The 72,089-nt window shown below is 45.3% G+C and overlaps 2 pseudogenes; one reads left to right on the forward strand and one right to left on the reverse strand.

The window, feature by feature from the left end:
- Positions 1-18,354: 18,354 nt before the first annotated feature.
- LOC125526472 (uncharacterized) lies at positions 18,355-24,433 on the reverse strand (annotated as a pseudogene).
- Positions 24,434-25,609: 1,176 nt separating this feature from the next.
- On the forward strand, positions 25,610-52,968 carry LOC147972875 (uncharacterized; annotated as a pseudogene).
- Positions 52,969-72,089: the final 19,121 nt, after the last annotated feature.

A 72,089-nucleotide genomic window follows, 5' to 3' on the forward strand; every position in this document is an offset into this window, starting at 1 on the left:
GTAGCATTTCTGATATTATATGTGGATGACATATTACTGATTGGAAATGATATAGAATTTCTGGATAGCATAAAGGGATACTTGAATAAGAGTTTTTCAATGAAAGACATCGGTGAAGCTGCTTACATATTAGGCATAAAGATCTATAGAGATAGATCAAGACGTTTAATTGGACTTTCGCAAAGCACATACCTTGACAAGATTTTGAAGAAGTTCAAAATGGATCAAGCAAAGAAAGGGTTCTTGCCTATGTTACAAGGTGTGAAGTTGAGTCAGACTCAATGCCCGACCACTGCAGAAGATAGAGAGAAAATGAAAGATGTTCCCTATGCTTCAGCCATAGGCTCTATCATGTATGCAATGCTGTGTACCAGACCTGATGTGTGCCTTGCTATAAGTCTAGCAGGGAGGTACCAAAGTAATCCAGGAGTGGATCACTGGACAGCGGTCAAGAACATCCTGAAGTACCTGAAAAGGACTAAGGATATGTTTCTTGTATATGGAGGTGACAAAGAGCTCATTGTAAACAGTTACGTTGATGCAAGCATTGACACTGATCCGGACGATTCTAAATCGCAAACCGGATACGTGTTTACATTAAACGGTGGAGCTGTCAGTTGGTGCAGTTCTAAACAGAGCATCGTGGCGGGATCTACTTGTGAAGCGGAATACATAGCTGCCTCGGAAGCAGCAAATGAAGGGGTCTGGATGAAGGAGTTCATATCCGATCTTGGTGTCATGCCTAGTGCATCGGGTCCAATGAAAATATTTTGTGACAATACTGGTGCAATTGCCTTGGCGAAGGAATCCAGATTTCACAAGAGAACCAAGCACATCAAAAGACACTTCAATTCCATCCGGGATCTAGTCCAGGTGGGAGACATAGAGATTTGCGAGATACATACGGATATGAATGTTGCAGACCCGTTGACTAAGCCTCTTCCACGAGCAAAACATGATCAGCACCAAGGCTCCATGGGTGTTAGAATCATTACTGTGTAATCTAGATTATTGACTCTAGTGCAAGTGGGAGACTGAAGGAAATATGCCCTAGAGGCAATAATAAAGTTATTATTTATTTCTTTATATCATGATAAAAGTTTATTATTCATGCTAGAATTGTATTAGCCGGAAACATAATACATGTGTGAATACATAGACAAACAGAGTGTCACTAGTATGCCTCTACTTGACTAGCTCGTTAATTAAAGATGGTTATGTTTCCTAACCATGGATAAAGAGTTGTTATTTGATTAACGGGATCACATCATTAGTTGAATGATCTGATTGACATGACCCATTCCATTAGCTTAGCACCCGATCGTTTAGTATGTTGCTATTGCTTTCTTCATGACTTATACATGTTACTATGACTATGAGATTATGCAACTCCCGTTTGCCAGAGGAACACTTTGTGTGCTACCAAACGTCACAACGTAACTGGATGATTATAAAGGAGCTCTACAGGTGTCTCCAAAGGTACATGTTGGGTTGGCGTATTTCGAGATTAGGATTTGTCACTCCGATTGTCGGAGAGGTATCTCTGGGCCCTCTCGGTAATGCACATCACTGAAGCCTTGAAAGCATTGCAACTAATGAGTTAGTTGCGGGATGATGTATTACAGAACGAGTAAAGAGACTTGCCGGTAACGAGATTGAACTAGGTATGGGATACCGACGATCGAATCTCGTGCAAGTAACATACCGATGACAAAGGGAACAACGTATGTTGTTATGCGGTCTGAGCGATAAAAGATCTTCGTAGAATATGTAGGAGCCAATATGAGCATCCAGGTTCCGCTATTGGTTATTGACCGGAGACGTGTCTCGGTCATGTCTACATTATTCTCGAACCCGTAGGGTCCGCACGCTTAAGGTTTGGATGATAGTTATATTATGAGTTTATGCGTTTTGATGTACCAAAGCTTGTTCAGAGTCCCGGATGTGATCACGTACATGAAGAGGAGTCTCGAAATGGTCGAGACATAAAGATTGATATATTGGAAGCTTATGTTTGGATATCGGAAGTGTTCCGGGTGAAATCGGGATTTTACCGGATTATCGGGAGGTTACCAGAACCCCCCGAGAGGTATATGGGCCTTAGTGGGCCTTAGTGGAAGAGAGGAGAGGTGGCCAGAGATGGGCCGCGCGCCCCTCCCCCCCTTTGGTCCGAATAGGACAAGGAGAGGGTGCCGGGCCCCCTTCCTCCTCTCTCTCCTCCCCCCCCCCCACCTCCGCGAATCTTATTCCAACTAGGAAAGGGGGGAGTCCTACTCCCGAAGGGAGTAGGACTCCTCCTGGCGCGCCTCTCCTGGCCGGCCGCACTCCCCCCCCCCCTTGAGCCTTTATATACGGAGGCAGGGGCACCCCCTAGAGACACAAGTTGATCCACGTGATCATATTCTTAGCCGTGTGCAGTGCCCCCTTCCACCATAGTCCTCGATAATATTGTAGCGGTGCTTAGGCGAAGCCCTGCAACAGTAGTACATCAAGATCGTCACCACACCATTGTGCTGACGGAACTCTTCCCCGACACTTTGCTGGATCGAAGTCCGGGGATCGTCATCGAGCTGAACGTGTGCTAGAACTCGGAGGTGCCGTAGTTTCGGTGCTTGATCGGTCGGGCCATGAAGACGTACGACTACATCAACCAAGTTAACGCTTCCGTTGTCGATCTACAAGGGTACATAGATCACACTCTCCCCTCTCGTTGCTATGCATCACCATGATCTTGCGTGTGTGTAGGAAAAATTTTGAAATCACTACGTTCCCCAACACTTAGCGTCTCTGATCTCGTGGTAGATCAACTCTTGTAATACTCATATCATCAAGAACAATCAATCAGGACGTAGGGTATTACCTCCATCAAGAGGGCCCGAACCTGGGTGAACATCGTGTCCCCCTGCCTCCTGTTACCATCCGCCTTAGACGCATAGTTTGGGACCCCCTACCCGAGATCCGCCGGTTTTGACACCGACACACATGATTTTATTGTTGTTTGGTAAGAATCATTTTGAGACTATTACCTTGCCTGCTCCCTCTTTGTTCAACATATTTTCAGGCACATAATTTGTTTTGTCACAGGCCATTCAGGCATACCAGAGCCTGACATCAGCTCCAGAGCCGGAACAACTATCTGATCCTCACCGTCATTCTGTTTATCAGTGGGATCCGGAGGAGATCGCCAACCAGTGGCACCCTAAGGATCCTCCTCAGTACACTGGAGAGAGTATCTTTGATCCGTGGCCCTAGACCAACTTAGGCGAAAAGCCTAAGCTTGGGGGAGTACGTATCTCTCACCAACATTACATTCATGTTCACACACTCATGCCAGTTGTTGGTGCTCATAATTTTTCATTGTATCATCCATGCTAGTTTATTTTCTTTTTAAGCTTTCTTCTTGTGTGTTTGAAAAACCTTAAGAAAAACCAAAAAAATAGTTGTAGCTTTTAGCTAGTTTACTTTCCATGCCTGTAGTAGTAGTAATTAAAAGAAAATCCAAAAAGATTTCTCGTTCTTCTTTTTCTTGTTGGGAGATTTCCCGTGTAAATAGTTTTATTTCTTTTCTTTGGGGGGTCGAGAGGAGAAGACCATGATGAAATTGTTGAGTGGCTCTTATATGCATTATTGTTGATCTAACAAAGAGCCCATATTACCTTGTCTTCTCCCTATGAACTGAATACTTGCAGATTTCAGCTTAGTCCAATGCACATGCACTATTATTATTATCCACACTATTCGGTTGTGCAAGTGAAAGGCAGTAATGACGATATATGATGAACCGATTGAGATGAGAGAAGATGTGGTATGAACTCGACCTCTCTTGTTTTTGTAAATATGATTAGTCCATCGTTCATGAGTCAGCCTATTATGAATGAAACATATTTGCAATGACAATTAGAGATTATAGTTGCTTATGCCATGCTTAATTTTCTAGGAGTTTATAATGGTTTACCTTGCGTGCCAACATGCTATTAAAAGGGAAAACTTTGCTTTTGCCACTCTAGTCTTTGCCAACTTTGCTTATGCCACTCTAGAATTTGACATCTCACTTTTGCCACTCTTAGCTTTTGAGAATACATCACAAATGCCATTCCGTGGCAAAAATGATAATTTTTCATTTCACTTTTGCCACTGTTGCTTTTGACATGTATCACAATTGCCACTCTAAAAATTTTTCTTTTGCCACGGAATGGCAAAAGTGATATATTGTTAAAAGCTAAGAGTGGCAAAAGTGAAATGTCAAATTCTAGAGTGGCATAAGCAAAGTTGGCAAAAACTAGAGTGGCAAAAACAAAGTTTTCCCCTATTAAAATGGTTGTGATGTGGTATGATAGGGTGGTATCCTCCTTTGAACGATTCGAGTTGCTTGACTTGGCACATGTTCACGCATGTTGTTGAAACAAAATCAACATAGCCTCCACGATATTTATGTTCATGGTGAATTATATCCTACTCATGCTTGCATTCAGTGTTGACTAATTCTAATGCATGTTCATGACTGTTGTCACTCTCTAGCTGGTCGCTTCCCAGTCTCTTTCTAGCCTTCACTTGTACTAAGCAGGAATACGGATTGTGCATCCAACTCCATAAACCCCAAAAGTTATTCCATATGAGTCCACCATACCTACCTATATACGGTATCTACCTGCCGTTCCAAGTAAATTTGTATCTGCCAAACTCTAAACCTTCAAATAAACATTCTGTTTTGTATGCTCAAATAGCTCATGTGTCAACTAGGGCTATATGTATCTAACATGCTAGGCGGATTATTCTCAAGAGGAGTGGACTCCGCTCCTCACTCATGAGAAAATGGCAGGTCACCGGCAAGCCCAGTCCCATGCTCAAAACAAATCAAAATAGTTGCAAACAAAACTCCCCCAGGATTGTTGTTAGTTGGAGGCACCCGTTGTTTTGGGCAAGCCATGGATTGATGCTTGTTAGTGGTGGGGGAGTATAAACTTTACCATTCTGCTTGGGAATCGCCTATAATGTGTGTAGCATGGAAGATATCGAGATCTCTCGGTTGTTATGTTGACAATGAAAGTATACCGCTCAAAATATTATTTGCCTCTATTTCAAAATCGAGCTCCGGCACCTCTACGAATCCCTGCTTCCCTCTGCGAAGGGCCTATCTACTTACTTTTATGTCGAGTCATCATCCTCTTATTAAAAAGCACCAGTTGGAGAGCATCGCTGTCATTTGCATGCATGTATTATTGTTAGTTTACATTGAGTATGACTTGACTGGATCTCTTTTAACATGAATTACAATGTCTAGTCAGTCCTTGATCTTTAAAGGTGCTCTGCATTTATGTTTTGCGGTCTCAGAAAGGGCTAGCGAGATACCATCTTGTTATATCATATTATGATTGTTTTGAGAAAGTGTTGTCATACGAGATTTATTATTATTGCTCGCTAGTTGATTATGCCATTGATATGGGTAAACATGAGACCTAAATGTTATTGTGAGTATGGTTAGTTCATAATCTTTGCTGAAAACTTGAATGCTGGCTTTACATATTTGCAACAACAAGAGCGAACAGAGTTTGTAAAAGTCTTTCTTTATCACTTTCAGTTTGTCAACTGAATTGCTTGAGGACAAGCAAAGGTTTAAGCTTGGGGGAGTTGATACGTCTCCGTTGTATCTACTTTTCCAAACACTTTTGCCCTTGTTTTGGACTCTAACTTGCATGATTTGAATAGAACTAACCCGGGCTGACGCTATTTTCAGCAGAATTGCCATGGTGTTATTTTTGTGTAGAAATAAAAGTTCTCGGAATGACCTGAAAATCAATGGAGATTATTTTTGGAATATATAAAAAATACTGGCGAAAGAATCAACGTCAGGGGGCCCACACCCTGTCCACGAGGGTGGGGGCCGCGCCTACCCCCCTGGGCATGCCCCCCTGCCTCGTGGGCCCCCTGACGCTCCAACGACCTCAACTCCAACTCCATATATTCGTGTTCGGGGAGAAAAAAATCAGAGAGAAGGATTCATCGCGTTTTACGATACGGAGCCGCTGCTAAGCCTTAAACTCTCTCGGGAGGGCTGATCTAGAGTCCGTTCAGGTCTCAAGAGAGGGGAATCCATCGCCATCGTCATCATCAACCTTCCTCCATCACCAATTTCATGATGCTCACCACCGTGTGTGAGTAATTCCATCGTAGGCTTGCTGGACGGTGATGGGTTGGATGAGATTTATCATGTAATCGAGTTAGTTTTGTTAGGCTTTGATCCCTAGTATCCACTATGTTCTGAGATTGATGTTGCTATGACTTTGCTATGCTTAATGCTTGTCACTAGGTCCCGAGTACCATGATTTTAGATCTGAACCTATTATGTTTTCGTGAATATATGTGAGTTCTTGATCCTATCTTGCAAGTCTATAATCACCTATTATGTGTTATGATCCGTTAACCCCGAAGTGACAATAATCGGGATATTTACTGGTGCTGACTGTAGTTTGAGGAGTTCATGTATTTACTATGTGTTAATGCTTTGGTCTGGTACTCTATTAAAAGGAGGCCTTAATATCCCTTAGTTTCCAGTAGGACCCCGCTGCCACGGGAGGGTAGGACAAAAGATGTCATGCAAGTTCTTTTCCATAAGCACGTTTGACTATATTCGGAATACATGCCTACATTACATTGATGAACTGGAGCTAGTTCTGTGTCGCCCTATGTTATAACTGTTGCCTGATTGATCACATCCGACATAATTCTCCATCACTGATCCATTGCCTACGAGCTTTTCATATATTGTTCTTCGCTTATTTACTTTTCCGTTGCTACTGTTACAATCACTATAAAACCAATACTGCTACTGTTACTTTTGCTACCGTTACCACTACTACCGTACTCCCTCCATTCCGAAATCTAGTGCGCATAGATTTTATCCCACATACCAATGCATGCGCTAGCAGTGCATTTTGGACGAGAAAGCCACCAGCCTCCCATGCGAGTACTAGTAGTACTAGTACGTTGGCCTCGACGATGTAAGGAGTACTAGTACTAGTACGATGGCCGCCTCCATCTACAACTCACGAGCGCCCATGACCCACGTGCGCTGCTGACGAAACTCGAGGCACGACTGCTGGGTGCGTTGGCGGCTGGTGGATGAGCTCCACACGCGCGCCGAGCTCCCACAGCTGGTGGCTTTGCTCCCCAGCGTCCGTGGGCTCGTGCGGAGCTCATTCTCCGGGATGCAGGACAGGGGCACAGCGGCAACAGAGACACTAGCAGCAGATGTGACAACGCTGGAGGCCGGCCGTGGACGCGGAGGCACCGGATGCGAACGCGACGCCGCCGTATGCGGAGGCGGAGACACCAGCAGCAGATGTGATGACGCCGGAGTTTGGCCGTGGAAGCGAAGGCGTCGGATATGGACGCGATGACGCCGGATATGGAAGCGACGACACCGGATTCCCCGGCCGTGGACAAAGCGATGCTGGAGGGGGACGCGGAGATGCCGGAGACGCCGGCCTCCATCTCCTGAAATCTCCGCTGCCATGGAGTTGGAACCGGAGGAAGGGGATAAAGGCTAGTGTTGCGTGTGGGAGTGCTGCTGCGGGGCTAGTTTCGTCCAAAAGCACCCAAAGGAGCTAATATGAACTACATATTGGAATATGGGCTAAAAAGTTATGCGCAATATATAAAGGAACGGAGGGAGTATTACTTTGCTACTAAATACCTTGCTGCAGATATTAAGTTTCCAGGTGTGGTTGAATTGACAACTCAGTTGCTAATACTTGAGAATATTCTTTAGCTCCCCTTGTGTCGAATCAATAAATTTGGGTTGAATACTCTACCCTCGTAAACTGTTGCGATCCCCTATACTTGTGGGTTATCAGTTTTCAGCAAGGTAATGTGTGCAAGTGCTAAAATTATAAGTAACAAAGTAGTTTTATAGCAAGATAATTTGTAATGAGCAAGTAATGATAGTAGTAACAAAGTGCAGCAAGGTAGCCCAATCCTTTTGAGGCAAAGGACAGGCCAAACGGTCTCTTATGATAAGCAAAGCGTTCTTGAGGATACACGGGAATTTCATCTAGTCACTTTCATCATGTTGGTTTAATTCGTGTTCGGTACTTTGATAATTTGATATGTGGGTGGACTGGTGCTTAGGTGCTGCTCTTACTTGAAAAAACCTCCTACTTATGATTAACCCTCCCGCAAGCATCCGCAACTACGAGAGAAGTATTAAGAATAAATTCTAACCATAGCATTAAACTTTTGGATCCAATCGGTCCCTTACGGAATAGCGCATAAACTAGGGTTTAAGCTTCTGTCACTCTCGCAACCCATCATCTACTAACTACTCCAAGTGTCATGTAGTCGATGTTCACATGACAACACTAAGGGAATCACAACATACATACTATCAAAATATCGAACACATATCAAGTTCACATGATTACTTGCAACATGATTTCTCCCGTGACCTCAAGAACAAAAGTAACTACTCACAAATGATAAACATGCTCAAGGTCAAAGGGGTATTAAATAGCATATTGGATCTGAACGTATAGTATTCCACCAAATAAACCATATATTAATCAACTACAAGATGTAATCAACACTACTAGTCACCCACAAGCACCAATCTATAGTTCCAGTACAAAGATTGAACACAATAGATGAATTAGGGTTTGAGAGGAGATGGTGTTGTTGAAGATGTTGATGGAGATTGCCCTCCCCAAGATGGGAGAGTTGTTGGTGATGATGATGATGATGATTTCCCCCTCCAAGAGGGAAGTTCCCCTAGCGGAATCGCTCCGCCGGAGGGCAAAAGTGCTCCTGCCCAAGTTCAGCCTCGAGACAGCGTTGCACCGTACCGAAAGTCCTATCCTTATTTTTTCTAGGTCAAAATGACTTATATACCAGAAGATGGGCACCGGAGGTGGGCTGGGCTGAGCACAACCCACCAGGGCGCGCATGCGCGCCCTGGTGTCTTGTGCTCACTAGGTGGCCCCTCTCCGATAGTTATTTTCTCCAATATTTCTTATTTATTCCAACAAAATCCTTGTGAAGTTTAATCTCATTTGAAGTTATGCATAATAGGTAGCCTGACGTAGCTTTTTTAGGTCTAGATTTCCAGCTGCTGGAATTCTCCCTCTTTGTGTGTACCTTGCAAATTATGAGAGAAAAAACATTAGAATTACTCCAAAAAGCATTATTATGCATAAAAACATTATAAATAATAGTAGGTAAACATGATGCAAAATAGACATATCAGGTATGAAGATACCGATGATCGAATCTCGGGCAAGTAGCATATTGATAGACAAAGGGAATTATATATGTTGTCATAAGGTTCGACCGATAAAGATCTTCATAGAATATGTAGGAATAAATATGGGCATCCAGGTTCCGCTATTGGTTATTGACCAGAGAAGTGTCTCGGTCATGTCTACATAGTTCTCGAACCTGTAGGGTCCGCACGCTTAACGTTCATTGACGATATAGTGTTATATGAGTTATATGATTTGGTGACCAAATGTTGTTCGGAGTCCCGGATGAGATCACGGACATGACGAGGAGCTCTGGAATGGTCCGAAGGTAAATATTAATATATATGACGATGCTATTTGGACACCAGAGAGGTTTCGGGTTGTACCGGGTAACCATCGGATCACCGGAATGGGTTCCGGTAGGCCCCGAGAGGTGTATGGGCCTAATGGGCCATGGGGAGGCACACACCAGCCCACAATGGGGCTGACGCGCCGTCTCCCTGGCCTTCGGCCCTAGGGGAAGGAAAGGGGGTGGGTTGGCCCCTCCTGCCTTTCCCTCCTCATGAGAGAAAGGAAAGGGGGGAGGGCCGCCACCTCCCCCTGCCTTCCTCTCGTGCGCCAATAAGCAGGGTAGGAGCCCAAGGGGGATTCGGCCTCCCTTGGGGCGCCCCCTGGCTGCCTCGTCTGGATAGCATTACCATCACCGCCACCATGTCGTCGTGCTGTCGGAACTCATCTCCTTCTTCGCCCATCTAGCTAGATCAAGAAAGCGAGGACGTCACTCAGCTGAACGTGTGTTGAACGTGTAGGTGCCGTACGTTCAGTACTTGATCGGTTGGATGGCGAAGAAGTTCGACTACATAAACCGTGTTAATAAATTCTCCCGCTTATGGTCTACAAGGGTACTTAGACACACTCTCCCCTCTCGTTGCTATGCATCTCCATGGATAGATCTTGCGTATGCGTAGAATTTTTTTTTGTTTTCCTTGCAACGTTCCCCAACGATTTGTGTCTCATACGAAAGCAGCACTATAAAGAGGATTTAAAGTGATTGCCTAAATGTGGGGATCTTACAATTTTTGCGAGGATCTGGGTGAGATCGCCTTGATTTACGAGGAGGAGCGAGATTATCTTTCCAAGCGTGTTGTCAAGGAGGTTGCTGATGAGGTCGAGGTCTCGTCTATCTTCACCCTCTCCACCTCTATCGTGTTCAGCCGCTACGGGATTGGCCATTGCTGTTGTCGCTGGAGCTGGATAGCCCTCAAGTATAAGATAAGATAGGAACGAACATGGATACAAGGTGACGTGCTAAAACTGACAAATTATAAGAAGATTTCGCTTTGACTCTTTATTGACCGGTAGATCTAGCTAGGTTGGAAGGCAGATAAGTCGCAGCGATGTCTTCCTTTTACGATCTCACAGAACCTGCTTTCGGGTAAGCCAAGCCAACACAAGTCACCCCCAAGTCATTTAAAGATCTCAGTTACTGGTTTGTCTTTTCATTCCCCCCCCCCCCCCCCGATACCTTTATTTGCAGTGATTCTTTACCTATACATATAGATCGATCGCCAAAAATTCTTATTGGGCATTATGCAAGTCACATCCAATATTGGGCCATATACGAGTCACGCATAGCCACCGATCCTCTCTTCCCGTCGACAGTGCTCGATCTAGAGGTACTAGTTTCTTTGTTCGTTCGTCGATGCTTCAGTCCATGGGTGGACACGAATTGGTGATGATGAATCCTTGCAGGAGCGGCAACCAGGCAGCCAACTGGCAGGAGCCGCATGCGGGAATGATGATCTGATTTTTTTTCTAGTCATTAATATCGTGGTGTTCTGCTGTCGCCCTAGCCCATTCGGTCGCTAGGGGCGGAAGAGTATGTCAAGCCAACTTTTCAATATCTCTCCAAGTATCACTCAAAAGAATCGCAAGCGATGCATACCTTGGTTTTCCCTAATTCCTGGTTCACGAAGATGTAATCTGTATTGGTAGGGTTAATTTCCAATATTATTTATAATTGGATGAACGTGATTCTGATTTTTTGGGCGTGATTTTCAAGTTGACTGGTCATCATTGATTTCATTGTTTAGTGTTTAATGCATTTTATTATTTAACTTCACATAATCAACTTGTCTTTCAAGTGGAATTTTCATTTTGGTAATAATTTTTACAGTCAAATATTTAAATTACCGAATTTCTTATTCTTATGGATAGCATTGCTCGATATGGTGTGCGTGTGTGTGTGTGTGCGCGTGCGTGTTTGTGATATACATTTTTAGATGAATGTGTGTGTGATATACATGTGAACACAAGACATTTTATCATGGGTCCGCCTCACCTCAATTTTTTTCGTCCTCCGCCACTGAGTGTAAGATAAGATAGCAAAGAACGTGCATACAAGGTGACGTGCTAACACTGACAAATTATAAGAATATTTCACTTTGACTCTTTATTGACCAGTAGATGTAGCTAGCATGGAAGGCAGATAAGTTGCAGCGATGACTTCCTTTCACAATCTCACTGAATCTGCTTTCGGGGAAGCCAAGCCAACGCAAGTCACCCTCAAGTCATTCTCAGATCTCAGTTACTGGTTAGTCTTTTCATTGCCCCCCGATTTCCCCCTACCTTGATTTGCAGCGATATTTACCTATACATATAGATCGATCGCCAAAAATTCTTATTGGGCGTTATGCAAGTCACATACAATATTGGGCCATATGCAAGTCACGCATAATCACCGGTCCTCTCTTCCCGTCCACAATGCTCGTTCCATAGGTAATAGTTCCGTCATTGGTTCATCCATGCTTCAGTCCATCGGTGGATACAAATTGACGACGACGAATCCTTGCAGGAGCGGCAACTAGGCAGCCAATGGCAAGAGCCGCATGCGGGGATGATGATCTATTTTTTTCTAGTACATTAATATCATAGCGTTATGCTATCGCCCTAGCCCACTCCATCGCTAGGGGTGGAAGAGTATGTCAAGCCCACTTTTCAATCTCTCTCCAAGTATCACTCAAAAGAATCGCAAGTGATGCATACCTCGGTTTTCTCTAATTCCTGGTTCATGCAGATGAAATCTGAATTGGCAGGGTTAATTTCCAATATTATGTATAATTGGATGAAAATGTGATTCTGATTTTCTGGACGTGATTTTCAAGTTTAGTGGTCATCATTGATTGCAATGTTTAGTGTTTAATGCATTTTGATATTTAACTTCACATAATCAACTTGTCTTTCAAGTGGAATTTTCATTTTGGTCATTATTTTTACAGTCAGATATTTAAATTGCCCAATTTGTTATTTTTATGGATAACATTGCTCGATATGGTGTGTGTGTGTGTGTGTGTGGGTGGGTGCGTGCGTGCGTGCGTGGGTGTGTGTGTGTGTGTGTGTGTGTGTGTGTGTGTGTGTGTGTGATATACATTTTTAGATGAATGTGTGTGTGATATACATGTGAACACAAGACATTTTATCATGGGTCCGCCTCAACTCAATTTTTTTCGTCCTCCGCCACTGAGTATAAGATAAGATAGCAACAGACATGCATACAAGGTGATGTGCTAAAACTGACAAATTACAAGAAGATTTCTCTTTGAATCTTTATTGACCGATAGATCTAGCTAGCTTGGAAGGCAGATAAGTTGCAGCGATGACTTCCTTTCACAATCTCACTGAATCTGCTTTCGGGGGAGCCAAGCCAACACAAGTCACCCTCAAGTCATTCTCAAATCTCAGTTACTGGTTAGTCTTTTCATTTCCCCATGATTACCCCCCTACTTGATTTGCAGCGAGTATTTACCTATACATATAGGTCGATCGCCAAAAATTCTTATTGGGCGTTTTGCAAGTCACATACAATAATGAGCCATATGCAAGTCACGCATAGTCACCGATCCTCTCTTCCCGCCCATAATGCTCGATCCAAAGGTATTAGTTTCTTCGTTCGTTCATTCATGCTTCAGTCCATGGGTGCACAGGAATTGGCGACGACGAATCCTTGCAGGGGCGGCAACCAGGAAGCCAATGGCAAGAGTGCATGTGGGGATGATGATCTGATTTTTTTGTAGTAAATTAATATCGTAGCGTTCTGCGGTCGGCCTAGCCCACTCTGTCGCTAGGGGCGGAAGAGTATGTCAAGCCAACTTTTCAATCTCTCTCCAAGTATCACTCAAAAGAATCGCAAGTGGTGCATACCTCGGTTTTCTCTAATTCCTGGTTCACAAGGATGTAATCTATATTGGTAGGGTAATTTCCAATATCATGTATAACTGGATGAATGTGATTCTGATTTTCTGGGCGTGATTTTCAAGTTTACTGGTCATCATTGATTTCATTGTATAGTGTTTAATGGATTTTATTATTTAAGTTCACATAATCAACTTGTCTTTCAAGTGGAATTTTAATTTTGGTATAATTATTTTTACAGTTAGATTTTTTAATTGCTGAATTTTTATTTTTATGGATAGCATTATCCGATATTGTGTCTGTGTGTGTGCGATATGCATTTTCAGATGAATGTGTGTGTGATATACATGTGAACACAAGACATTTTATCATGGGCGGGCCTCTCCTAATTTTTTTTCGTCCTCTGCCACTGAGTATAAGATAAGATAGCAACGAACATGCATACAAGGTTACGTGCTAAAACTGACAAATTATAAGAAGATTTCTCTTTGACTCTTTATTGACTGTTAGATCTATCTAGCTTGGAAGGCAGATAAGTTGCAGCGATGACTTAGTTTCACAATCTCACTAAATCTGCTTTCGGGGAAGCCTAGCCAACACAAGTCACCCTCAAGTCATTCTCAGATCTCGGTTACTGGTTAGTCTTTTCATTGCCCCCTGATTTCCCCCCTACCTTGATTTGCAGCGAGTATTTATCTATACATATAGATCGATCGCCAAGAATTCTTATTGAGCGTTATGCAAGTCACATACAATATTGGGCCATATGCAAGTCACACATAGTCACCGATCCTATCTTCCGGTCCGCAATGCTCGATCCAGAGGTACTAGTTCGTTCGTTCGTTCATCCATGCTTCAGTCCATGGGTGGACACGAATTGGCAACGACGTATCCTTGTAGGAGCAGCAACCAGGCAGCCAATGGCAAGAGCCGCATGTGGGGATGATGATGTGATTTTTTTTCTAGTACATTAATATCATAGCGTTCTACTGTCGCCCTAGCCCACTCCGTCGCTAGGGGCGGAAGAGTACGTCAAGCCAACTTTTCTATATCTCTCCAAGTATCACTCAAAAGAATCGCAAGTGATGCATACCTTGGTTTTTTCTAATTCCTGGTTCACGAAGATGGAATCTGAATTTTTTTGCAGGGTAGAATCTGAATTGGTAGGGTTAATTTCCAATATTATGTATAATTGGATGAAAATGTGATTCTGAATTTCTTGGCGTGATTTTCAAGTTTAGTGGTCATCATTGATTTCTTTGTTTAGTGTTTAATGCATTTTATTATTTAACTTCACATAATCAACTTGTCTTTAAAGTGGAATTTTCATTTTGGACATTATTTTTACAGTCAGATATTTAAATTGCCCAATTTTTTATTTTTATGGATAGCATTGCACGATATGGTGTGTGTGTGTGTGTGTGTGTGTGTGTGTGTGTGTGTGTGTGTGTGATATACCTGTGAACACAAGACATTTTATCATGGGTCCGCCTCACCTGTGAACACAATTTTTTTCGTCCTCCGCCACTGAGTATAAGATAAGATAGCAACGAATGTGCATACAAGGTTACATGCTAAAACTGACAAATTATAAGATTTTGCTTTGACTCTTTATTTACCGGTAGATCTAGCTAGCTTGGAAGGCAGATAAGTTGTAGCGATGACTTTCTTTCACAATCTCACTGAATCTGCTTTCGGGGAAGCCAAGCCAACACAAGTCACCCTCAAGTCATTCTCTGATCTCAGTTACTGGTTAGTCTTTTCATTTCCCCCCGACTTCCCCCCTACCTTGATTTGCAGCGATTATTTACCTATACATATAGATTGAATGCCAAAAATTATTATTGGGCGTTATGCAAGTCACATACAATACTGGGCCATATGCAAGTCACGCATTGTCACCGATCCTCTCTTCCTGTCCATAATGCTCGATCCAGTGATACTAGTTCCTTCGTTCGTTCATCCATGCTTCAGTCCATGGGTGGACACGAATTGGCGACGACGAATCCTTGCAGGAGGGGCAACCAGGCAGCCAATGGCAAGAGCACATGCGGGGATGATGATTTGAATTTGTTATTTATATGATAGCATTGCTTGATATGGTGTGTGTGTGTGTGTGTGTGTGTGTGTGTGTGTGTGTGTTTCTGTGTGTGTGTGTCTGTGTGTCTGTGTGTGTCTGTGTGTGTGTGTGTTTCTCTGTGTGTGTGTGTGCGCGCGCGCGCGCGTGTGTGTGTGTGTGTGAGTGAGTGAGTGATATACATTTTTTAGATGAATGTATGTGTGATATACATGTGGACACAAGACATTTTATCATGGGTCCGCCCAACCTCAATTTTTTTTCATCCTCCGCCACCGCCCTCATCCTCGAGTGTGGGTGATATCCTCTTCCTGGTAGTCGTACTCCTACTACTACTGCCGGCCTCCATCTCCTATGGTAGAGATCAACCCCTAGTCCGTGAGGATAATTTGGTTTGCTGGAGCTCGGAATCAGAGCAGAACGGGGGGCTAGGGAGATGCGGAGCAACTGAAGCATGCTCGCTTATGAGGAGAGAGTGTTTCGCTGCTGGTTTACATACAACGACAGACAAATCTTATAGCGTATACATAGGGAACTGTCCAATATGAGAAGATGACATGTGAGCAATTATAAATTTGGTTCTTTCAAATCTCTGTATCATACTTGCATGCCTGCATGTATTATAACCATCTTCCTGTATGCGGTTTGCCTGGAGTGTATTATGAAGATAATAGATGAGGAGGAGATCGAATCCTGCCCAGTATGCGATGTTTCTCTTGGAATCACTCTTGAAGGTAAATTCGGGTAAGTAATTGTTAAAACTAGGTGATTTTCCTGCACGTGGATACTGACATGGCAGACCAGGTGAGGTAGAAGGCCCCATGTTGAGAGAACTAGATTTAGTGGAAATCAACTATTTAAGAATAGGGGATACAATTGTTAATTATCTGTTGTACAACATTGTTTTTCGAACTTGTCAATTCTCTTCAAATCCATGTATAAGTACACCTGCATAGCGTTAATAATATGCGAACCTTAAGAAGTGGTGCTGCCACCTTTTAGGTCTTCATATCACCAATACTCCCTCCATCCCATGATTAAAAACGCACTTATATTATGGGACGGAGGGAGTAGTACATACAGTGGATGTCAAAATAAGCCATTTGGAGGTTCCACGGATACTAAAGCAAGTAAGTATACATGATCCAAAATCTTCTATTCATCTGTAACGATAGAACAAACTCCATAGTTTCTTTGGCTGCCTCAAAATGGCTCATGTTGCAAGCCTCCAGCTTCTTTCATCTCAGTAGCAATTGGGTTGACACAAAATTTTGTGGCCCCTCTCCATCCAATTTCACGTATAAGAGCGTCATTGGATGAGTCGGCAGATGGCCTCAGAGTCCATTCACTAGTGGTAAAAACACTCATATATTATGGGACGGAGGGAGTAGTACATACAATAGATGTCAAAATAAGCCATTTGGTGGTTCTACAGATACTAAAGCAAGTAAGTATACATGATCCAAAATCTTCTGTTCATCTGTAACAATAGAACAAACTCTATAGTTTCTTCAGCTGCCTCAAAATGACTCATGCTGCAAGCCTCCAACTTCTTTCATCTCAGTAGCAATTGGGTTGACACAAAATTTTGTGGCCCCTCTCCCTCCAATTTCACGTATAAGAGCGTCATTGGATGAGTCGGCAGATGGCATCAGAGTCCATCAAAGCCCCGCATCAGCGTTGAAGCGGCTTCCGCCAACAGTTTTAGTACTGCAACCGACTGACAGGCGACAAACCACACCGCACTGTCCCATGCTCCTGTCCTTGTCTCTTTAGGTTTTACCTTTGCCAACGGTACGCCTCCGACAATGGCCTCCAACCCCGATGACGCCCAGCTGCAGCCTTAAGAATTTGGCAGTAGGGATGTATAGACTATACAGCTACAAATGGTCAGAATGGAGAAAACAAGCTAACGAAATTCACTTTGAATAGAATCCGTATAGAACTATTGTGAATGATATATGCAATTCCGACAAGCAAACATGTCAACACATCTGTAGATTGATCTTAGTTCGACCTTAAAGTGATAGGAGTTCATATAAATTTCCATTGTGTTATTGCATTTTAAAATTTGCACCTTTCAGTAAAATATGTTGTTCATACACACCATTTATTAATAGCTACAGAAACAATTAACTCAAAAGTACACTTAACATTTTTGTGAAGAATAAGAGTATACGTACGACCCTTATATAGCAGAAAAGTGCAGTTAAGATTTTTGTGAAGAATAAGAGTACATGTATCTCTGTATGCATCTGAATAAAAAATAGTTCCATCTCGTTATTAGTGAGAGTATACTAGCTTATAATTACACTTCTGTGGATTCTACTACTGTATAAATCTAGCATAAGTTGTAACAGCTATCAGATCTCTTCGTGCCGACACCCTGCTAGTACATTGTTATCTTTTCTAATAACACTGGCTCAAACACACATGCTTGCAAAAGCTTAGAATTCCAGCCACCTTTATTCTTTTTTTTTCATGCGATCTCGAGTCAGGTACTCCGTCCCTCAACTATATGCGCCACTAGCTAACATGATTGCTTATTTCCTTGTTTGAAGGGCTGATACAAGTATCCATGCTACCTGGAATAATTTATTCCACCTAAGGGCTGATACAAGTATCCATATAGATGAAATGAGTTCGGAAACAGACTTCAAATTTTGCACACATACAGCAAACTGGATATGGAACTTTCAGGTTCACATATTACAACAACAACCAAATCAAAGAGTACAACACAAAAGAAACACTGACGAGGAGCAAACACAAACAACAAAGACTCTAATTAAACTGATTGATATCTGTATGATGCCTCAAACTGAACCTGTTGGGTACTTGGGTATAGCTCAATTAGTGGTGGTACCAAACGCACGGCGAGGTGTCCGAGGGGGGAGACCATGGCAGGCAACGCTCGATCTCACTGGGGATTGAGTAACGCCACCCGCCGGCGTCGGCGCAGGGATACTCGTTCTGCTGGAGGACACTGTGCGGACCACCAGGGTAGACGTCGTCGAGGAAGTAGATGTAGCCCGGGCTGCCAGCGTGTCCCATGTCGAAGGCCTTGGAGCAGGCCCGGCCGTCGAAGAGCACCTGCCCGGCCATCTGGTAGATGCTCCAGGACTAGGAAGCCGGCCGGCCCTCCTGTTGCTACTGTAGCCTGAAGAGCTAGAACCGTGACGTGCGGCCTCTCAACGGCGAGATGAATCTCCTCACCATTAGCAGATCGGCACCAGAGGCGGAGGGCTGGAGGTAGCAAGGTACGATCCCCCAGTGTGCCATGTTCGTCCGGGGAGCACGGATCTCGTAGGCAAGATGTACAATGGTATTGTAGATGTCGAAAGTTCGCCTTGTAGTAGTAGAGGTCATCATCTGAGTCAACGGCCTGGAACCATCTGTGGTGGTAAGTCAGGTCTTGGGCGTTGGGCGGGGCCATCATCTCTGCCGGTAGCGACATCCAATACTCCATGCCCGGGCGGTAGAAGGCCATGTTTGTTTGGTTGAACGTTATGGCAGCGACCATGCAGGCACCAGAAGACGGGGCAGCGGACATGGCGACTGCACAAATCATCATGAGGCACCTGATGTCGTCGGAGTTGATGAGGATGCACACGCCATCCTGGAGGGCAATGCGCTCGCCGGTGCGGAGGTTGAGCATGGCATGACCGCGCCAACATGGGATGATACCACGACCCACCCTCCCGGAGCGGAGCAACAGAAACAGGCCCCACGGCCTCGTCAGAGAGGGCTGAGTGCGGATCAGCAGAGCTGCCGAAGATCCTATAGTTGTCGGTATGGGCAGTGGAGGGCCTCCCGACGCGGCGACGCCAGTGGTTGCAGATGGCGGACGCCTGGACCAAAAATATATAATAGAACACGTGCACCCAGGCCCTTCCTATCTATCCATCCATTCTGCGCTTCGCGATTCGTGCAAACACATTTCTTTTTTTTGTTTCTCTCGCATAAAACATGTTTTGAAGTTTAAACATTTGCAGCGTGGCAAAGCTTTCTATCTAGAATCTAGGATAAATCTTTCAGATTTTTTGGTCAAAAATAAATATACAAAAAATGATTTTTTAAGTCTAAAAAATCATTTTTTGTATATTTATTTTTGACCAAAAAATCTGAAAGATTTATCCTAGATTCTAAATAGAAAGCTTTGCCACGCTGCAAAGGTTTGAACTTCAAAACATGTTTTATGCGAGAGAAACAAAAAAGAGAAAATTTCAGATAGAAAGTTAGTTGTGTTGCACAGATCTTAAAGCAATATTGGACAGCTAGGATAGCAGGGCCCGGGTGCAGATGTTCTAAAAATCCACGTCCACGCCTGGACTCGATCCGCGATGCACAACAGCAGGAGGAAGATATGGCCGAGAAGATCTTGGTGGAGGCTGGATGGAGATCTTATGCCATGACGAGCCGGTCTGCCCTCACTGCATGTCCTACTCAAGCGGTGGCTGAGCTGCAAGCTGAACGACGAGGTCCATGGGCCGGTGGGTGCTCCGGTGAATGAGTTCGTGATGGAGCTGCGCTACCGCCGGTGCCAGGCGTCTAGGCTCCCTTGCTGCACGGTGAAGACAGCCTCCCTTCCCTGCCATTGCAGCACCTAGCTGCCCCGCTCTCCAGCATATCCGCTCATGCTCGTCATTCAGTTATCCATCGATCGGCCAGCCTACCTAGGACTCTATATCTGCATATCTTTCACATTTTTGTTGGACCAGGCAAAGGGAGAAGGGGCGAAAAAAGAGGTTAGCCTAGCCGTAGACCTGCTAGACAAAGAATTTGAAAAGTTTATGTAGGCACTTTCGGTTTAAAGTTCCTCTGTTTCTTTCTTGTGGTAATTATGTTTCTTTACCCACTGTACAAGGATTTGCAGTAGCCATGATTTGTTCAAAAGATCTTCTAGGTGAGATGCCTTCGGTTTGTTCCATGGTGGTGTCTAGTAGTTCTGGCTGGTAATGGTCCACGCCAGTGCGTGGCCATCGAAGTTCCATACCAAGCGAGCTGAACAGCTTGCTCCACACTCCATAGGTGATTCTGATGGTCTCTTCTCCGTATATGCCATTCAATTCAGAAAAGTGCAACATTAGTTCAGTCAAAGTGCAACTTACACCTTTTTATTTAGTTACATTTTTTAAGAAAAGTGCAGGCTACACTTATTTAGTGGGATTAATGTTAGTTATCCAGGTTATCTTAAGAATTGGTCTCTTGTTGAAACAATATTGAGATGGTTGACCCCCCCCCCCCCCGCCCACACACACACACACACCATTTCAAAAAGGAAAATGTTGTTAGTTTTTCTAAGAACCAACGGTGTTTTTGATTTTATTTGAATCATAGGAAAGTCACAATATAAAGAGGCTCCGTATCACGAGGATCTGGGTGCGACTACCTTGCTTGATAGGGAGGAGCAAGATTATCTTTCGGGAGCATGTCATCCGGGTGGGGGGGGGGGGGGGGGTCGAGATCGCGTCAGTCTTCACCCTCTCCGCCTTCGTTGTGTCCAACCGCTGCTGCTGATTTCCTCTTCCTTGTAGTCGTAATCCTACTACTACTGCCGGCATCCATCTCCTTTTGCAGAGATCGGCCGCTAGTCTGTGAGGAGAATTTGGTTTGGAGCTCGGGATCAGAGCAGAACGGGGGGCTAGGGAGATGCGGAGCAGCCGAAGCATGATCACTTTTGAGGAGAGAGTGTTTTGCTGCTGGTTTACGACGACAGACGAACCGTATAGCCTATACATAGAAACTGTCCGACGTGAGGTGACATGTGTGCGATGATAAATTTGGTTCTTAGAAAACTCTGTATGATACTTGCATGCCTGCCTGTATTATAACCATCTTCATGTATGCAGTTTGCCGGGAGTGTATTATGAAGAAAATAGATGAAGAGGAGATTGTATCCTGCCCAGTATGTGAAGTTGCTCTTGGGATCACTCCTGAAGAGAAACTCAGGTAAGTAATTGTTAAAATACCAAGGTTATATGTTGTACAATATTGTTTTTCCAACTAGTCAGTTCTCTCTTTTGTTTAAATCCGTGATAAAAAAAACATGTAACCTATTTTTCAGAATAGTTTAAAAAAATGAGTATCAGCCATTGTGCCTATTGCTTGCATTAGTAGGCCCATAACCCATTATCTGCCTGGCCAAACCAATTTGGCTCAAGATGGAACCGTGTCCTCCTCCACGGCTCTATCTGTAGCATCATCCAGTAGGCCTCGATGTCATCGATCGTCGGCGCCTATGCCGGCACAGTCTCGTCGGACGACTACACCACAGAAAGGCGGGTAAAGCTTCGCCCTCGTCCCCATCTCAGGCATCCAGCCTGCAGGATCCACTGCCGACAGGAAACCCCAAGACAGGACGCCTCCTGTCCCCTTCCTATCTCTCGATCATAGATACACTTTCTTTAGTTTTTGAACACTGTTAGATCTGTTGGAAGGGGGTAACTGATGTTAGTCTCAGTTTAGGAGCAACTTATTCACTCATAGATAGGTCTAATTCTGCTGCAAGCTAGGAAGATCGAGTAAGCTAGCAATTGAAAAAAAGTTTATTCACTCATAGATAGGTCTAATTCTGCAGCAAGCTAGGAAGATTAAGCTAGCCATTGAATCCAACTGTTTTTCATTGCGCTATGGGTGGATTTGAAGTAGATTTTTCCAGGCAAAGTTTTGTGAGATGACCTAGACGAATTGGGTTCATCCCACTGTATGAGCTGCTTGTGCTAATACCCCACTTGTTTTATGTACTCTTGCCATGACTGTGATGTATCCCAGTTGTCTGCAAACAAAAGGGATCTAGTGTTAATAACATGTGAGCCTTGAGAAGTCGTGCTGCCACCCTATTTAGGCCTTCTTACAACTAATAGTACTTATAGTGGATGTCAAAGAAGATATTGCTATTGGAGGCCGAACTCCATGGAGGCCTCCAAATGTAAAATTCAAAATTAATGAAAATTCATATTTTTACTGTTCAAAAAATTATAAGAAAATATAGACATACATGAAAGCATAATGCACAAATGTATAAATTTTCAAGATGAAATACGTTGAAATGAGGGCTGTGCAATAGAAAAACAAATCTAGGGCTTTTTAACACATGATACCGTTCATCCTCCCAGACCATGAATTTCTCTTTTTTGTACAGATCGCATTTAAAGGTATTTCATCCTAAAATTTACACATACACCTCACATCCTTGTTTACTTGTATAAAAAAATCAGATTTTTTTAAACCAGAAATTCTGAATCTTGTTTTTTTCCAAAATTGCTTCCATGGAGGCCGATATCCAAAACGCCATACTCATGCCAAAGGCCATTTTAGGGTTTTACAGATACTAAAGCAAGTAAGTATACCTGATCGAAAGCCTTCTATTCATCTGTAATAATAGAACAAACTTTATAGTTCCCTGGCTGCCTAAAAATGGCTCATGCTACAAGTCCTCCCGCTTGTTTGATCTCAGTAATAATTGGGGCGACACAAAATTTTGTGGCCCCTCTCTCTCCTATTGCACGTGCTAGAGAGTCATTGGATGAGTCGGCAGATGGCCTCAGTGACCACATACCAAAGCCCCACATCAAAGTCGAAGCGTTTTTCGCCAACAGTTTTAGTACTGCATCCGACTGACAGGCGACAGACCACACCGCACACTCCCATGCTTCTGTGGTTGTCTCTTTAGGTTTTACCTTCACCAACGCTACACCGCTGACAATGGCCTCCAAGTCCGATGACGCCCAGCTTCAGCTTAAGAACTTGGCAGTAGGGATGTATGCACTGTAGAGCAAAAACTGGTCAAAATGGAGAAAACATGCTAACGCAATTCACTTTGAATACAATCCGTATGTAACTATTGTGATGGATATATGCAATTCCGAGCAAACATGTCAACACATATGTAGCTTGATCTTAGTTCGACCTTAAAGTGATAGGTGTTCATATACATTTCCATTGTGTTATTGCATTTTAAAAATTGTAGCTTTCAGTAAAATATGTTGTTCACACACGCCATTTATTAATAGCTGCAGAAACAATTAGTTTATTTGGACTTATATAACTGAAAGTGCACTTAACATTTTTGTGAAGAATAAGAGCATACTTACGACCCTTATATAGCAGAAAAGTGCAGTTAACATTTTTGTGAAGAATAAGAGTACATGTATCTCTGTAAGCATCTGAATAAAAAATAGTTCCTTCTCGTTATTAGTGAGAGTACACTAGCTTAAAATTACACTTCTGTGATTCTACTACTGTATAAATCTTGCATAAGTTGTAACAGCTATCAGAGCTCTTCGTGCCGACTGCCTGCTAGTACATTGTTATCTTGTCTAATAACACTGGCTCAAACACACACGCTTGCTAAAAAAAAGTATGTACATTTTTGTTTTGTGAAGCAAAAGGTTAGAATTCCAGCCACCTTTATTCTTCTTCTTTTTTCATGCGATCTCAACTCAGGTACTCCGTCCCTCAACTATATGCGCCGCTAGCTAACATGATTGCTTGTTTCCTTGTTTGAAGGGCTGATACAAGTATCCATGCTACCTGGCATAATTTGTTTCCACCTAAGGGCTGATACAAGTATCCATATAGATGAAATGAGTATCCCTATCTCGGCGCAGGGATACTCGTTCTGCTGGAGGACACCGTGTGGACCACCAGGGTAGACGTCATCGAGGAAGTAGACGTAGCCCGGCCTGCCAGCGTGTCCCGTGTCGAAGGCCTTGGAGCAGGCCTGACCGTCGAAGAGCACCTGCCCGGCCATCTGGTAGACGCGCCAGGACCAGGGAGCCGGCCGGCCCTCCTGTTGCTTATGTAGCCTGAAGAGCTGGAACCTCGATTTGCGGCCTCTCAACGGCGAGATGAATCTCCTCACCATCAGCAGATCGGCGCCAGAGGCGGAGGGCAGGAGGTAGCGGAATACGATCCCTCCGTGTGCCATGTTCGTCCGGGAGCATGGATCTCGTAGTCAAGATGTACAATGGTATGCGTAGATGTCGAAAGTTTGGCCTTGTAGTAGTAGAGGTCATCATCTGAGTCGAACCCACTCCCCACCCACCCGCCCCCAATCCCCGCATCCTCTTCCTCTCTCTTGTCTCTCCCGTCTCTCTGTTCTTCCGATCCGAATCACATGCACGCCGTTCTCCACCGAGCCGTAGATGACGCCACCTCCCCGCCGTTCTCAGCAGGACATTCGTTCCCCAAATCCCTGGTAGGGATCTTGCCGAGATCCTCCTCCTTCATCCCCACATTGCTGATGCATCGTCACCGATCCAGGAGTCTTCGTTGACTTTCAACAACCGAGCACAAGGAGGAGGTGAGGCTCACCAGCGGCATGGCGAAGGTTGCTGCGGCAAGGTATCTGGATGACGGATTTTCATCGCAATGAGGAATGACCCTCCACTCTGTTCGAAATCTTCCCTCACCTCTCCTCATCTCCCCCGCTAGCTTATGACTCATTTTTCATCTGGATCTGACAGTTCAGATTTATATGCTTCCATCTAATATGAGTTAGCTTGAGATAAAAAAATCATGCATCATACTACAGTTGCTAATTCCAAATTACAGTTTTATACTTCTTCTGTTTAGATAGTTGTTTCCATCTAGACTGCTTCTTCTTCTTCTTCTTCTTCTTCTTCTTCTTTTGCATTTTTGTTTTTGTTATACTAAGCGCCTTTGAAATGTAAATATTGTCCATCTTCCATCAGGTGCTTTTATACATACTTCTGTAATAATATTTCCTCCCCTGCCATGCTTCCTAATTATAATACATGTCCTTCTTTGTTCTAGATAGTTTTACTCCATTTATCTTGTATATAGATCAAATTGTCTCTTATTTTCTCATATGGTATTCCGTTGTACAGATGTATTGCGCCACACGATGCTAATCATGCATCGTTAGTTTCCTGACCGACCGCCCGAAGACATTGCATGTGCTTAACTCCACCACCAGCTCACTGATAAGCTCGTAGCCGCTGTGTTTAACTCCACCAGGATCGGGTCCTGCTCTACCTGCAGTTTTGGCCACTAATCCACCTTGCCGGAATGTTGTCTCAGTTTGGGAATGAGGCCAGCAGGGATAGGCTCTCACGCCATGGAGGTGGTGACTTACTAAGCGATGTTGTATCTCAACATCACATACGCAGGTAGGTGACGAGGGTGAAGCACATGAGAATCCCGATTGATGCACTAGTTTGAACTTAGATTGCACGTGTCGTTAATTCGTCATTAATGAATGCAAGAACAGTAGTTTGTATTGTTCCTTTTTCCATTGGTACATCTCCATTATTTTAAGCATGATAGAGTTTTTCTCCATAGCTCTTGGATTTGTTCATCGATTTTTGTTAAATTTGTCTCATGATTATGTCTTGGATTGCAGGAAGCATAGAAGAAGGTAGTAAGATGCAGTATGTCTTTCCACAAGGTCATGGTGCCAGAGATAAGGTGTTCGCACTTTCACTTGCAGTTCATGTCACTGAGGTAGATGGTGCAGTGCTTCATGATCACCATGGAAGCAAATCCTCCATTTAGCCAAGACAAATGTTTCGCCATTGTGGAAACATATCCCCATGTGTATAGTTTAAAATGTATATATTTCCCTTTTTGATCGAAATAATATATGTTCTTATCACAATTCTCTGATATATGAAAATAGTATGATAATGATTTAAAAGCAAAATGTATATCTTTGGGAGTGGGGGTCTGCACTGTGCCCAGGCGATGCAAAACCTGAGCATATGCGTATTTTTTGTTGTATGGAAGCAAATCCTCATGTATTTAGATGCAAGTTACAAATTCTTTGGAAGCAAGTTCTCAGTTCTTTGGACCTAAAAAACAAACGGGTGTGTCTAAGACACATCTAGATGTGCTCTACTTATTGCACATCTAAGTGAGTGAATCAAGCATAAAGAGAAAAAGAACAAAGAAAAAGAAAATATCCACATGAATCTCGACGTAAAATCAATGACATTGAACTTAGATGTGCAATACTTATGGCACATCTAGATGTGCTTTAGCAAAACTGAAAACAAATTCTTTGGAAGCAAAGTCCCAATTTAAATGACCTGTTGTAACTATCAAATTATGGATCGAAGCAATCTCTGGTTACAATGGAAGCAATCTTCATCGGCGAATATAAGAAACAAATTCTACCAAGATGGAAGCGATCGATGATTGCCATGGAAGCACTTTGTGTGATTGATAGAAGCACAGATTTCAACTATATGTAAGTAATCTTCTGTTGCCCCGGCCTAGAAGAAAATTCTAATTTGTTTGAAGCAGTGTTTTCTAGCTAATGATTTTAAAGCAATGTTTGATAGAAACAAATTTTAAACATTTTAAACATTCAAGAGGACTTTTATGGTACAGTCGAAATAACTTTCTAGTAGCTTGAAGCATGTTTTTGTTTGCCTAGTAGGCACAAATGCGATGAAACTTGATCGGAGGAGTTGTCAGTCTCCGTTCCAAAATAGATGACCCAACTTTGTACTAACTACAAAGTTGGGTCATCTATTTACTACAAAGTTGGGTCATCTATTTTGGAACGGAGGGAGTACCATGGAAGCAATTGTTTTGGCTGATTGAAGCAAAGAAATTCTAACACGATGGAAGGAATCTCCATTACCAAACAAATTCTAACTAGATGGAAACAAACTGCGTTCACCATGGAAAGACTTTCATAGGCTCACGTGTACAATGCAGACCCGAAATAAGGATTGAAAACAAATGGTATGGAAGCAAACCGCATGGATGGAAACACACAGCATGGCGCCCAATCAATTTGATATGCCCTGATTATTAGTAGTAGTAGTTGGTAGGAAACAAATTGATTCCGTTTAGTGCAAATCACGCATGCAAACTAATTAATGGGTCGCACTTTTTAAGGAAGCAATCCCGCGTGAGGATGTACTGCCGAATCTGATGGTCATGATGCTTCTCATCCTACGGTCAGTGACTAGTCTGCTACATCGCAAGGGATCAGTAGTCTGATCCCTAGCGAAGGAAACAATCAATCATGATAGCTAGCAGCATATAGTTGAGTACCTGAGTCGAGATCGCATGAAAAAAAATAAAAGGTGGCTGGGATTCTAAGCTTTTGCTTCACAGAACAAAAATGTATATGCTTTTATTAGCAACCGTGTGTGTTTGCGCCAGTGTTTTATTAGACAAGATAATAATGTAGCAGGCAGTCGGCACGAAGAGCTGTGATAGCTGTTACAACTTATGTAAGATTTATACAGTAGAATCCACAGTAGTGTAATTATAAGGAAAAGTCCTACTCTACCCACGAGCTCAAATGAGCTCGGGATGAACAGTAAATTCAGAAAAAATGTATTTAAATTTTTTTTAAAATTTTTTAATGGCAACCACTGACAAATTTTCTAGATTCTTGCAAAATTTCAACATGAAAGAGCATTCATGGAAGTCGTTGCAAAAATAAAAAAATCAACACTCCAAAGTGCTTTTGAAAATAGCACTTTTGAAGCTTCGGTTGTATTTTATTTTTGCCATAATTTCCAGGAAAGTTGTTCCATGAAAATTTTTGCAAGCATCCGGGAAATTTATCCATGTTTAGTGCAAAAAATATTCGAAAATTTTGATTCTTTTTTCATACTATTTTGGAATTTACTGTTCACCCGAGCGCATTTGAGCTCGGGCGGAGAAACATCACGTCTTATAAGCTAGTATACTCTCACTAATTCCGAGAAGGAACTATTTTTTTTCCAGATGCCTACAGAGATACATGTACTCTTGTTCTTCACAAAAATGTTAAGTGCACTTTCCTGGTATATAAGGGTCGTACGTATACTCTTATTCTTCACAAAAATGTTAAGTGCACTTTCAGTTATACAATGGTCCAAATAAGCTAATTGTTTCTGCAGCTATTAATAAATGGTGTGTGTAAAGAACATACTTTACTGAAAGGTACAATTTTTTATATGCAATAACACAATGGAAATGTATTTGAACTCCTATGACTTCAAGGATCGAACTAAGATCAAGCTACATATGTGTTGGCATGTTTGCTTGTCGGCATTGCATATATCCTTCACAATAGTTCTATACGGATTCTATTCAAAGTGAATTTCATGTTTTCTCCATTCTGACCATATTTTGCTCTACAGTCTATACATCCCTACTGCCAAGGTCTTAAGATGCAGCTGAGCGTCATCGGAGTTGGAGGCCATTGTCAGCGGCATACCATTGGTGAAGGTAAAACCTAAAGAGACAACGACAGGAGCATGGGACTGTGCGGTGTGGTCTGTCGCCTGTCAACTTTGATGTGCGGCTTTTGTACGTGGTCTCTGAGGCCATCTGCCGACTCATCCAATGACGCCCAACTATTACTGAGATGAAACAAGCGGGATGACTTGTAGCATGAGCCATTTTGAGGCAGCCAGGCAACTATAAATTTTGTTCTATTGTTACAGATGAATAGAAGGCTTTGGATCATGTATACTTACTTGCTTTAGTATGCGTAAAACCTTAAAATGGCATTTGACATGAGTATAGTGTTTTGGAGCTAGGCCTCCATGGAGGCCGATTTTTGAAAAAAAAATCAAAATTCGAATTTTTCGGTTTCAACAAATCTGAAAAAATTTATACAAGTAAACAAGGATGTGAGGTGTATATGTGTAAATTCTAGGATGAAGTACGTTGAAATGTGATCTGCACAAAAAAGAAAATTTCAAGGTCTGCGAGGACAAATTATATCATTTGTTAAAAAGCCCTAGATTTTTTTATTGCACAACCCTCGTTTCAACGTATTTCATCCTGAAAATTTACACACTTGTGCATTATGCTTTCATTTATGTCTGTATTTTTATCAGATTTTTTTGAAATGTAAAAATACGAATTTTCACGAATTTTGAATTTTTCATTTGGAGGCCTCCATAGAGTCCGGCCTCCAATAGCAATTTCCGCTTTGACATCCACTATAAGTACTATTAGTGATGAGAAGGCCTAAAAAGGGTGGCAGCACGACTTCTTAAGGCTCACATGTTATTAACGCTAGATCCCTTTTATTTGCAGACAACTGGGATACATCAGAGTAATGGTAAGAGTACTGAAAACAAGTGGGGTATTAGCACAAGCAGCTCATACGGTGGGATGCACCCAACTCTTCTAGGTCATCTCATGAAATTTTGCCTCGAAAATCTTCTTCAAGTCCACCCGTAGTGCGACTAAAAACAGTTGGATTCAATGGCTGGCTTACTCGATATAGCTTGCTGCAGAATTAGACCTATCTATGAGTGAATAAGCCTTTTTTTCAATTGCTAGCTTACTCAATCTTCCTAGCTTGCTGCAGAATTGGACCTATCTATGAGTGAATAAGTTGCTCCTAAACTAAGACTAACATCAGTTACCCCCTTCCAACAGATCTAACAATGTTCGAAAACTAAAGAAAGTGTATCTATGATCGAGAGATAGGAAGCGGGACAGGAGGCGTACTGTCTTGGGTTTCCCCATCGATGGTGGATCCTGACAGGGATCCCGCATGGCTTGATGCATGACATGTGGACCAGGGCGAAGCTTTACCATCCTTTCTGTGGTGTAGTCGTCCGACGAGACTGTGCCGGCGTAAGCGCCGACGATCGATGACATCGAGGCCGACTCGACGATGGTACAGATAGAGATGTGGGGGAGGCATGCGGTTCCATTTTGAGCTAAATTGGTTGGGCTTGGAAGATAAATGGGTTATGGGCCTACTAATGGAAGCAACAGGCACAATGGCTGATACTTATTTTTTTAACTATTCTGAAAAACAAGTTACATGTTTTTTTATCATGGATTTAATGTAAAAAGAGAACTGACCAGTTGGAAAAACAATATTGTACAACAGATAACCTTGGTATTTTAACAATTACTTACCTGAGTTTCTCTTCAGGAGTGATCCCAAGAGCAACGTCAAATACTGGGCAGGATACAATCTCCTCTTTATCTATTTTCTTCATAATACACTCCCGACAAACTGCATACACGAAGATGGTTATAATACAGGCAGGCATGCAAGTATCATACAGAGATTTGTAAGAACCAAATTTATAATCGCACACCTGTCCCCTCACATCGGACGGTTTCTATATATAGGCTATACGGTTTGTCTGTCGTCGTAAACCAGCAGCAAAACACGCTCTCCTCAAAAGTGATCATGCTTCGGCTGATGAAGCTACACACCTAGGGTAGGGGCACGTTCCCGTCCAAAGAGACCTACCCAAGGGCGTTCCTAGAGGAAGTCACCTTTCAATCGACTTGAAGGTATCCCACTCGACGGATTCAAGACATTCAACCAAGAAGCTATCACTCGACTACGAAGCCAACCACTCGACTGCCAGAAGACCTAAAGTCACTCCGCAGGCAAACGGTCGGCTATTAAGTAGTCTTTATGGTCATTATAGCACTTTACTAGGGGCGTTACCAGTAACGCCCAACCTTAAATGTACCTTAAACCCTGCATTACTGAGGACAGGAGGGGGCCAACGAACTCTATATAAGCCACCCCCCTCCTCAGTATGAAGGGTTCACACCCCTGTTATTCACACGCCAGTAATACAATCGACCGCCTCCGGGCACCGAGACGTAGGGCTGTTACTTCCTCCGCGAAGGGCCTGAACTCGTACATCTTGGTGTGTTTACAACTTCCCAATAGCTAAGACCTAGCCTCTCCATACATACCCCCTACATCACTGTCAGAGTTAGAACCACGACAGTTGGCGCCCACCGTGGGGCAGGAATCTTAGCGCCTAATTGGAGAAGTTGCGATTTTTTCGATCCCTTTGATCATGGTTTCGTGCGGAGTTTGGTGGAGGGCCGCAAGATCCGTCTCGGCGCGCTCACGTTCATCGCCGACGACTCCGCCTGGCTCCAGGAGGCACCACTCGACATCGACGCGCTCCCCGTCCGCGGCGCGACGCATTTCCGCGCATGCGTTCGTGGCGTCCTCCTGCGGCAACCGTCGACCCAGTATCGGTCGGCCCCCGTATCGTCCCCTCGCTCTGTCTCCCACCGGCGTAAGCGCTCCGGTCGGTCGAGACATCAGAGGTGGGTGAGCCATGCCATGGCTCGCCAGTCGGCCACCCCGCAAGTCGCGGCGATCGAGCCCGACGAATCCCTCTGCGGCCTGTTCGACCTGTCAACTGGCTCCGCGGAGACCGCATCCGAGTGCGACAGCAGCGACCCAGCGGCTGAGGTTCTGGCGGTCGATGGGACGCACAGTCCTCCTGGTTTCCCTCGCACTGGTGGAGGCGCGGGTGGGGGCGACCCGTCGCATCCCCACGATGAGTATCTCCCCGAACCTCTCACATCATTGCAGCGAGAGGAGCTTCGCTGTCGGAACATGGACGCGCTCCACACTCCTATTGTCGGAGAAACCCCCGAGGCCCGGGCCTTGGAGGACGCGCGCTTGGCTAACCTGGCCGAGCGCACTCGACTGGAGAATCTCCAGCGGATACTCGACGAGCAAGCGCGTCAGCGGGCTCCCGAGTCAAGTTGACGTCAGCAAGCTCCCGAGTCCAGTCGGCGTCAGCTCTTCCCGCCGCCACAGGTATACCGAACCCCAGTTCAGAATTTGGCCGCTGCGGCCCGTATAGCAGAATCAATTCAGCCCTCCCAGTCAGAGGCGGGCAGGGGCTTGTTGAAGATCAGAGCGCTGCTCCGGGCGGTGGGAAACCAGAATTCTGCTGTCTCTCAGTCGCGGAACAGGATCCATAGTTGATCCGTCGCAACGGATACAGTCGAGTCGGCTCACAGCCCGAGATCTCCCCCGAGGCGTGAGGGACATGGTGACCGGCATGATCAGTACAGGAGGAATGAGCAGTATGATCACTGATTCGACCATGATGATCGACGTCGAGTGCCAACCCCTCCCCCGAGGAGTGGGTCATATGCGCCTCGGCGGCAAGATGACAGACGCCCTCATAGTGTTGGGCAGAGGATTCCAGTCGACCCCAGAGACCCAGGCTTTGATGCGAGATCCATCCTCGTTCAAGGTTTGGTCGACAGGAACAGAGCTCATCGAGAGGGCCACAACAGAGATGCGCCTGCCAGCAGCAGAGCACGTGCTTCAGGGCCAGAGTGTTTCAGTCGAGCCATCAGAGCCGCAGTGATTCCTCCCAACTTCAGGCTGGCGACTGGGGTCAACAAGTTCACCGGCGAATCTAAGCCTGACACTTGGCTCGAAGATTACCGAGTGGCTGTACAGATCGGCGGTGGCAATGATGAGGTGACCATGAAGCATTTGCCTCTCATGTTAGAGGGCTCAGCCAGAGCGTGGTTGAATCAGTTGGCACCCAGCAGCATCTACACTTGGGAGGACCTCTCCTGAGTGTTTGTCACAACCTTTGAAGGAACATGCAACCGACCTGCAGGCCTTACAGAGTTGCGGTCTTGCGTGCAGAAGCCGAATGAAACTTTGAGGGAATACATCCAGAGGTGGATCACACTGCATCACTCGGTCGAGAATGTGCGAGACCATCAAGCAGTTTGTGCCTTCAAGGAAGGCGTTAAATACAGAGAGTTGAATCTGAAGTTCGGTCGAACTGGAGAGATGTCTCTGAATCGGATGATGGAGATTGCCACCAAGTACGCTAATGGTGAAGACGAGGACCGACTCCGTAGTGGCAAGCACAAGGCAGTCGCCCAAGAAACCGGAGGGAACTCCAGTCGGAAACAGAAGCGGAAGGCCGAGCCAGCCGCTCCTGGGGAGGCCCTGGCCGTAGCCCAGGGAAACTTCAAGGGAAAACCCAAGGGCACCTGGAAGCCCAAGAAAGTCAAGGATCAGGATGGAAACGATGTTTTGGATCTACCATGTCACATCCACACCAAGAAAGATGAAGAGGGTAATTTTATTTACCCAAAGCATACCACTCGACAGTGCCGGCTCCTGATCCAGCAGTTTCAGAGCAAACAGCCCAAAGATAAGGAAAAAGAGTCGGACAGAGTCGAAGACAAGGAAGATAGCGACGATGGATACCCCCAAATCAATTCCACCCTGATGATTTTTGCTGATGTCGAAAGCAAAAGTCGACTGAAAGTCATTAACCGTGAGGTGAACATGGTTGCTCCGGCGACACCCAGTTATCTGAAATGGTCGCAGACTGCCATCACATTCGACCAGTCCGATCACCCTACGCACATTGCCACCCCTGGGAGGCAAGCTTTGGTGGTCGACCCAGTTGTCGAAGGCACTCGAATGACCAAAGTCCTGATGGATGGTGGCAGTGGCTTGAACATACTATATGCTGAAACATTGAAAGGGATGGGCATTCCGATGTCCAGACTCAGTACCAATAACATGAGCTTCCACGGAGTCATTCCTGGGAAGAAGGCCGTGTCACTCGGACAGATTGTTCTCGATGTGGTTTTCGGTGATTCAAAGAATTACCGCAAGGAAAAGTTGACATTCGAGGTTGTTGACTTCCAAAGTGCCTATCATGCCATTCTGGGCAGGCCAGCTTACGCACGCTTCATGGCTCGACCATGTTACGTGTACCTCAAACTGAAGATGCCTAGCCCCAAAGGCGTAATCACAGTTACAGGCAACCGAAAGAAAGCAGAAGAGTGTTTTCAGAAGGGCTCAAAGATCGCTGATGCTCAGATGGCAGTTGTTGAGCTGCAAGAGTACCAGAAGACTGCTGATCCGAGTGAATTGCTACGAGCCAAGAAGCCTGCTTCGGAATCTGCTTTTCAGTCGTCCGGTGAAACTAATACAGCTCACATTCACCCGACCGACCCCGACGCTGCTCCGACTCACATCTCGACGACGCTCGACTCCAAATAGGAAGAAGCGCTCGTCCAGTTCCTCCGTGAGAACTGGGACGTCTTCGCATGGAAGCCTTCTGACATGCCTGGAGTTCCCAGGGGGCTGGCTGAGCATCGTCTATGAGTCGACCCGAAGTTCAAGCCCGTGAAAGAACATCTTCGACGGTCCACCGTCCAGAAAAGGAAAGCTATTGGTGAGGAGGTGGCTCGGCTCTTAGTAGCAGAGTTCATCCGAGAGAATTACCATTCCGAGTGGCTCGCCAATGTTGTCATGGTCCCCAAGAAGGACAAGTCACTTCGCATGTGCATAGATTTCAAACATATCAATCGGGCCTGCCCGAAAGATCATTTTCCCCTCCCTCGCATCGACCAAATAGTCGACTCGACTGCGAGATGCGAGAGATTGTCTTTTCTAGATGCCTATTCCGGGTACCATCAGATCCGTCTGTATGGACCCGACGAGATCAAAACAGCTTTCATCACTCCATTCAGATGCTTCTGTTACGTCACCATGCCGTTCGGCCTCAAGAACGCCGGAGCCACGTTCAAGAGAATGATTCAGAAGTGTCTACTCACTCAAATCAGTCAGAATGTGGAGGCATACATGGATGATATTGTGGTCAAGTCACGGAAAGGTTCCGACCTGCGGGCTGACCTTGCTGAAACCTTTGCCAACCTCAGGAGGTATGATATCAAGCTCAACCCATCAAAGTGCACGTTCGGAGTTCCAGGTGGAAAGTTACTCGGTTTTCTCGTTTCTGAACGGGGGATCGATGCCAATCCTGAAAAGGTTGGCACCATACTCCGGATGAAGCGTCCTGTACGCGTGCACGATGTCCAAAAGCTTACAGGCTGCTTGGCCGCTCTAAGTCGATTCATTTCTCGTCTCGGTGAAAAGGCGTTGCCTCTTTACCGATTGATGAAGAAGTCTGACAAGTTCGAGTGGACTCCAGAAGCTGACGCAGAGCAGAGCTCAAAGCTCTGCTCACCACCCAGCCGGTGCTCACTGCCCCAATCAGCAAAGAGCCTCTGCTGCTTTACATTGCAGCCACAGGACAAGTTGTCAGTACAGTACTTACGGTCGAGCGGGAAGAAGAAGGAAAGGCCTTCAGAGTTCAGCGCCCAGTCTATTATCTGTCTGAAGTTTTGACCCCTTCAAAATAAAGATACCCTCACTACCAGAAGCTTGTATATGGGATTTACATGACCACGAAGAAGGTTGCACATTACTTCTCTGACCACTCCATTACAGTCGTCAGCGACGCCCCATTGTCAGAGATTCTGCATAACAGAGATGCAACTGGTCGAGTGGCCAAGTGGGCGATTGAACTCCTTCCCTTAGATATCAAGTTTGAAGCAAAGAAGGCTATCAACTCCCAAGCAATCGCAGATTTCATCGCCGAGTGGATTGAACAGCAACTTCCGACTCAAGTTCACTCGGAGCACTGGACCATGTTCTTCGATGAATCTAAGATGCTGAATGGTTCCGGTGCTGGAGTAGTTCTAGTCTCCCCCCGAGGAGATAAGCTCAGATATGTTCTCCAGATTCACTTTGATTCCTCCAATAATGAAGCAGAGTATGAAGCACTTTTCTATGGGTTGCGCATGGCCATTTCACTCGGCGTTCGTCGCCTCACGGTCTATGGCGACTCAGATTTGGTGGTTAATCAGGAGATGAAGGAGTGGGACGTCAGAAGTCCGGCTATGACTGGTTATTGCAACGCAGCAAGAAAGCTAGAAAAGAAATTCGAGGGGTTAGAGCTTCATCACATCCCCCGACTGAAAAATCAAGCAGTTGATGATCTGGCAAAGATAGGCTCCAAGAGAGAAGCCATTCCCAGCAATGTGTTTTTGGAGAACATCCACTCGCCGTCAGTCCAGGAGGATCCTTTCATAGAAGAAGCCCCACAACCGAAAAGTGCCACAGATCCGACTGAAGTCGAAGTTCTTGCTATGGTCGACCTAATCATGGAAGTCTTGGCAATCACTCCCGACTGGACGATACCGTACATCGCGTATATCCTAAGGAAAGAACTCCCAGAGGACAAGGAAGAGGCTCGATAGATCGTCCGCCGATCCAAGGCCTTCACAGTCATAAAGGGGCAGTTGTATAGAGAAAGCGCGACTGGAATCGGTCAGAAGTGCATAACACCAGAAGAAGGTCGGATAATCCTTGATGATATCCACTCGGGGACCTGTGGTCACCATGCGTCCTCTCGGACCATTGTGGCTAAAGCATACCGAGCGGGATTTTACTGGCCTAGAGCAAATGAGATGGCAAAAGAGATGGTCGACAAGTGTGGAGGGTGCCAGTTCTACTCCAACATGTCACACAAGCCTGCATCAGCCCTGAAGACCATTCCACTCGTCTGGCCCTTTGCTGTTTGGGGACTAGACATGGTTGGTCCACTGAGAACAGGCAGAAGTGGTTTCACTCATGTGCTTGTGGCAGTCGACAAGTTTACCAAATGGATTGAAGCTAAGCCTATCAAGAATCTTGATGCTTGCACTGCTATCAGTTTCGTCAGAGGGCTAACATTCAGATATGGAGTCCCGCATAGTATCATCACTGACAATGGGTCAAACTTCGATTCGGACAAGTTCAGAGCTTTTTGCGCCTCTCAAGGAACTCGAGTCGACTACGCATCGGTCGCCCATCCCCAGTCGAATGGACAAGCTGAAAGAGAAAATGGTCTGATTCTCAAAGGACTAAAGCCTCGACTGATGCGTGATCTCAAGCACGCGGCAGGCACTTGGGTCGACGAGCTTCCGTTAGTTCTGTGGGGATTGAGGACCACCCCTAACCGGTCGACTGGAAGAACTCCATTCTTTCTGGTTTATGGAGCCGAAGCGGTTCTGCCATGTGATCTTCTTCACAACGCGCCCCGAGTCGAGCTTTACACCGAAGATGAAGCAGAACAGGCCCGGCAAGACGCAGTCGACCTCCTAGAAGAAAAGAGGGAGATGGCCATGATCAGATCGACCATTTACCAGCAAGACTTGCGTCGATTCCACGCCCGGAATGTGAAGAGTCGAGCCTTCCAAGAAGGAGATTTGGTCCTCCGAGTGGATCAACAGAAACCACACAAGCTTGCTCCTACTTGGGAAGGCCCCTTCATCATCACCAGAGTCCTCCACAATGGAGCGTATCACCTCTACAATGTTGATCGCCAGATCGACGAGCCACGAGCTTGGAATGCGGAACTACTCCGCCCCTTTTACACTTGAGCTCTCCCTTGGACGAGATGTAATAAGAAAAATTGCTGCAGTTTATTTTTATCAAAGGCAAGAGTGTTTCAATGATTGTTGTCACTCCTGTTTGCTTACGAAATCCCCCAGTGGGTGACTTAGCTGCGAATCCGTTTCGCCTAAGTTTGAAAAAATCCTGCCGAGTGGAGAGCGATCCTCCCACTCGGGGGCTTAGCTGCAGTCCAGCACTCGTCTAAGTTCTCTCACCTAGAGACTTAGCTGCAGTCCGGCACTCGCCTAAGTTTGAAAAAATCCTACCGAGTGGAGAGCGATCCTCCCACTCGGGGGCTTAGCTACAGTCCAGCACTCGCCTAAGTTCTCCCACCTAGAGACTTAGCTGCAGTCCGGCACTCGCCTAAGTTTGAAAAAATCCTACCGAGTGGAGAGCGATCCTCCCACTCGGGGGCTTAGCTGCAGTCCAGCACTCGCCTAAGTTCTCTCACCTAAAGACTTAGCTGCAGTCCGGCACTCCCCTAAGTTTGAAAAAAATCCTACCGAGTGGAGAGCGATCCTCCCACTCGGGGGCTTAGCTGCAGTCCAGCACTCGCCTAAGTTCTCTGACCTAAAGACTTAGCTGCAGTCCGGCACTCGCCTAAGTTTGAAAAAATCCTACCGAGTGGAGAGCAATCCTCCCACTCGGGGGCTTAGCTGCAGTCCAGCACTCGCCTAAGTTCTCTCACCTAGAGACTTAGCTGCAGTCCGGCACTCGCCTAAGTTTGAAAAAATCCTACCGAGTGGAGAGCGATCCTCCCACTCGGAGGCTTAGCTGCAGTCCAGCACTCGCCTAAGTTCTCTCACCTAGAGACTTAGCTGCAGTCAGGCACTCGCCTAAGTTTGAAAAATCCTACCGAGTGGAGAGCAAACCTCCCACTCGGGGGCTTAGCTGCAGCCCAGTGCTCGCCTAAGTGTTTAAAAACCCTACCGAGTGGAGAGCAAACCTCCCACTCGGAGGCTTAGCTACAGCCCAGTGCTCGCCTAAGTACAAGACTCAACCCAATACGCGAATCGACTGCTAACTCCCCCTTCGGAATTGCGCCGCAAATACAAGGTCATTCCGAGTGAATATCAAGTTCCACTCGACGAATCAAACCATGAAGATGTCCAACGAGAAATCAATTTCAGATAAAGCCTAAAAGGTTCCAGACCTCAAAGTACTCGAGCCCTCGGCTCGGTAAAGTATAACTGTTACAAGTCCACTCAGCATCCCGAGGCAAATTTAAGGCAGAGTTTAAACGGTTACAAATCCACTCGTCATTCCGAGGTAAATTTAAAGTTTTCACTCCTCAGGAGGAGGACCGGAAGGGGCAACGAACTCATCCAAGTCGATCCCGTCGGCAATACGGGTGGCAGCAGCGATGAAGGTCTCCATGAAGTCTTGAAAGCTGTGCTTCCTGGTATTGGCGACTTGGATGGCCGCCAGCTTCTCTTCTCGCGCCTCCTTGCAATGGACGCGGACCAGGGACAGAGCGACATCAGCACCACATCTAGCAGAAGATTTCTTCCATTCCGCCACTCGACCTGGGACTTCGTTAAGTCGAGCCATTAGAGACTCGAGGTCGTTTTGAAGCGTCGTCCCAGGCCAGAGTGATGCGTCGATCCGCGACATCGCAACTTTCAGCCGAGCCAGATAGTCAACGACGCTGGCAGTACGAGACTCCAGACGGAGCACGTTCATTGCAGCCTCGTCCTTCACGAGAGAGTTAACAGGGTCCAAGCCTGGTTCCACTCGACTGGTCTCCTCTTCAAAAGTTCTGGCAGAATTCTGCAAACACGATTCAAGGGTAAGACGGTGGCCGTACGCAAGCTTGACAACTACAAGACAGCCGGGTTGGAATAATTACCTTCAAGCATGACAAACAGCTTCTTGGCGAGTCCACCGAGATAAGCCTCCAGATCTTTTACCTTCCCCGACAGCTCACCCGCCTTGTCGTGCAGCGCCATCTTCTCTTTCTTCAGTCGACTGGCGTCTCGATTAGCTGCCTTGAGAGCAGTCTTCAGTCTGGAGTTCTCCTATTCAAGAGCTCCGACCGAAGCCAGTTTCTCTTCTGCGAGCTTCGTTTTGCTCGAGGCCTCCTTCTGTGCCTCTGCAAGATCTTGGTCCTTCTTCTTCAGGGCTTCCTCCAGTTTATCTGCGGCGCGTCGAGTGGAACCAACATCAAGAATGGACAAGAAAGAAAAGTCACCCGTTAAGAATGGAGAACCTCACCAGCCATACCTTTTGCTTCTTCTTGCGCCTTCTTCAAGTTCTCCTGAGCAAGCTTCAAGCTAAGGTTGAGCTGGATCTGCTGATTCTCCAACTCAGTATAGCGAGCTACAAGTTCGCAAGATTTCTGTAAAAAGAAAAAATCAGTCGACAGACGTCCAAGATAAGTTGCTTCCGAGTAACTAAGAGACAATGATGACGTTTCTAAGACCACAGCCGAATCAAAAAACATTCGACAGTAGTCTCGGGGACTACACCCAGTGGGTGCACTCAGCGTGCCCCCACTGGTTTGACCAAAAAAAAAGAGAAAAAGTTCCACTCGACCTGGCCCGACCAAACCGAGTGAAGAAATACAGCTACAGCAACACAATGTAAAGACTATAGTCGACTGCCAGCAGTCCACCGTAGTCTCGGGGACTACACCCAGTGGGTGCACTCAGCGTGCCCCCACTCATCCAAGGATAGGCAGACACACCCAGTGGGTGTACAGATATAGATACAAAAGATCTTCGGAAAAGAGACTCTTCAAACAGCATATCATAACAGAACAAGTGTTGAAGTCGACTGACCTGGACGTTGCTCTGAAGAGCCGAACTCGCGTCATAGGCTGCTTGGCTGGCCTCCCGAGCCATCTTCACTTGCTCCATCATGATCTCCGCCTAGCGTATAGCCTCCTTGGCAGCAGCCGCTTGGTCCTCAGGGATGGGGTATGCGGCAAAAAGCGAAGACGGATCCGCAGTCGACGATGAGGGCCGCGCATTCGCTAGAGGAACAGCGAAGGTCACAGAAGCCCGAGCGGTGTCACCACCATCCCGAGCTACGGCCTCGGACGCCGGAGCGGAGTGGGGGGCCTGGTCAGCCGGCGCCTTCTTTTGCCTCCTCACCCTCAACGGACCATCGTCATCGTCATCCGGGAGGTCGACAACATGAGGAGGGCTACAAAGGAAACATTCAATCGACCAAAGTTGCAATAAATGATCAGTCGACTCAAGGCAGAACGTCAGTAATCGTACCAGGGTTGGAGGTAACAGCATCCTCCATCTCTTGGTCGTCGTCCTTAGCGGAGACCTCACAAGTAGCAGCACTGCAAAACTCGAAAGTCAGTCGGTTGGCTCAATGAATCGACCAAGGATCTGTCCATGGTCGGCGAAGGAAAACAAGTTTTATTATTACCCAGAAATGGTAGGGACAACTATCTTCATCTTGGGTAGAGTCTTGGGCGGCTTGGACAACATCATGCGTGGGAGCTTGGGGACCTTCCCAGTCGGCGTAGGAGAAGAGGTCCGAGGGCGTTTCGACGACTGCCCAACAGAAGCAGTCGCCTTGCCACGTTCCCGCGCTAGGTCATGTGTGTGCTTGGACCGCCCCTCTGGGCGAGGGGGTTCGACCTCCTCCTCCTCCTCCTCCTCTTCGCTGGAGTCGACATTGTCGTCTCCCTCTCCTTCACCGTCGGACTCCACTCGCCTTGGTCGTCCCCGCTCTCACCTCCGCTCGCCTCCCCTTCCTCAGTTGGCCCCTGAGCCCCGTTGGGCGTCGAGTACATCTCGGTGGTCGCCTGGAAAACAACAGACAAGACGAAAGTCAATCGACCAACTCAAAGAAGACCAATGCAGAAAACAAGATTTCAGTCAGGAGCATAAAGACATACCTGGTCCACCTCATACGAATTGTCGAGTGGAACCACCCTCCTGGCTCCTCGGGGGTTTTCTTTGTTCCCCGTAATGCTCGACAGCCACCCCTCCAGCATCTCGTCGATGACCTCCTCCGGGTGGACCCGAGTGGTGTCGTCAAGGCCCGCGTACAGCCACATCGGGTGGTCACGGGCCTGGAGCGGTTGGATACGCCTCCGGAGGAAGACCTCCAGCAGGTCCATACCAGTCACACCCTCACGGACGAGCTCAACCACTCGACCCGCCAACACTTTGACCTAGGCCCTTTCCTCCGGCGACACTTTCAGAGAAGCAGGCTTTTCAGCTCGGTCGAGAGAGAATGGAGGAAGTCCAGTCGACTGCCCTAGGGTCGCCTGGTCTTGACAGTAGAACCAGGTTGCCTGCCAACCGCGGACCGACTCCGAGAAAGTGATGGAAGGAAAACAACTCTTCCCCCTCGTCTGGATCGCCAAGCCCCCGCACAACTGGATCACCTGCGTCTTCTCGTCACTCGACTTGGCCTTCTTGACCGACTGAGAGCGACACGTAAAGATGTGCTTGAAGAGTCCCCAGTGGGGGCGGCAACCCAAGAAGGCCTCGCACATGGAAATGAAAGCGGCGAGGTATACGATGAAGTTGGGAGTGAAGTGATGGAGCTGCGCTCCGAAGAAATTCAGGAAACTCCGGAAAAAAGGATGGGGCGGCCGAGAAAACCCTCGGTCGATATGGGTTGCTAGGAGCACGCACTCACCGTCGCGGGGTTGAGGCTCGATCTCTCCCCCCGGGAGACGCACGGCTTTGTGGGGAATTACTCCCCCCTCAACCATGTCGTCGAGGTCCTCTTGCCGGAGCACCGATGGCATCCAGTCGCCCTGGATCCAACCTTTGGGCAGAGCGGTCCTAGAGGAGGACCCGCCCCGAGCAGATCTTTTCCCCTTCCCCTGCGCCGCCGCCTTCTTCGCGCGCTCCAGAGCGGAGGTCTTGCTCTTCGTCATCGTCGCCGGCGAAAGTCTCGCACGGGCCTGCTGCGCTGGGGCGAGAACGGAGGTGGCGGAAGGGCTTGCGAAGGAAGAGAGGAAGAAGAAAGCAGAAAGGAGCGCACGGCTTGGAAACCCCGAGCCGGCAACTTATAAGGGACCGCTTCCGAGTGGCTGACTGGTAGGCCCAGGCTATCCAGTCAAATCCCGCGGCAGACGCGCGCGCAGTACGTGGCGAAAAGGGCGTCGCGGGGATCGAGGAGCCTCTGCCTTATCGCTTCCGATTACTGCGGCCGCTCCCGTCCCGCGCGCTTCCCAAAATCCGAATCCCGCGACATTCGCGGGCCGCAAAACAACTCGTCAAAACAGAAGACCCCGCCCGCGCCGGCGCTCGGTATGTCACAAGTAAAGAAATTCACTCGACGAAAGGCCTGTAATGGATCAAGGCGACTGAAAAAGGTTGGCAACGTCATCCGTGACGATTGACCCGAAGCGAGGCACTCACGTAGCCCAAAGAGCCAGTCGGGGAGTTCCCCAACTCTTTCCCCACTCAAAACCTCGATCCATTCGGGGGCTAATGATGAAGCTACACACCTAGGGTAGGGGCACGTTCCCGTCCAAAGAGACCTACCCAAGGGCGTCCCTAGAGGAAGTCACCTTTCAATTGACTTGAAGGTATCCCACTCGACGGATTCAAGACATTCGACCAAGAAGCTATCACTCGACTACGAAGCCAGCCACTCGACTGCCAGAAGACCTAAAGTCACTCCGCAGGCAAACGGTCGACTATTAAGTAGTCTTTATGGTCATTATAGCACTTTACTAGGGGCGTTACCAGTAACGCCCAACCTTAAATGTACCTTAAACCCTGCATTACTGAGGGCAAGAGGGGGCCGGCAAACTCTATATAAGCCACCCCCCTCCTCAGTATGAAGGGTTCGCGCCCCTGTTATTCACACGCCAGTAATCCAATCGACCGCCTCCGGGCACCGAGACGTAGGGCTGTTACTTCCTCCGCGAAGGGCCTGAACTCGTACGTCTTGGTGTGTTTACAACTTCCCAATAGCTGAGATCTAGCCTCTCCATACATACCCCCCTACATCACTGTCAGAGTTAGAACCACGACATCGGCCGCTCCGCATCTCCCTAGCCCCCCGTTCTGCTCTGATCTCGAGCTCCAAGCCAAATTTTCCTCATAGACTAGCTACCGATCTCTGCAAATGGAGATGGATGCTGGCAGTAGTAGTAGGAGTACGACTACAAGGAAGAGGAAATCAGCCGCAATCTAGGTTAAGGGCTAACCAACTCCGGTGTCGGCGGTAGCGGTTGAACAGGACGGAGGCAGAGAGGGTGAAGACAGACATGATCTCGACCTCATCCGCAACACCCTCCCCCCCACCACCACCACCACTCGGACGACATGCTCTCGAAAGATAATCTCGCTCCTCCCTATCAAGCAAGGCAGTTGCACTTAGATCCTCGTGAAACGGCGCCTCTTTATATCGTGACTTTCCTATGATTCAAATAAAATTAAAAACACCTTTGGGCCTTAGAAAAACTAACAACATTTTCCGTTTTGAAATGGTGGTGGTGGGGGGGGGGGGTCAACCATCTCAATATTGTTTCAGCAAGAGACCAATGCAATTTCAAATTCTTTCGCGGCAACGCTTTCAAAAAGGAATAAAAAAATCCTTGCGCCTTCTCGCCCCTTTCAGATGAAAATGATCAAAAGGAAAAAATGCATCATGTGTGAATTGACCGGCAACATCCGCCATACCTAGGGGCTGCTACCTTAGCGTCCTACTTGTGAGCAAAGACGGGCACCGCCATGTTTGATGTCAACTTGAAGCCATCGGTAGGCCCTTGCATCATCAATGATGGATGTTACCATTGTAGACGTGGGCCTCCACGTGCAGCCGTGGCCTGTGCACTACACAACTAAAATGTGGGCCCCAATCACCACGTGCAACACTGGTCCAATTTGATAGTATCTTGGGAAGAAATCAGAGAATGTTTCTACGAATATAATTGTTGCAATTACCGGTATTTCTATAATTAATTGCAGTTAATGATTTTTAATAGATTTCTAAGATCAATTGCAATTAATGCAATCAATGTTGTTTCAAAATTATGGTGGTGTGATAGATACATCATTGGAGCAAAGTTGGATGTTGGATGTAGATAGTTGAATGGCTGGGATTGTCTGGATTCACCAAACTCATGATTTTAGAAGCAGTAGATTTACTCGTTGATTCTAAGTAGATGAAGTTTTTCTTAAGCATCAATCGGTTTAGATTAATTCAAATTTAGTTTACTGAAAAAGTGTAACCTGCACTTTTCTAGAAAATTGTAACTGGAAAAAAGTGTAAGTTGCACTTTCACTAAATTGTTGCATGGCCACCTCTACGGGGGCGTCCTGCACATATGCTACTCAGTGGATGCCTTTGTAAGGTCCCGACCCAACTCCATTCCCCAGGTGGGCCTCTCACCGACGGAGCTCGATATCCCGGACATTCTCTTGGTCGAGGAAGAGGAATTCATTCAGAAATTCGTGCGTGGTGTCTGGCTCTTCGTTGTTCACATGCATTCACGTCCAACAACGACCTCACTTGGGCTGCGACATGGGGTTTTTCTGGAGTAGCTCTGGTGCAAGTGGCTATCGGAGTGGAAACACATAAAAGGCTTGCAGCTAGGTGGAATCATGCTGGTGGAGAATCATGGAACAAGCTGTGCTGTCCGAGATCCGCGAGACACAAAGACAGACAACATCTATCGAGGCTATTGATCTAGGGATCGTGACCCTGTTCCATGACGCGGCTCCCCCGGTACCGCATGAAGAATAGTGGATCATGAAGAAGGTGGTCTTCGAGGGTAAGGATTTGCCTTTCAAGAAGAGAAAATGGGTTGCCTTTTCTTTTACTAACAACAACGAAATTCTCCCTCTGCAACTGATCCCGACTAGTGCATCTCCAACTCCGAGGATTTCTAACAATATATAGTCTATCTCCTCCGCCAACATCGATTTGCGGATGAGAAGATTTCGTTCAAGATGTGGAAATCCAATGTGCTCGAACTAATCGACATTAGCAATGATGATAGTGTTGTCTCAGTCCCACCTACCCTGATCTTAGGGACTATTATCAAGAAGAAGTGGCCACGGGAGGAAAACGCGGTCGTGGTTGTGGTGCCGCTCATGGTAGTGGATGTGGACCCGGACGCCAACCAAGCTCTGCAAGTAAGTTGGCCCATGCTACTTTCATCCTCACAAGGAAATCAGTGTTGGTTAATAGCACCCTCTTCTCTAGTGCCTAACAAGTGCATGTTTACAGCGTCACCACCTTTTGAGCATGTCCTAGTTCAAAGTAGTTCAGAGGATGAAAGTAATGGATATTTGGAATGGGACGAATTTGCATGCAATCAATATGCTGGGGAATTCGCAAGAGAACAACGACGACTGTTCTTGGATCTAGACACCATCGACCAAGAGATAGACGGGACGCCAGACGAGAATATAGGACACCAAAACCAAGGATGGTCGTGCGCAGCAGCACAGGAAGACCGCGAGGACTGCGTTCTGTCGCACACAAAAGGGAGCACAAAACAAAACCGTGGAGGCAGCAGGAGCAGCATATAGAGAGAGTGAACTCTCATATGTGGCCGCACTGGACGAAGGTGCAGGCCTCCCGGAGGTAGCCTTTGCCAAGTGGTCACCCATGTTTATATTATGCCATAAATTTAATGACCTTACTACATGATAGATCGAAGCTCTTATCCTTATGTCCTAGAGTTGATGGAGTTTTGCGGCGAAGTCCCCATCTATATTTCCAACAAGTCTCACGAGAATACATATCGCCATCGTTTTCTAATGTTATGTAGGCTCGCCCAAGTGGTGTTTTGGCACGGTTTGACATGAGCGCCAAGATCGCATTAACCCATAAGAGGAAGCATGGCACATCACTCGCTCAGACGGCTGATGGAGCGACTCCGGAGCCTCCTGTTTCTAGCGGTAGGGTTGCCAATAGAGAAGCCCCAGAACACGAGGCGAACATTGGTAACGACATGTTGAAAGGATATGATCATGTAAGCAAGTTCGCTCTTTCCTTATCGTTGTAGGACTGTTGATGTTTGATATTATTTCTATTGCATCTGTCTGTCCATATTAATTCTACCGTTACTGACTTTCCCTCCTTTTAGGATTGCAAATTTTTGTGACTTTTTAATGGAGGGCAGAAAAGTTATTGCGCCCACTGGTACAACTTGAGCCACATGATTTTAAGAAAACTGATAGCGAAGGGTCGGGGTCGGATCCCTTGTTTTTTCTCTTTATTTATTTTCTCCTTTTCTTCTCACCACCTCACGATACAATAACCACATATACCGGCTCGCGCCAGGACAAGTTAAATTGATAGGCCTCACTGATTGCAACAGTCTGGATGCCTGGCACCGGCGGTAGCGCAGCTCCATCATGAACTCATTCGCCGGAGCACCCACTGGCCTCTGGACCTCGTCTTTCGGCTTGCAGCTCAGCCACCGCTTGAGTAGGCCGTGCAGTGTAGGCAAATCTGCTCGTCATGGCATAAGATCTCCACTTGCATTTCGCACAAGTGTATACACAAGGTGTCAGACAAAAGAGCAGGCTCGCATACTTTCTAAGCACGCTCGGTAACAGGAAGAGATATGATTTAGTGATGTATTCTTTGGGAGATTTGCAGCAGGAAAATGGTGCAAATAAATCCTACTATGCTACCAAGCAAATCTACAAATGCAGCACCGTAGTTGCTTTTAATGAAAATTGGTGGGGACTGGCCCCTTCAAAAAAGTAGCAAACTCTAGATTTATCGATAATGTAATGCTTGGAAGCAAGCGCCTTGATAGGAGGGCACAGACTGGAGTAGGGTTTGTGGAGTGACAACAATTTAAAATGGAAGTACAAGGACATCTAAAAGGCTCACCTTATCTTCACTTGCTAGCTCAAGTTTTTTATTAATCAGCCTTAGGATGGAGGATACCCGCATAGTTCCATCTCTGAAACAAGAAGAAAAAAGTCATATTGAAGAACAAAATGTATTAAATTCTTGGAATCTAGTTACATGTTATTACATCACCAACAACAAAATGCTGGTAGGAATGAATGGGGGAAAAAAGCACGCAGGATTTTTTTTGATGAAATACTTCCCCAACCAAACACAGCCACTAATTGCGCCTTATATTAGTTTTGAATATCATCTACCACTGCAAATCTGTAGTCAATGTAAGATCTGAACCAATGTAAGATCTTTAACCGATATACATCTCTCTCCTAGATATTTCCTTGCTGTATAGTATTAATTGTATATATATACATCCAATCAAGCAGATGCATGAAGAGCAAGCACTCATTTTGGTAAGGAACACGGTACATGTTGTCCTATTTTGGGCCAGGTTACATGGTTCATATTGCCTAGTCGATAAGATCATGTTCATATACTAATTACTTACCGTGCAACAAAAAATACTAAGTACTTATGCCAGGCTGCCCCCTCCTAATTAATTGCCATAATTTTCTGCTAATTATTCCCTCAATCTTTGGCTATATATGTTCGTATACAGCGAATGAGAATCATATAGCCACAGCCCAAACTACAAAAATATAAGAGAAAGAATGGTCAACTCATCAAGCACGCAATCTCTGAGAACCAGCGGTCCGAAGATCCCCTCGACGGAAGCTCTCCAGTGGTGATTCATCTCGAAATGGGAGTGTAAGGAGGAAGAACCAACGAGCAAGTACTTGTCCAATAACCTCAAGAAAAATCCAAGAAAAATGCATTGCAAGGAGGTTGATGTTCCCATCTGGTTGAAGGAACTCAAATCAGACAAGAACGGGGAGTGGAAGGTCCTCGTCAATAAAAGAGAAAACGGCATGACAGACTGGGTAAGTTGTTCTCCGATCCAACTCGGGGCAAGAATAGCTAACTAATTTATCTGTCCATTATATTTGATTGATCTTAGAAGTGCATAGCAATATGGCGTGTGTGTATATACATCCCCTGCTACTACAAGGTACGAGTGTGGTCATAGAATTCACATAGGTAGGCAGGTGAGATCTGTTTCCATGGATGCGTCGCTCCTGAGCACACGGCCGTATTTTTTTCTCGGCGGCAGCGCACCCTGAATGCTAGCTACCTATTGTGCCGACTAGTGAATACGCGTGCCACTAGTCCACTAGTTGCATGATGGTAACTTCAATGCATAAAACATGGTATGATTTTGCTAACTGTGGTTGCATACATTCTTCTTAAGTAAACTACATTTCTAACTATATATGTTACTGTTATGTTCTTCAATAGAAGCTGCCGAAGGAGGTTGTGTCTGACATGATGTTCACCGAATGTCATATGCATATAGTTAGCTTACGACCAACTCCGCCGCCGGCTTACCATAGTGGATACTCAATTTCTCTAAAAGGTGAAAGGCTCGATATCAAAAATAGAGGAAAGTAATGAATGCGTGTAGGCAAGCAATTGGAGATAATATGAATGTGTGCAAGCCATAAGTTGAAGATAGGTGGATCTCTATTCTCCATTAGTAAGATCGGCCGGTTTATCTGTTTTATACTATTTTACCTAAGCCAGAGGAGTAGGTCCTAGGTAGTTATTTACCTTAGGACGACTACCCTTAGCTAGTGTTGGTTAACTTTCATTTGGGCTATATTGATGGTCAGTTATTATATGACTAGGGATGATGATCGAGTTCTTATATGACTACGATTATCATGATGACGCGGTCATTCTACTTCTCATTAGCTATAATAATGACGAGTTATTATATATATATGACTATGAATGATGAATTGATGTATGACTACACATGATGAAGAAGAGTTATTATTATGTGACTACGGATAATAAATTATTATATCATTAGGTGGAAGAAACACAAATTAGATTAAAGTAGATGGACCCAAATGAGCAAGTTGAATTAGTGGGTTCATATGATGATGTTGGGACGGCACACAAGTGTCAAATCTCATTCATCAAAACAAATGTTGGTCCGTCGCACCAAATGCTATATATAATAGATACATAGTAATGAAAATTATACTAGCATTATTTTACAGCTCATAACCCCCGTCTATATATGCCTCAAAAAGAAGTGCCGTGCGTGTAACCCGTCTAGTTTTCGCTACAGGCGCGCGGGGAAACAGTCAGGAGCCTCGCCATCCTGTTGTCGCAGGGAAACAATGAGGTGCCTCACAGTCTTGGAGCGGAGGGCGGTGAGTACGTCTGCGGCGTGAAGAATGGCGGTACGTCGTCGTTTCTCCCTTCTTTTTGTTTTTGTATGTATTTTTTACTTGCCACGAGACCAACGCCGGCGCCCACGCAGAGTCGTCGTCTTGGCCGAGCAGCTAGCTAGCTTGTCCCTGCGCGTGTGGACCTCATTGTTCTTCAAGTGGTCAGATGGATCGACGGACACACTCACGACTGTTCTTCGTTCTTGGTGGGACATGCACAGATGAATCCTTGTTGTTTCTTCACGGCCACACTCACGGCTAGTTAGATGTAGACGTTCTAGTATATGTTCGTCATTACCGACGGATCGCCTGATTTGGTAAGGAGAAAAAAGGCCGGCTGATTCCAGTTCACTGTACGATCCCACTTGTAGCTGGCAATGGCATGCATGCAACCTTGTATATATGCACGTTACGTTTCTGGTCCCACTACCGGACTACGTTTGTGGCCCAATACATGATGTATGGGCCCCTACTTTGCTCGGCCTTGATTGGGCCATCTGATCACTTGATCACGATTTGGCGTGGGTTACACTGCAAGCATGAGGGACGAGATGCCTGCCTGGCTGTTTGTATGCGGTCACTTTGAACACCGGCCTCGCTTGGAGGCTGTGGCGGCGGCACGGGTTTTCCCTAGAGTAGCTACAGCGCACGCGGCTACGGCTGAGCGCCAACGAGAAGTCCGGCCATGCAAAAGCGAACGCGGCGCAAGGTGACCGCAGAAGGCAGACGTGCTAAGGATATGGCCCCTGAGCTTTACTCCTTTGCTCGGGCTCGGGGTGCCAACCAAAGAACAGTGGGTGGGGCACTTTTCAACAAGACTTGGATCAGAGACCTACGACAGGCTCCCTTAGTTCAGGTAATTGTTGAGTATTTTGATCTTTGGCATGATATTCAGATGGTCCCCTCTCTCTCTCGGACCAACAACACAACGTTTAACATGTAATGGTGTCTACTCAGCGGCATCAGCCTACATGGCTTCCTTCTTCGATGTGGAATTCAAATATTAGGCCAAGGCTTTGTGGTCAAGTGGAGCGCCATCTAAGCTCGCGATCATTGTGTCGAAGCCATTAATCATCCGTTGATCCTGCACAATGTGTGGAGAGGTCTGCACGTCTTCTTGCCGAGAAAAAAAATCCGAAACTGGAGGCACAAGCTCATATCGACGGCTACTAATTTCAGGCATGAGGATGATATGGCTGGAGAGTAATACCCGGGTATTTGACAACAAAGTATGCTTGACAGATCAGGAGGCAAGGCTTGCTCTGAACGAGCGGACAATAGCATGCGGGTATCATGCAGACACCGGCACACTGCAGTCCAAAACACGACAATTGCCGGACCTTGGCGTCACTATCTGCCCAGCTGGCCCAAGCGAGAAGCACACAAATCTGCCGTCATGTTCTTTTGTTGATTCAAAGTAGATTAGAGTTTTTCTTAAGAACCAACCAGTGTAGAAAAATCAACTTTATTTTACTAAATAAGTGTAGCCTGCACTTTTCTACAAAAATGCAACTAAATAAAAAAAAGTGTAAGTTGCACTTTCACTGAATTGTTGCACTTTTCTAAATTGAATGAGACTTCAGAAAGTATCATTGAGTTACGCATAGATGGAGAAGAGCCCATTAGAATGACCTGAGGAGTGTGGAGCAGCTTTGACGGCTACGCACTGGCACAGACCGTTAGCAGCCAAAACGACTAGACCACCACTGGACAAAACCGAAGGCATCTCACCTAGAATTTCATTTGGACAAATCCTAGCTACTGCACAGCCTTGTACAGTGGGTAAAGAAACAAAATTACCACAACAAAGAAACAGAGGAACTATAAACCAAAAATGCCTACATAAACTTTTTAGATTCTTTGTCTAGCAGGTCTACGGCTAGGCTAACCTGTTTCTTTTGCCCCTTCTCCCTTTGCACGGTCCAACAAAAAAGAGAAAGATATGCAGATATAGAGTCCTAGGTAGGTTGACCGATCAATGGATGATTGAACGACAAGCATCAGCGAATGACGGAGAGCGGAGCAGCTAGGTGCTGCAATGGCAGGGTAGGGAGGTTGTCTTCATCGTGCTACAAAGGAGCTTTGACGCCTGGCACCGGCGGTAGGGCAGCTCCATCAAAAACTCATTGGCCGGAGCACCCACCGGCCTCTGGACCTCGTCCTTCGGCTTGCAGCTCAGCCACCTCCTGAGTCAGTGAGCACAGACCGGCTCGTCATGGCATAAGATCTCCATCCGGCCTCCACTGTGATTTCCTCGGTCATATCTTCCTCCTGCTATTGTGCATCGCGGACCGAGTCCGGGCATCCGCCGTCAGCAAGCACTGGTGCCGGGTAGCCCCACAGAACCCGTCCCCGCTGCCATGGCTCCTCAAGCCCTCCGCTGCTTAGACTGACAGCTACAGGATCTTTCGCGGCTCCGTTGATTTGCGCCCGGCCCTCTCCGACGAGGGCCATGGGGCACGTTTTTGTGGATCCACTCCGGGAGGGTGGGTCATGGTATTGGTATCATCCCATCACTGCCACAGTCATGCTGTGCTCAACCTCCACACCAGCGAGCACGTCACCCTCCCCAATCGTGTGTGCATCCCCATCAACTCCGACGACATAAGGTGCCCCATGATATTCTCCGCAGCCTCCATGTCTATCGCCCCGTCTTCTGGTGCCTGCGTGGTCGCTGCCATAACGTCCAGGCAGACAAACATGGCCTTCTGCCGCCTAGGCATGGAGTGCTGGACGTCGCTGCCCGCAGAGATAACGGCCCCGCCTAATACCTAGTACCTGACATACGACCATGGATGGTTCTGGGCCATCGACTCAGATGATGACATCTACTACTATAAGGCCAAACTTTCTACATCTACTATGCTATAAGGCCAACTTTCGACGTCTACGCATACCATTGTACAACTTGCCAACGAGATTCTTGATCCCCGGACGAACATGGCAAACGCGGAGATCGTATCCCGCTACCTCCTGCTCTCCGCCTCTGGCGCTGATCTACTGATGGTGAGGAGATTCATCTCGCTGTTGACAGGACGCACGTCGCGGTTCCAGGTCTTCAGGCTACAGAGGCAATAGGTGGGCCGGCCGGCCTCCTGGTCCTGGGGCGTCTACCAGATGACCGGGCAAGTGCTCTTCGTCAGCCGGGCCTGCTCCAAGGCCTTTGACACGGGACACGCCGGCAGACCGGGCTACATCTACTTCCTCGATGACGTCTACTCTGGTGGTCCACACAGTGTCCTCCAGCAAAACGAGTATCCCTGCGCCGACGCTGGCGGGTGGCGTTACTCAATCCCCAGTGAGATTGAGCAGTGCTTGTCATGGTCTTCCCCCTCGGACATCTCTCCGTGCGTTTGGTACCACCATTAATTGAGCTATTCCCAGCAGGTTCAGTTTGAGGCATCATACAGATATCTATCAGTTTAATTAGAGTCTTTGTTGTTTGTGTTTGCTCCTCGTCAGTGTTTCTTTGCTGTTGTACTCTTTGATTTGGTTGTTGTTGTAATATGTAAACCTGGAAGTTCCATATCAAGTTTGTTGTATGTGTGCTAAATTTGAAGTCTGTTTTCGAACTCATTTCATCTATATGAAATTGTGAACTATTTAGAGTTTTAGACTGCTACTATATAGGTTGTTTAAATTATTTGTATGAATTTCTGCTGTAAATTATCATTCCGACTTTAATATTTTCCACCGTGTTGTCAGGAGTGCACACAACTTCTTTTATTGTATCACATTATTGCATCTGTCGGTGGCAGAGGAGTTTTTCATGTCTCCCCTGTATGCATTGAGATGAGATAATCTGCATCTGAACATTTCATGTGTTTTCAGGTGGTATACAACAACTAGTAGTGAATGTATGTTGTAGACTGCAGCTAGTCTGTGCATCACCATTATTCTTAACTAATGTTTTTTAGCGGCATATACTTACTACATCATTGATGTGGTTGTCGTTGAAACTTGAACTTCCGTATCATGTTTGTTGTATGTGCTTAATTTGAAGGCGTTTTTCGAACTCATTTCATCTATGAAATTGTAATGTATTTAGCTGATACTAGCTACATATATAGGTTGTCTGATTTCTATATGCTTCTCATTTTTTTTCTTGCTTTCCTAGTATTTGAAATATGTGTATGATTTTCTGTTGTAAATTCTAATTCAGATTTTGATATTTTCTTCCGTATTTTTACTAGTCCACAAAATTTATGATTGTATCGTATGATTGCATCTATCAGTGGCAGCGGTGTTTTTCATGTCTCCCCTGTTTGCATTGAGATGAGATGATCTGCAACTGAATATTTGATGTCTGCTCAGGTGTAGAGATCAACTTGTACTGATTGTATGTTGAGCACTCTAGTCTTTATTACATGACCCTTCTTCACTTCTCAGTCGACTGTTTGATGTGTTTTAGCGTTTTCCATTTATGCCACTGGAGAAACCTCACTTCGTTGAATACAAGATCATAAATGGGCACACTGCAGCTGGTTTAACGATGTGAGCCGGCCAAAGCAAATGGAAGTTATGCTATTACATTGGGCTTCATTATCAAGCCGTTACATCTAAGCTCTACGTATATTTACTATGCCCTGTTGGCACTGTAAATTGTATCTAGGAAGAGCATATGTACATAGCCAGTGCAGACTGAGCCAGACGAAATGGGACAGACTGGTTCACTTAGGAGAATATTTCCCATGTTCATATATAACCAATAACTTGTTATTTTATATAACATGGAAAAAAATTGTGTGTTGACTGTGATCCACAAGACCAGTGAAATGAAAGAAGGGGTCCAAGCATGAACATAGGCAAAAGTTTATGTTTTCTTGTTAGTACTTCCTCTATCTCAAAATGTAAATGTCAAAAAAAGTTTTATATTTTGTGACAGAGGGAGTAGCATTTAAACGATCATTGATGCATCTTACTAGTTTAATCATCATTCATCGACTTGTCTCCGGATGTCATGTGGTGAGCCTCAGTGCCATGATTTAATTTTGCCTGCTATCTTCTAATCCTCCAATCCAAGATGGGTAACCTACACCCGATTGATAAATCTCTGTTGTTGATGTAGTACGGCTGGCATGCCAACACCATGTAATCCCACTATTTCTATAGCTATTTGACAAAGGCGTGCAAACAAAGAGAATGCTGTGGCCAAGAGCATAGTGCAATTCAATCAACGAAAGCTAGATGGTTCATATTCACTGCAAACCAAGTTATATATTTGTCGTGTTGCTGCTAATGGGATTCACAAAACACCTCTCCTAGCACAACATCGGCGGGATCCGAGGAAGAGAAAATCAGCCGCAATTGAGGTTGATGGCTAACTAGCTCCGGTGCCACAAGAACAGGGCCGGCCCTAAGATCTTAGAGGCCCTTGTGCGAGCTTCATCTAATGGGCCCCTATAATAGACGCAAAAATATCTTCTAATAAAGGATGTAGCACCGTCTTGAGATAAACAGACAAGGATCAAAGAAGTGGGATCCAAAAATTATATGAATGAGCAATGGCTTCGGTGCTTACCTTGAACAGTGCCTGGACTTCACATCTCCACCGCCTGCCCTTCACCATGAACACGGCTCAGACGGCCATGCTGCAGGTTGCTGCCAGTGGCGGATCTACCATTGGGGCGAGGTGGGGCGGCCGCCCCGGGTCCCCGCCGGCGGAGCAACGATCCCCGCCTACCTATCGTCCGGTGGCCGTCTGATTTCATGGCGGCGGCGAGCAGTTTCCATGGAGGCGGCTTGTTTCTTGTTTCCACGAAGCAGTACGTGAGGCAGGGCTGGGTGAGGGAGAGAAACGCGTTTGGGCTGGGCTGCAGCAACGGGGCTAACCTGTAGCATTTGCACAATTGCATTTAAGGCCCAAGTGATCGAACGCATGCTGCCGGATACCGAACATCGATCCAGCTCAGCAGTACTGAATGGGTTGGTCTCCTACTGTCAAAATCAGTGATAAGCAGACTATGGCACATTTTTATACTTTGCGGAAACGTAGAGGCCATCTAGCTTGACAACCTCGTGTTCTTTGTACAACTACATGTTAGAGGTATACTGCCATCTTATGAAAATATACAATAATTTTTTTTGTGGGGGGGGGGGGGGGGGGGGGGGGGTAGAAAATATATAATAATCCTTCCGTTTCAAAATATAGCACGCCCACGCTTTTTAAGGTTCAACTTTAACCGTAAATTTAATCAACGAGACCAACTGCGGCGGAGGCAAACATTATATAATTGAAAACTTCTTTTGAATACGAATTCATTGCTATAATTTTTAGTCCTGCCGCAGTCGGTCTCGTTGGTTAAATTTATGGTCAAAGTTGAAACGCGAGAACCAAGGACGCACTATATTTTGGAACGGAGGGAGTAGTTATCACACTTGAGCCAATACATTTATAATTTTGTAGGCCTCGCTTGAGATTGTGGACATGTATTGTGACATCAAGTGAAGAATCCATATTAATTGTTTCAAAGACCTTCTTATGTTTTTGGTAGTTGAATAACATGAATTTTGAATAAGTAGATTTATATTTCCAACAATGTTCGCCCCGGCTAACTTCAATTTCTGGGTCCGCCACTGGTTGCTGCTCTCGCGTCCCTGCCGTTGCAGGTCCGTCGGGGTCCCTTGGGGCTGTTTACAGAATGCAAGGAACCAAAGAAATTTATTGATTAACTTGGGGAATTGGGGCCTGGCCTCTTAGGAAGTCGGGGCAATCAATTTTTGGTAAAGAAGATGAAGAACAGGAGACTACCGAGGCGTAATTCAAAGAGCCAGCGAAGGAGAAGGGATTGATGTTTGTGCGCGACTTGTTTCCTTTTTAATAAATGGGCCAGGCCTGCTGCTCTTCTGCACTAGTATATTTTTCCAAAAATATATACATTGTATATAGCATATAGGTGCACAGCGTATGGGCCCATGCTGAGGCTGGGCCCTAGGCGGTCGCACTCCTCGCCATGGCCTAGGGTCGGCCCTGCACAAGAACAAAGACGTTTGTTATTGGATCTGGACACCACTGACTGAGAGATAGATGGGACGTCAGATGAGAATAGAGGACAACAAAACCAAGGACGATAGTGCGAAGAGGCGCAGGAAGGCCGCAAGGTGTGCGTTCTGTCAGGGACGAAAGGGAGCAGAAAACAAAACTGTGGAGCCAGCAGGAGACGCGTAGACAGAGTGAACTCACATATGTGGTTGCAATGGACGAAGGCGCACGCCTCCCGGAAGTAACCTTTGCAAAGTGGTCACCCAAGTCATTGTGCAATCTAACCGCTGCCATTACACACCTATGTGAACTGCCATGCAGCATCCGCCATGATCCAGGGGCCACTACCCAACATCCTTTGCATGAGTAGATACGGGCACCACCATGTTTGATGCCGATTAGAAAATGTCGGTACACCCTTGCCCCATTAAAAATAAACATTGCCACTACCGAGAAGGACCTCCACCTGCAACCGTTGCGCATGCACTAGACAACAACCGCCCATGCGCCCTCGGCCAACGCATGACCATCAAGCAGACACCGGCACACTGTAGTCCAAAACACGGCAATCGCATGACCTTGGCGACACTATCTGCCCAGCTGGCCCAAGCAAGAAGTGCACAAATCTGCTGTCATGCTCTTTTGTTGATTCAAAGTAGATTTGATTTTTTCTCAAGAACCAATCAACTTTAGTTTACTAAATAAGTGTAGCCTGCACTTTGCTACAAAAAATGCAACTAAATAAAAAAGTGTAAGTTGCACTTTCACTGAGCTGTTGCACTTTTTTAAATTGAATGAGACTTCAGAAAGTATCATCAGCTTAGGTATAGACAGAGAAGAGACCATCAGAATGACCTGTGCAGTGTGCAGCCAGTTGTTCAGCTCACTCGGTGTGCAGCTTGGACGGCCACGCACCGGCATAGACCGTTACCAGCAAAACCACTAGACCACCACGGGACAAACCGAAGGCATCTCACCTAGAAGATCTTTTTAACAAATTACGGCTACTGCAGCTTGCGACTGGAGCGAGCAATGAGGAGAGAGGGTAGGGAAAGGGACCGGGAGCAGCCGCGTCAGGGAAGTCGCCGTTCAAAATCCAGTTCGTTCGAGCGGGTTCGAATTTGGATGGATGGGTCTTCGGCGAGGGCGATGCTGATCCGGAGCTCATAGTTTCTGTGCGGAATTGGGGTTCCCCGTGCCTGATAGTTTCGGTGTTCAAGTTTGCGTCGGGGCCATTATGATTGGGTTTTGTATAGTATAATACGATGGTTGTCTATTTAGGTGGGTGGGGAAATCGATCCAGTTGCTTGATGGATGGGCGTGCTGAGTTAGCTTTACTTTTCCCCATGGTGTTAGTTATCGTCGTTGTCTTCTTATTCTTCCTCTTCTTATTCTTCTTCTTCCTAATGAACTGTCTGTATGTTTGGAGATGATAGATTGATGCTCTTATCCTTAAGTCCTATTGGGGACCGATATAACTTTGTTGCGGTCTATGGGAAAATCGTGATTTATATTTCCAGCAGGTCCAGGAGATCTGTTAAAGTCATCATTTCATTCTATTATGTGGGCTTGGTGAGTTTGGAGTAATCCAAAATGAGCGTCAAGATAATGGTAACCGACAAGAGGAAGCGTGGCACTTCTCGTGCTCACGGGGCTGATGCTAAGGGGGCCCATTCCGATGACGATGTGTTGAACGGATATGGTCATGTAAAGAAGGTTGACTCTATCTCCTTTTCGGTGTTATAGAATTGTTGATATTTGATGCTATTTCGGTTGAATCTGGTTGTCTGGCATTATTGATTTTCCCGCCTTCTAAGATGGTAATTTTTTGCACCTTTTTTAAGGAGGGCACAAAAGTTGCTGCGTGGAATACGTATCGCCATCGTCTTATAATGTTATGTGGGCTCGTCCGAGTGGTGTTTTGGCTCGCCCGAGAGGAAGCATGGCACATCACTCGCTCAGATGGCTGATGGAGCGACTCCGGAGCCTCCTACTATTTCTAGCGGTGGGGTTGCCGGTAGAGAAGCCCCGGAAGACAAGGCGGACATTGGTAACGACCTGTTGAAAGGATATGATCATGTAAGAAACCTTCAGTTCGCTCCTTCCTTATCGTTGTATGACTGTTGATGTTTGACATTATTTCTATTGTATCTCTCTGTCCATATTAATTCTGCTGTTACTGACTTTCCCTCGTTTTAAGAGTGCAAATTTTCGCAGCTTTTTAAAGGAGGTTACAAAAGTTGCTACGCCCACCGGTACAACTCGAGCCACATGATTTTAAGAAAACTGATAGCGAAGGGTCGGGGCCAGGCCCCTTGTTTATTCTCTTTATTTATTTTCTCCTTTTCTTCTCACCACCTCACGATACAATAACCACATAAACCCGCTCTTAGGCTTCACTGATTGCAACGGCCTGGATGCCTGGCTCCGGCGGTAGCGCAACTCCATCATGAACTCATTCGCCGGAGCACCCACCAGCCTCTGGACCTCGTCCTTCGGCTTGCAGCTCAGCCACCACTTGAGCAGGCCGTGCAGTGTAGGCAGATCGTCTCGTCATGGCATAAGATCTCCACCTGCATTTCACACAAGTGTATACACAAGGTGTCAGACAAAAGAGCAGGCTCTCATACTTTCTCAGCACGCTCGGTAACAGGAAGAAATATGATTTAGTGATGTATTCTTTGGGAGCTTTGCAGCACAAAAATGGTGCAAATAAATCCTATTATGTCACCAACCAAATCTACAAATGCAGGACGGTAGTTCCTTTTAATGGAAATTGGTGGGGACTGGCCCCTTAAAAAAGTAGCAAACTCTAGATTTATCGATAATGTAATGCTTGGAAGCAAGCGCCTTGATAGGAGGGCACATACTTGAGTAGGGTTTGTGGAGTGACAACAATTTAAAATGGAAGTACAAGGACATCTAAAAGGCTCACCTTATCTTCACTTGCCAGCTCAAGTTTTTTATTAATCAGCCTCAGGATGGAGGATATCCGCATAGTTCCATCTCTGAAACAAGAATAAAAAAGTCACATTGAAGAACAAAATGTATTAAATTCTTGGAATTTAGTTACATGTTATTACATCACCAACAACAAAGTGCTGTTAGGAATGAATGGGAAAAAAGCATGCAGGATTTTTTGATGAAATATCGTCTCCATTGTTGATAAAAATTCATAAGAGCACTGTTTTTCTAAGTTCCCTGCCTTCATATTTTGAGATGGAGAGAAGAACTCTGGCTAATAGCAGAGCCATCTATGCATCTAGTAGAAAATATAACAGGAAAAGGGCCATCAACACACTGAGCCATCTTACGCTGGGCAAATATCTCCAGCAATCTATGCTACGAATAAGAGGATGCTCAGTAAAGTTTGAGTGGCTTCTTTTTTTGGATTTTTTTGGACTGCTTACCACATGTGTCACGTGGTTGAGAGGCCTCTATCATTGTTGACAAATAAACTTGAAGACTAAAGGCGAACTCACTTAGTCCTGTAGAAATTCTTTTACAGCCGAGGAAGAAGTTTAGGTTCTACCCTGCAAAACAGCTCTCATTTTGATGTGAGGAAGCAAAACACACAGTCTATTGGAATCAACATAAATACTGAATATGCTTCAAGAGGTCTTACTGGTTCGACGAAGTGACTAGTGGAAACCAGACTTGGGTAGTTATTTGCTCATGCGAGTCTGCTTCTAGGCTTTCCCTTGGACTATCCTCCGTAGTAGTTTCAGTTTTTGAACCTTTCCTCGAGAGAAGAATTTGTTTTTTCTGATTTGTTCGTGATTGCCACGACTAAACTTCATAAGGGCTTCTCAAGCTCTTCTTTGTCAATCCTCTCGTGATTCTATCCATCTTTAGAAATTTCTGCACTGTTCTGTTTGGGTTGAAAGTGTAGTTAGAACAAGCAAATGTTGTGGCATCAAACTTGCATATGAAATTATGTTCTGATAACACTTCAATACGACCTGCTTTTTATTTGCCGATGTTGCCATCATGGTAGGTTTTAGTGCCGAGGCCTTCTCAGGCATCTGATCGCAATCTTCAGATGTATTTGGCAATTTACCGAGGTAAAACGTCTGGGATGCGATAGTCTTTCTTGCAGCTTTGGTTCTCCGAGTAGACTTGATATCTTTGGGGTTCTAACCAAGGAATAGTTGGAGCCTCAAAAGCATAAACTTCTGCCTTCTTCTTCGAAATGGCAGTTATCCTGCATTCATTAATAAGAAAAAAGTTGCTCGTTTAATTATGGAGAACTAGGCGAAAACCATCAAAGACGCTAAGCGGCATACATAAGAAATCCCACACACACCGCTCCAAAGAGGGTCTCGGCGAGACATCACGTAGGCGTCGTCTTCATCACTCCTCCCATAGACGGGTCATTGCCATCCCTACACTTTGACGAAACAACATCGACTTCGTCGTAGGCAGTTGTCGACTTAATCCACAACGCATAGGCTGTGAGGGGTTGCATGAAGATCCGTGCCAAAATTTAGCCTCTCATGTCCAGACAGCAAAGCTCCGACTCTGATGGAGAGCTACGAAGAAAACGTAGGAACAACAGGCGCCACGGAAGATCATTGAATGGGCCACCTGCAGTCAGTCATCGTACACCACAGGGCTAGCTCCGCCACCACAGCTTCGACTTCACACCAATAGACAAACCAAGGCAACCCGTGGTCACACCGGAGAAGAGTCGACTACCTCAACCTTGGTGTGTCGCCACAACGCCCCCACCACCATCGTTGCCTTAGAAGCCTCGATGTCACAAGCCACCGGCATCCATCGGTCCTGTTAGCTGACGCAAGAGGGGTGCAGCAGCAAAGCAACGATGCCTCCAGGAAGTTAAACAACGGCCATAGCCGCCTACATCACTGGTCACGGCACAAAGCCGAGACAGGGTCTTCACCCAAGCTCCCACACCATCTTAGTCGCACAGCATCCTACACCGGCGTCTACAAGCCCACCAACCAGCACTACCACCGAAGCAGCCCATCGACGAAGAAGCAATACCGACATCCGCCACCACAAATCGCACCTCAGGAGACCACCGCCGGCCAACCTCCAGAACGAGGCACCATATCCGTTAGCGGTCCTCTAGACGCAGAGCCACCGGACACTGCGCAAGTCGTCGTGCCCCGTGGAGCACCGTGTAGACAAGGAACGGAGGAGCGCTGCCCAAAGCTAAGAACCACCTCGGATCCAAACCGCAACCAAGCATCAGAAGCGTCGACAGGCCCCATGTGCGCCACCGCGGCCGCCGGAGACCAGATCTACAAAACCCGCAGCTGGAGGCGCCTTTTCCTTTCCATTCAGGGCCCCCAATCCGCGCACCACCACACTCCTTGTGGCCAAAGCCGCAGCCCGAGCACTGCACAGGCCACCCGAGCCCCTCTGCCTTGCACCCCGTCTGGCCTCCAACACGCCGGAGCATGCGACCAACAGGATGCAGGTCTGCATTGAGCACTGCGCCGGGCCATTAGGCCCCTCCACGCACCGCCACACACCCTGTGCGGCCACACCACCACTGGTCGCCAATCAGAGAAACCGCATGCTATCCCATCTCATGTGTGCCACCGTGTCGCCGTCCTTTACCATGGTACACAGCGGCATCAATGGACCTGCAGATGCCGGCTGGAACCGCCGTATCCCGAGAAGCCTGCCACCCGCGCTGGCCCGCCGCAGCCGTCACCAGCCACGTCGGAAATGGGCTCGGGCCCCTGACCCGTCCCCTCCACGCAGCAGCGCCAAGGAAGCGACGATATGCCGCATCACCCTTACCACTACGTTTCCCAAGCCGCCATCTCGGCCTACCAGTGCCGCCCCTAGTCGAACTCGAAGGCTGCCAACACCATGACGAGAAGCCTCCCCCGGCACCATTAATTTGGCGGCGGGGACCCATCGCAACCACGGTGACAGGAGCGGGCGGCAGCGGTAGCGAGGAAGCACATGGGAGGGAGAACTTGGGGTGGCAGCGGTTTCGCCCCCAGTGTCGCCTCGGTGCGAGGGGATACAATTAAAATCTGCTTTATGTGGAAACAAATTATTCCAGGTAGCATGGATACTTATATCAGCCCTTCAAATAAGGAAACAATCAATCATGATAGCTAGCAGCATATAGTTGAGTACTTGAGTCGAGATCGCATGAAAAAAATATAAAAGGTGGCTGGGATTCTAAGCTTTTGCTTCATAGAACAAAAATGTATATGCTTTTATTAGCAACTGTGTGTGTTTGAGCCAGTGTTCTATTAGACAAGATAATAATGTAGCAGGCAGTCGGCACGAAGAGCTGTGATAGCTGTTACAAGTTATGTAAGATTTATACAGTAGAATCCACAGTAGTGTAATTATAAGGAAAAGTCCTACTCTACCCACAAGCTCAAATGGGCTCGGGATGAATAGTAAATTCAGAAAAAGTGTATTTAAATTTTTTGAAATTTTTTAATGGCAAACACTGACAAATTTTCTAGATTCCTGCAAAATTTCAACATGAAAGAGCATTCATAGAAGTCGTTGCAAAAATAACAAAATCAACACTCCAAAAATGCTTTTGAAAAAAGCACTTTGGAAGCATCGGTTCTATTTTATTTTTGCCATAATTTCCAGGAATGTTGTTCCATGACAAAATTTTGCAAGCATCCAGAAAATTTATCCATGTTTAGTACAAAAAATATTCAAAATTCTGATTCTTTTTTCATATTATTTTGGAATTTACCATTCACCCGAGCGCATTTGAGCTCGGGCTGAGAAACATCACGTCTTATAAGCTAGTATACTCTCACTAATTACGAGAAGGAACTATATTTTATTCAGATGCGTACAGAGATACATGTACTCTTGTTCTTCACAAAAATATTAAGTGCACTTTCCTGGTATATAAGGGTCGTACGTATATTCTTATTCTTCACAAAAATGTTAAGTGCACTTTCAGTTATACAATGGTCCAAATAAGCTAATTGTTTCTGAAGCTATTAATAAATGGTGTGCGTAAAGAACATATGTTACTGAAAGGTTCAATTTTTTATATGCAATAACACAATGGAAATGTATTTGAACTCCTATGACTTCAAGGATCGAACTAAGATCATGCTACATACGTGTTGACATGTTTGCTTGTCGGCATTGCATATATCCTTCACAATAGTTCTATACGGATTCTATTCAAAGTGAATTTCATTAGCATGTTTTCTCCATTCTGACCATATTTTGCTCTACAGTCTATACATCCCTACTGCCAAGGTCTTAAGATGCAGCTGGGCGTCATCGGAGTTGGAGGCCATTCTCGGTGGCATACCGTTGGTGAAGGTAAAACCTAAAGAGACAACGACAGGAGCATGGGACTGTGCGGTGTTGTCTGTCGCCTGTCAACTTTGATGTGCGGCTTTTGTACGTGCTCTTTGAGGCCATCTGCCGACTCATCCAATGACGCCCAATTATTACTGAGATGAAACAAGCGGGGTGACTTGTAGCATGAGCCATTTTGAGGCAGCCATGCAACTCTAAATTTTGTTCTATTGTTACATATGAATAGAAGGCTTTGGATCATGTACACTTACTTGCTTTGGTATGCGTAAAACCTCAAAATGGCATTTGACATGAGTATGGCGTTTTGGAGCTTGGCCTCCATGGAGGCCGATTTTTGAAAAAAAAAATCAAAATTTGAATTTTTCGATTTCAACAATCTGAAAAAAGTTATACAAGTAAACAAGGATGTGAGGTGTATGTGTGTAAATTCTAGGATGAAGTACGTTGAAATGCGATCTGCACAAGAAAGACAAATTCATGGTCTGGGAAGATAAATAGTATCATTTGTTAAAAGGCCCTAGATTTTTTTATTGCACAACCCTCATTTCAACGTATTCCGTCCTGAAAATTTACACACTTGTGCATTATGCTTTCATTTATGTCTGTATTTTTTTCAGATTTTTTTGAAATGTAAAAATATGAATTTTCACAAATTTTAAATTTTGCATTTGGAGGCCTCCATAGAGTTCGGCCTCCATAGAGAAGGCCTTAAAAGGGTGGCAGCACGACTTCTTAAGGCTCACATGTTATTAACGCTAGATCCCTTTTATTTGCAGACAACTGGGATACATCAAAGTAATGGTAAGAGTACCGAAAACAAGTGGGGTATTAGCACAAGCAGCTCATACGGTGGGATGCACCCAACTCGTCTAGGTCATCTCATGAAATTTTGCCTCAAAAATATTCTTCAAATCCACCCGTAGTGCGACTAAAAATAGTTGGATTCAATGGCTAGCTTACTCGATATAGCTTGCTGCAGAATTAGACATATCTATGAGTGAAGAAACCTTTTTTTCAATTGCTACCTTACTCAATCTTCCTAGTTTGCTGCAGGATTAGACCTATCTATGAGTGAATAAGTTGCACCTAAACTGAGACTAACATCAGTTACCCCCTTCCAACAGATCTAATAGTGTTCGAAAACTAAAGAAAGTGTATCTATGATCGAGAGATAGGAAGGGGCACAGGAGGCGTAATGTCTTTGGTTTCCCCATCAGCGGTGGATCCTGACGGGGATCCTACATGGCTTGATGCCTGAGATGGGGATGAGGGCGAAGCTTTACCATCCTTTCTATGGTATAGTCGTCCGACGAGACCGTGCTGGCGTAGGCGCCGACGATCGATGACATCGAGGTCGACTCGACGATGGTACAGATAGAGCTGTGGAGGAGGCACGCGGTTCCATTTTGAGCCAAATTCGTTGGGCCAGGCAGATGAATGGATTATGGGCCTACTAATGGAAGCAACAGGCACAATGGCTGATACTTATATTTTTAACTATTCTGAAAAACAAGTTACATGTTTTTTTATCATGAATTTAAAGAAAAAAGAGAAATGGCAGTTGGAAAAACAATATTGTACAACAGATAACCTTGGTATTTTTACAATTACTTACATGAGTTTCTCTTCAGGAGTGATCCCAAGAGCAACATCACATACTGGGCAGGATACAATCTCCTCTTTATCCATTTTCTTCATAATACACTCCCGATAAACTGCATACACGAAGATGGTTATAATACAGGCAGGCATGCAAGCATCATACAGAGATTTGTAACAACCAAATTTATAATCGCACACCGGTCACCTCACATCGGATAGTTCCTATCTGTAGTTTATATGGTTCGTCTGTCATCGTAAACCAGCAGCAAAACACTCTCTGCTCAAAAGTGATCGTGCTTCGGCCACTCCGCATCTCCCTAGCCCCCCGTTCTGCTCTGATCTCGACCTCCAAGCCAAATTCTCCTCACAGACTAGCTGCCGATCTCTGCAAATGGAGATGGATGCTGGCAGTAGTAGGAGGAGTATGAATAAAAGGAAGAGGAAATCAGCCGCAATCTAGGTTAAGGGCTAACCAGCTCCGGTGTCGGCGCTAGGGGTTGAACAGGATGGAGGCAGAGAGGGTGAAGACAGGCAAATGATATGGTGTTGGAAATCTTATGAAAATGCGCTACTTTTTCATGTTTAAAGTTTTTTCTAATTTTGAACGGTTCAGAAGTAATTTAGAAAACAGTCTAAGTTGCACCGAGTTCGTATTTTCGAGCTAATTTTTTAACCATGCGTCCAAATGTAGCAAATGATATGGCGTTGTAAAGCTTGAGGAAATGTGAAACTATTTGGTATATATTTTTTTCTCCCATTTCCTTACTGTTTTAAATCAATTTTGAAAATGGCTAAAAACATATTTTCCCCGTAATTTCTACAAACTTTATCGGAATGAGGCAAATAATATACCGTTTAATATACCGTTTTCAAGTAATTTCAGAAATGGTGAGATTATTCGTTCTTCATTTATCGCGAAACAGATTCTTCGAAAATGCACCGCGTGAAGAACCTGAACTTCTCAGCATGTCAACTTGAACTTCACCCTATTTTTCACATGCTTTTTTTTGCCCGTAGCTCTCCATCCACTCACCGAAACACTCATCGAAATTGAGTAAGTAATATACCGGTGGGAGGCTGATGTAAACACGCAACTTTCCCGTGTTGAACGTTTTTTCATACTCGCGACGATTTTAAAAGTTTTTCATCTCAAATTTATTCACTATAGTAGTCGAACTTCCTACTGTTTTCACGTTGAACTTCTGTGACGTAGTTTCGTTTGTAATTTTCTTATTCATTCGTCAGTGTTACACAAATGATATTCCTTTTGTACAAACCTCTCTCACAATATTTTTTAAAACTTTCTCCGACCGAGGACTTGAACTTATAACAACAACAAAATTGGACCTTGCCTTTTACTCCATTTTTCTCATATTAAACATACACCATGTCGTACATGAACTTTTTCCATTTTTATAATTTGATTTTTTATTTTCTTTTCAGAATCAAATTTCTCCCAAATAATAACCGAAGTTCTTTGTGGATTGAGATAATATTTTAAAACACAAAACAATTTTCTTCTTTGTGTTTTCGAACATCGGAACCTTTTAAGCTTTTATTTTTCTATACTTTTATTTTTCACCTGAAAATGCATTCCTTGGAGTACTTGAACTTCTCTTGTTTCACTATGAACTTCTTTCAACATATAGTAATTTTTTGAATACATAAAAACTTATTTTAAATGGTATACATGAAAATTTTAAACCGTTCATCGAAATGTGGCACATAATATACCGGTGGAAAGGTTATGAATAGTAGCAAGTTTCTCATGTAGACATGTAATACAAATTTGTTGCCGTTTGAGAGCAGTTTTTAAAATGGCAAAACAACGTTGCTTTTTGCCTTTTAAAACATGTAAATGAACGACGAACGTCTCGTAAATATAATTTTTGAACCGTGCAGGGTGGAGCACGTGAACTTCTTGCAACAAACCTTTTAGGCTTTTAGTTTTGTAATATTTCATTCTCTTCTGAAACGCATTCCGTGTAGTAGTTGAACTTTTCGTTGTTTTCACCTTAAACTTCTGTCACGTTTTCGTAATTCCCCACATATACATCGGAATTGCACAAATAATATACCTTTGCAAACCTGCTGAAAAGATATAACTTTTTCTAATATGGTTAAGCTTTTGTTTTGAACAACATGCACCATTTTGTTTTAACCGTTTTTTAGAATAAGAATATTTATACACCTTGAAAAGTTGTTGAATGTGAGAATTTTTTTAATGTATAGCATTTTTATTTTAAATTTGTAATGGATTGAGAGAATTATTTTAATTCACAAAACAACATTTCTTGTGTGTTTTTGCACATGTAAATACATGGTGAACCTTTTTCACAAGTATTTTTGAACTTCCCCTCGCCAAGCACTTGAACTTCTCGCAACATTTTTTTAGAGTTTAACTTTTATTTATTTATTTATTTTTCTCATATGAAAACACGCACCATGAAGTACGTGAATTTCTCGCAGTTACGAATTTGAACTTCTCTCTGTATCGCTTTAGTAACGAAAAAATCCAAGTTCTTTTATAGACATCAAACCGATCTAACTTTTTTATTTGAACTTCTTCGTGTGTTTTTTAGAAACATGAAAATTAGAGTTTTGTTAGAAACATCGAACTTCTTCGTTATTTAAAATTGAATTTATTGGTTTTATTCTTTAGTAACTGGAAAAATCTGATTTTTCAAATAAATAGTAAACTGCTCCGCTATTTCAAATTAAACTTCTTGGTTTTATTCTCTAGTAACATGAAAACCTGACTTTTTTATGTACATTGAACTACCCCGTTCTTCGAAATTGAACTTCTTTGTTTTAATCTTTTAGCATTGGGGAAAATCTGAGTTTTATAAACATCAAAGAGCTTCATATTTTTTTGGACTTCTTAGTGTTATTCACTGGCAACGAGAAAAGTCCTAGCCATGTAATAAATATCGAAACACATTTCATATAGGAGTTGACTACTCGCTATTTTAACTTTGAACTTCTGTCACGTTTTTTTGGTTGTAATTCCTCACCCGCTCGTTGAAGTTGCACAATGATATACCTTTAGAAACTTGTTGAAAAGATGCCACTTTTTCTAATACGGTTAAACTTTTGTTTCGTATAACATACACCAATTTGTTTTAACCGTTTATTTTGGAATATAGCAAATGGTCTACCCTTGAAAAGTTGTTGAATAGGAGGAACTTTCTATCATGTAGAATTTCCCCGGGCACATCGCTTGAACTTCTAACAACAAAATTTCTAGACTTTGCCATTTTATTAATTTTTTTCTCATATGAAACACACATCATTCAGTACGTGAACTTCAAACTGGTATCACTTTAACTTCTTATTTTTTCTAAAAAAAAACTTGATAGATCCTATCTTTGTTCTAATGTTTGAGCTGCTCTCATTTAAAAAATTGAACTTCCTGGCTTTTACTCTTTAGGTGTGGGATAAATATATTTTATATAAACTTCGAATTGCTCTACTAATTTAACTTGAACTTCTTTGTTTTTGCTCTCCCAAGCACAAAACGGACAATAGCAAGCACAAATTTGTTTAGATAAAAATATGAGTTTTTATAAACTTCGAACTTCTCTATTATTTTAATTTGAACTTCCCTATTTTATTTTTAGAGAAAAATATGGTTTTCAAATAGGCATCAAACAATTTCTTTAATATTGAACTTCATACTTTTATTTTTCCTAGAATTGGAAAGAATTTTGAGTTTTCCATATACGTTGAACTAACCCATCATTTTAATTTCCAGTTTTATTCTATTAGTAATGATGAAAATCTATGTCTTTTATAAACATCGAACTCCTCCATTATTTTTAATTTGAACTTCCTTGTTTTATTCTTTTTAGTAGCGGGGAAAATCCTATTTTTGTAAATAAACCCCAAACCACTCTGTTTTTTAAAATTGAACTTGTAGTTTTTTGAGAAACGGAAAATCCATCTTTTTATAAACACTGTACTGCTCTATTTTTTAAATTTGAACTTCTTAGGGTTTATTTTTATTTGAAAAATTGGCACAAAGGTATACATTGTCAAGTACTAACAGATACACACGACACTTAAATTAAGAATAATTGAAGCCTCAAATGATCATTTAAGTACATGATGAATTTCCAAAATAAGCAACCCTTTTTCAAATGCATCATAGTAGATCAAATTTAGCTTCTTTGAAAATTGACATTTGTTTTTATTTTTTTGACATCATGCTTTGTGGAAAACAATCTTCTTGTTTGCGAGTAGTCTTAAAAATGGCAACAATAGATAAAAGAATTATACATCAAGAGCACAAAATGTAGAAGAAACTTCTCGAAATTCTCTCCACATATGTCAAGTCAATTTTCTCATGAGCCAAATACATAAACAATCGAAGAAGAAAAAGGCATACTTTTGTACAAAAAAGACATGTTGTATCTCTCATTCCTCACCACACTCTGAATGAAAAAAGGTACAACAACACATTTTTTGGATGGTTGGTCCTCCCTTGAGCTTGGGGAAATAACTACAGAGAACCAAAACTGATTTTTTTTATGTTGGTGCTTCAGGCGAACGAATCCACCTGCTCCTTGAATTACTTCATCAGTAGGATAATACAGCGGACATCGACGGGCGTCCGTGCTCATATTTGTTCTTGTTTTTGGTGAAGTTTGTTTTTTGGCCTGCAGATTTGTAGTAGCATTGCAGGGCAAGCATAAAACAACCATCTTTGTTGAAATAAAATGGGTGAAAAATGACAGAGAGTATGAAATCAGAAGTATGAGGCCGAAACCTTCCTCGTCTGAGCATGGCAGGAGTGGGATTTCGGGGTTCCTGTAGTTGTGAACCTCCACGGGCCGCGTACTTGAACGGCCGGAGGAGGCGTCGATGAACGCCGTGGTGCGGCAGTGAAGCTGCACCGGTAGGAGTCTGCGCAGTGGTGGGGGAGCCTCTGCCTGGCGGCATCATCAGGGAGACGGAGGCATATGTACCGTGCATTCATGTGTATAAAAGGTGAGCCCTTCAAGTTGGAAATCTTCAGAAACCATCCATTCATTGACGTCCTCTGAAATGTTCACAAGACAATTAGAATATCAGTTGGTAGAGAAAATATTGGTTTCACACGCAAGAGAGCAAAAAGAGATATTGATGGGAGGACGGGCACACGGGAGCGTAGATGGGCAACAACGCTCCAACCTGTCGATTACAGCCTGGAGGAGTAACCTCCCGCTGCCATCCATCTGTAGATGTAGGTCGAGTCCTGCTCTAGCTGCAGGCCGAGGCCTCCTCCTTCTGCAAGTGGTGGCGAGGTGGCTCCGTGGACGGCGACGGGGTGCGCCGGTGGGGAGCTTGGAGCACTGATCGGAGGTGAAATCTTCAAGAGAAAAGTCGATTAGTGCTCTCGCCGGCCACAAATGTCTCTATCTCTCTCCATGAAACACAAGGCTTGATACAAGTACACAAAAACAATTAACTCTCCACGGCGTTGATGCATTTTTGGAAATATAAACTTGGAAGAAGACTGTGAAACTGAAACCAACTAACCAAAACATCAGTTTTTTGCACCTACACATACAGCTGAACTTCAGACACTGGCTACGAGCACTAGCTACCCGAGCTGTCGTCGAAGCCGAGAGAGAACAGAGGTGACTGGGCATAGCGAGTGCACCGGTGGTTGCCGTCGGTTGCCATCGATCTCACTCGTCTGTGGTCATCAAAACCCACGTGGTGTAGGGACGGACGGATCCCGCGGCCAAAATCCCAGCAGAGCCCAACCGGTGGGTGAGGAATTAAGAAGGGAGAAGGGAGACGACAGCAGGGGAGGGCCGCCGGTGAGACTCATGGTGGACGCGCTCCGGGCCGGTCCGGTCCCGGTCCGAGCTGGTGTTTGGACCGGCCGCCGGCGGTCCGAGCCGGACCGGACTGAGAAGCATGGCGGTCCTGTTTTCAGGGACCGGACCGGCCATGGCGAAGCTCGGGCCGGACCGAGAGGACCGGCCAAGAGACAAGGCAGAGCGCGCACTGGAGCTTCGGCGGCGGCTGACCATCGGGGATGCGGCGCTAGAGGAAGCGCAGCTCATCGGTGACATGTCCACAAGCTTCAGACGAACCATAGGAAGCTAGCAGAACAAATAAGATCACCAATGGCATCTCAACGGAGACGAATTTGGCACGGCAGCCGGTGGACTGGGATGAAAGGGATGATGGCCGATGCAGCAATGTAGGACCTCCCACGTCGATTTCTTTGTATGATACGACGCATCGGAGTCAGGCGCAGCCGTGGCGGACGTAGACGATGAGGTTTCTTGTGAGGTTTTTTCACCCCCGACACGCCTGGGTCGCCACGGCCCCGCCACGCCTCCGCCATGCCGCTGGCACGCCCTAGCCACGCCCGACTCAGTGCTCACCATGCCGCCGCCATGCTCCAGCCACAGCGATGCAGCATTTTCTCGGTCCTGCGAGCTGGCTCGGTGAAAGACCGGACCGGACCGACAAACTTTTGGGCCGAAATCTGCAGCTCGGACAGGCTGTTTTTCTTACCGGGCCAGGACCGAGCCGGCCCGGACCGAGCGAGCCACGAGCCGGTCCGAAAGACCGCTCGTTTCGTCCACCCTGAGGTGAGACCACGGTG

This window comes from Triticum urartu, chromosome 5A (assembly GCF_056163025.1).
Source record: "Triticum urartu cultivar PI428250 chromosome 5A, HENAU_Tu73, whole genome shotgun sequence".
Taxonomy (NCBI): Eukaryota; Viridiplantae; Streptophyta; class Magnoliopsida; order Poales; family Poaceae; genus Triticum; species Triticum urartu.